Raw genomic sequence first — 72,089 nt, 5'->3', positions numbered from 1 at the left:
GAGCTGACTGTTATTTCAGCACTATGGACTCGACCTCTAGCTTATGTACATGCATACCCCTTGCATGCAATAGATGATTGTTGGTTAGGTTGTGAAGTACTCAATACTATGACCCTTACTGACAAGGGTTTAGGTGTCAGGCAAGTCCACGGGCGTAGCCTACTGAGAATTTCAGGTGCCGACCGTATTTCGGACTGAACGCCAGGATGAGACTAATATCGAGAGTTTGTGGACAATCTCATGGAGGAGTCTGGTACCGCAAGACTCCATGTGACACGGGTTTGTCATCGTTGGACTATCATTTATTTTATGGCACCGGGGTCAAGAATACTACCTTTGGTGTTGCAGTAGTGCTAGACCTGGACTTAGATGTGATGATAAGTGGAAAAGAAACTAAAGCATCCATGCATCATGTATATATCTGTGCTTGGTTGTATGATCTAATTGCTCAATGGGCTTAGTGAAGCTCATCCCTCAAGGGTCCTCTCTTTTTAGATGTGGATGCCGGTTAAGTAGACCCGATTGAGGTCGAGCCGATTTATCAGTATAGTGATAGATGCCTGGGGTGTTACTAGTGGGGAGGAGCATGGATCCAATTGCAGCTATGAGGCGTGTGCCTATGGAGCATAGTAGTGTGGGGCTAGAGGCCTATTGAACTATACATTCTTTTGTTTAGTTTTGGGAAATGTAATTGTATGGTTTTATTCCTTGGTTTTGATATATATATATTATATTAAAATACTACTTTGATACTAAAGTATTAACTTAATGTGTTTTATATCATTTCCTATGAATGTAGTTCATGTCGATATCAAATAGGATTTTTATGCAGCTCAAGACGCTGAATTTTTAGTTTATTCTACATAGTTTTATATGGTAGTAATAACTATGGCATATTTCGTGGGTTCATATTGCATAGACTACGATCGTTGCTTGTGAAGGTAACTACTGTCACAATGTAACCTCTTTGCACCACAAATAAGAATTTTTAAACTATAATAACCATGGAGAAAATTGATTGCATCAACAACCTTTTAACTAACAAGTTGCGTGAGTTTTAGGGTACAGGATTGATTACAAAATAAAGTGCATTTCAACAAAGCAGGGAACTCAAAGGTGCAATTGTCACTCTCTGGGTTTTGCTTTGATTACGTGAATTTAGCTTGTCGCTCCAACCATAGTTAAGTCGACAAATTCTTTACAAGCTTCGCTTTAGAACTGATATTTTACTAACTGTTAAGTTTTCCAATTTGAGAATACAAAAACCGATATAGCATTTGCTTGGAGTTTTGATTTTTGGGTTTCTATTTTGTTTGCTTTACCACAATTATTATACAGGATGATAAAAGAAAAGAATTGAATATAATTTTACTGATGGGAGGTGATGAACGGATGTGTCCTGCGAAAGCACAATATGAACTGTTGATGCAGCATTACAAATCTTGCTCATTTGTAACAAAGTATTATATAAGTAATGCATACATGTTTGTAGTTGTATGCATTTCAATCTCTTTTCTTATATTTTTTAGGAGTTTCTATTGTGACACTAATGTCTAATCATGTTATTACAAATACGTTGAAGATGTGAAAGATTACTACACAACTGCAGCTGATACTAAGGTCATCTTTGGGCTTGCTATGGGACAATATGTAATTATTCCAATTTTGGACATTGAAATATGTATATATGTAGGTTTCAGCTTTGGTGTAATGTATAGAATTGAAATTCTTATTCTAAGAATTCTGGGCAAAATTGTTATGGGATTGGTCATTGATGCTTATAGACAGATCAGTGACAAAACTAGAGGCAATTACTAAATTGGCTGGCATGAGTGATAGGATCAGAAAGAGAACTGATGCCCTAGATGCTGTAACAAACAACATTAATGCTATTAGAAGGTAGTATAATTTTTGCCTTTATCCATACAACTCAGTCTGTTGTTATTTAATTGAAGCCTTAATTTTGGGGTTATAGTTTAATTGTAATTTGTTATTAGTTACATCTTAAATGTTTTCTTAGGGCTTTGCTATATGGTTAGCTTCCATGGTGTTCATAACACTCTTACCTACCTTTGTGAGCGGTGATTCTATTACAAGCGTAGTTGTGCTTTCACAAAAGATATTCAATGACTTGTTGGTTGGAGCAATGCTACAGTAAAGTTAGCATTGAAGATATTCATGACAATGAAGACTGCAAGAATGCAGCCTGGAAGATGGTTGTGGAGGTGTTAACACAGTTCAACAACATTAAATGTTTAATGGAAGTACTTGCCAAACATGATTACAGAATTTATAAGAATTCCACGGATGACTACATCAAGGAAATGATAAAACAGGTGCCTTGGTAATGTTGACACAACTCATTGTTGACAGAATATTAGGTTTGGAGTATCTGCAAGGTTTATTGCATGGTTCTATTATGTTTGGTATGTTGGTAATCATTGAAGCACTTGATTTTGGTTATATCTTTGCTTTTCATTTCATAAAATTTGATGAACGGTTATGGTGTTACAACTTCTTTTTCTTTTTTGAATTATATTGCAATATGTGCATCTTATATTTTAACAATGAGTTCAAATTTCGGAAATTTGTTTTTGGAAAAGCTTCGCTGTTACTAAAGAAATTAGTACACATAGTGTCTCCAACAGATTTCATATATTTGAGATGATGAAATTATAGGATTACTTATTGGGATGAATATAATTAAGGAATTATTGTAAACTTTTCGTTTGAGGTTTTGACACTTTCTTAATATTCTTATGGAATTTATTTCAGATGACACATTTCTCTCTCTCTCACCGACATATGGCTACACGTGCATTTGCACGTGTGAGTTAACTAGTATATATATATAAACCTGATATAGATATGGTATGGATGATAAACTTTGAGATGTTGGGATAAGATGTCATCAACTATATGATATCATCTTGTTAGTTCCCATATTCTATTAGTTATCATGCTGTTACTATCCTTCTGCTATGACTCTGATTATGATTGTATCATTGGGTCGGTGACCTTGGTACTACAAAGTGTAGATCTTGGGGTTGGTGTGGAATATATGGGGGTATTCCAGTAACAATTCCTAGCCTTAGGGAGTGGGGTGTGACAAGATTATCCCTAGTACTAGGTTCAATCTACTCTGTCAATCATTGACAGACCTATGGGAGTAGGGGCCCTCTGATATGCACAAATATCACCCACCAATACAGGTGTGACACATGATTCGAATCCTTTAAATTGCTAGGGATGTCAAGTTTCATCATCAGATTGGAACTCTTCTTATCCGATCCATGCAAAATCTGAACTTCCTCTTATCCGGACCTTCTACATTAAGACTTTCCATCTGCAACACCCTTCTACTCAAAGTATTCTCCAATCAGGAGACCAGCTTTGTAGCCGGACAATTATGGGCAACCTTCCACATTGGGGCTCTCCTGGAAGATCCACTTTCCACTTTGATATCCCACAAATAATCAACTTTCTTTGGGGACGCTTACCCTCATCTGGACTTTCACCAATCGCCACTAATACTCAGTTTGGCAAGTCTCAAAGGGTGTTGAGCCGCATCATGCAACACATCATCCTACCCAAGGGAGGGCACTTTAGCGAGCCTTCCATTTGCGTGGGCTACGTGGCATATTGCCTCTACAAGGGAATACTACTTAGCCTTCCTTATGTGATACTCCGTACCATGGCTCACACGGTGGCTCACCCCGAGAAGACTTGGACATGCCTTACGGGAGGCTTCTTACTACTATCTTCCAGCACTTCCAAGTTGATTTGAGTGTTGTGAATGCGGAGGAGTCGGAGTTGGGACCCTTTGATCGGAACATAGTCATAAAGATGCACTTGTAGACCAACACTTACAGTAATGGGGAAACTATTCCCCCCAGTTGAGGGCTACAGAGCAGAGGTGTCACCTCGGCAGGTTACAGATGGAGCATCCGCATTTATTGTCCCCATTGGAGGTGCTGATATGGGAATGATTCTACATGCCATTGAATAGTTGGGTACCAACTTCGCTCAGTTGAACACTAATATGGTTTATGGCTTTATTGACATGCGGGGTGAGTTTACCAAAACTCATGCTCGCATCGACATGATGGAGGAGCAGGTATGGGACCTGAGTGCTTATGTCTATTGGGCCATGCTGGTAGAGACCGACAGCGACAATGACATGGAGTCCTAGGTCTAGGGCTTTACATTTCTTTTGTTTATGCTCTTTTCTTTTTTACTTGTTTAAGTTGTATTAGTTTCTTTTTCAGCTGAATTTTGTAACTGCAACAATGTCACCTCCAAGGGAGGTTTATGTACTTCACAGTTGAATTTATATAATGGGTCTATATTTTCTTCCATGCTACTATCTTATTCATGTTTATTATTGGTGTTACCGGCTTTAGAACCTAACTAGTTCTCTGCCTAGAGTGTGTACCATACCTTAATTGTCTTGAAAGCTTTTAACTTAGAACCTAGTTGTGTAGAGTAGATCGGATATTCCACTAGATTGGATGCAGAGCATCACGCTCTGATACCATGCTGTCACACTCCCATCCCAACCATAGGATATCGTATAGTAAAACACACGGGGTATGACTAGGACAACACCTGTCATCCTATGAAACCACTAGGACCTCAATGTAGTGGCTCAAATCACAATCAACTCAAATACAAATATAGTTTAAATATCAGAGTGCAGAAAGGAAAGAATTACATATCAAAATGTAAATCAAACTTAAAGTGGAAGAATTTAATCATAGTTACACGATGTTCATCTATCTAATGATAATATTGCAGTACTTAAAGTTTATCTAAATGACCATCACACAACTATCAAAATATAACAATAGTAAGTTTATACAATCAATGGTGTAAACCCAAAAAGAAACAAAAAGGAATAAGAATCCTCAAACACTATGCCCCATAGGCACAGTCGTCACACGGACCCCCTCCGGTCCTCGGCACTAATGAAATTATACTCATAAGCATGAGCCTCAAAGATCGCAGCTAAATCGTCATCTACAATCACATCTAAAAAGTGTGCACAAAGGGGGTAAGCTCCATTGAGCCCAGTGAGGGGCTGGGGAACACACAAGTAATAACAAATAGTCCATGATGCATGATTCCATTTCTTATTTAACCACCTAGCAAACAAGTCTAGGTCACTAAGTCCATACTACTATAACAACTCAGGAAACATCATGGATCACTTATCTTATCACCGTGATGCGACCTCAATTGTTGCTTTGGAGCCCGCTTAAGTAATGACATTTGCACATAAACCACCTATCTGGTAGACCCCTAGAACCAGTGATCAACCCCGGCTTGACCTCTCCCACCTCCATAGCCAAGCAGGAAAGCCCTGATTACCCAACACCTAAATCCCTGTTGGTAAGGGTCGTAGCAAAGGGAATATAACCCTAACCACAAGATACTATATGATTCTATCAAGAGGTATTAACATCCCATACCATCTAGTTACCGGATACTAGCACGACACGACACATGACAAGCCAATTATTACACATGATGGCAAAATATAACATTTCACATGATCCCGGTGTCGGCATACCCCGACCACCCCATTCCATACATTACTAATCACATACGCATCACATAATCATTAACAATATATGCATGCACATTCATAGTTAAATAATGCAAGTATGCAATTATGCATGAAATATAGCATACAATCATATGTTATAATGTTAATCACTTCCAAATTAAATCACACTCAAACCCACTCACGTAGTATATATCAAGATTCGAAGTCACGGTTCATCACCCCAATCATTACCCAATACGCCTCGCTGTGTGTAGCAAAGTTGCCTAAGAAGGTGTGAAAGAGGGAGTTACAAAGTGTAGAAGAGGTCCCAAGAAGGTCCCCTTAAACTGCCTAAGGATAATACAATTTAGAGTAGGGGCGGTTGCATGGATGGTTTTACGCAGGGAGTGTACCCGCTCTCAGTAGGAGCCTTTGAGGTCATATGGTTGCACGGGTGGTTGTAGCTAGAACTTGTAAATGGTCGTGCTACCGACCACCTTCAAACCTGAGATTTTGAGATCATCACATCCCAAATCCATTCCACTTGGTTTCCAAAACATCAAGGGTTTGAAGGGGAAGCATCCTAGGGTCTCTAGGGGTTCTAGCAACCTTATTATCCTAAGGACTTGAGGGATTAAAGGGTTGGTTCATCCGTTGACCCAAATCTAGGGTTTTAAGGTACAAAACCTTAAGTTCATTAAATGGGGTTAGAGGGAAGGGGGGCACCAAGAGGTGATCATTAACACATCATAGGGCTACCTAGTGGTTTTACAAGCCTTCCTTGGATCCCAAGTGGAACCCTAGGTCATTCCCAATCCAAAGATATCCCAAAACCCAAAATAGAGGTTAGAGAGAGAGTGCTCAAAGAGCTTACCTAGAGCCAAGTGTGAGGAATCCACAAGGTTTGATCCTCTCAAATGGGTCCAAGCTTCCACCAATCCCTTCCTCTCCTCTCCTTCCTTGTCTCTTTCCTTTCTTCTCTCCCTTCCATGATTTTGGTAGGTGGAGAATTAAATGGGCCAATGAATAGTCAAAGATCCTATTTATAACTTAAGTCATGACTAGGTCTTGTTTGGTTGGACCATAAACGGTGTAAAACTATTTAAAGCCAAGGATAGGCAAGGTGGGCCAAGCAACTTGACCCCACATAGTATGAAAGTTGTGGGTGGGATCCACAATGCTCGGGGATACCAACTTATTGCCTAATTTACGAGGCAAGTGGGTCCCATTATAATATACCTCATTTAGGGCATTCTAGCCCGTGCGGTTGCACAGGCGGTTTTAACAGCAGCTACAACCGCACGATTAACCGCCCTTGCTGAAAAGGGCTTTTCCACGTCCAAGCCTTTTGGGCCCTGGCTCAAACTTCAAGGGCTTCAAGGGAGGGTAAGTACATGACATTAAGGGTTTAAATGTTCACCTTTGTATAGTCTCCTTGCCCATCAAGGTGTGTCTTTTCGGATCTCAAAGAGCTTTCTCATCTCAATGATTACTCTACAAGGGCTCTGAGTATTTAGGTGGCAAGATAACAGGTTCTCCTTTCGAAACTCCTCACTCCCGAGACTTCTACGAGGAGTATAATTGGTAAAATCATCATCAACGAACTTTTCCCACTCTCGGTTGAGGAATCTATCCTCGACTACCAATCCCGTGTGTTGATCGATGATCTTGTGTGTTGGTTTGATGACCATTGCAAATAACTCACCGGCATAGGTTGTTGCTTCATCTACACGGTATACAAGATAAGATTAAATTAGTATGGTCTTGGGTGCGGGTATAACAGGGTCCCCCCCACCCGGAGTCACCTCCGGTCCTCTCTTATTTCTCGTATATTATCCTCGCAGGCATGCATAGTGCCACGTGAAAGCATATCCAATTTTTTGCAGCAATAACTGCCAATGTAGGAATGACTCTCAAACATATTTCTTACTTATTTACGATGTCCTTCTAGGCGTTACTATGCCTAGTTAAGCATAACACATCACTATTTGCCACTTGGCAGTATATGAGTTAGTCCATGGGAAAGAGGACTCATATACATATCAATGACCAAATTTTAATCCAAAGCAAACAAGGAAAGTTGTTCAAACTCTGATTCAAAGTTTTAGTCAAATTACCAAAATGCCATCAAATGGCAATGAATATAAAATACAAAATAGCATATTTTGTAATTTTAGTTACTTTGTCTACTCATTTTAAGCTGAAATTGTACCAATGAAATGCTTACCATGTCCTGTAGTGAAGCATACACTAAAAGGAGAGAACAATGTCATGTGTAAGGGCTGGGGTGTGACACCATTCTTACCACTCTCCATTTTAATTTTAGCTACTTTGTCTACATACACCTTGATATCATATAGACTAACCCATGTATTGTCATGTGTCAAATAGTGAAGCATTATAATTCACTAGCATAGTGACATGAAAGAAAACTATTTTCAACTAAAAGGGGATTTGGTACAAGGTTGTGCATGGTGCACAGTGTCACACCCCAGCCCCTACACCTAGGGCCGTGTGACTAGAATCCCCCTTGTATTCCACATCAACATCAGGATCTACACTTTGCAGTGCCAAGAATACTGACCCAGCAATATACTCTTAATCAGAGTGTCAGCAGAAGCATAATAACATAAACATAAATATCAGAATATGGAAACTAATAGGATGATATCATATAAGTAGGTTGAATCTTATTCCATTATACCATTGTTTAACAAAAGTACTAAGTATATGAGTATACAAGTCTAAATTGATAAAGAGAATTAAAGAGTATTTAATTACAATCCAACAGTTAAACAAAATGCTTAAATATCCCAAAAGGGCCTCAAGTCACACTACACTGATCCATAGGCACAAACCTCGCATGAGCACTCCGACTGGTGCTCCTCTTCACTGGGAACACCCCAAATAACCAACTCTATCATTTCATGAGTAAGGAGGATCCACATCTGCCACTATAGCATCACCTGCATCCATATCTAAAAACAAGGGATCCTCGAGAGATGAGCTTCCACCAAGCCCAATGAGTAATAAATTAGATCATGCAAGCATACACATACAATCATGAATGCACATCTCACAAGGATGCAACCTAAACCTGATAAATGAATCTCATAGCGTCCCATACCATCAAGACAATTCGTACATCAAATTTAGTTTACGGCCATGCACATGAATGAATTCCATTTTAGTATGCATCCATGAGGTAAAGTGCTACTGCAACATCCCTTAGGCAGCATCCCCGGCCTCCAAAGTCAAACACGGTGATAATCCGGCGATGGCAACCCGAGTTACGGTTGGAAGCCTACGAGACCGGACCCCCTCACCGAGTTGTCTGCAAACCCCTAATATAATCCAAGCTCTCACCCAAATACTGGTGGTCTGTTGAGAATGGCACCCCAGTCCATCAGAAGCCACCATCGGTTAGCCAACACTTTTCTCCCTATTGGTAAGGGGTGTAGCATTGGGGAAATGTAATCCTAACCATGCATCTAAAAAGAAGGGTGCACAATCATGTATAAGCCAGAGGTCGAGTCTATAGTACCAGATAACAATCAGCCCGGTTATCCTCTCGCCTCCTCTAGCTTACACGTGCCCATGCAAGGGCACGATAGGTGTGATACCAAATAACGGTTAGCCCGATCACAAACCCGTACAACTCATAGCGATCCTAAGTCCGATACCCACTCATGATACTTGGATCCCATCATTCACACTCATCACATAAACATCGTATATCCAACACATAACCATTATTCACATCCACATCTCATATTCATGTCTCAACACATAACTAATATCCACATTCTCGATAACAATTCAAGTATAATCATAAGTCCCTAAACAACTAACATTTAATATGATAATCTTAAACCATTCTTACAATGATCCATCATTAGTAACATGCGTTGAAATTAGCATGTATCATCGTATCATTTATCATATACATGCATGAATAGAATTCAACGCAGGTCATCACAAAAATATTCTATAAATTAAGTCCAATTATCTAATCCACTCACCATGTTCTTCGAACTGGTGATTTTAACCAAAATTCGATTCGCACGCGTACCTGTACGATCTGTCCGAAAAGTTGTGTTTGCCTAATTTAATATGTTTAGATAATATTAATAATTATAAACTACTCCCAGTAAAATCCCTTACAACCCCTGCTTAAACGTCCTAGAGGTGGGCAAGGTCACCGGAGTACTTTCAGTTTCACTAATGCTGTCAATGCACAACAACCAGCTTCGGGCCCACTTTAAAAGACCTTCCCCTTTGATTGGGTTGAAGTTTCCTCATAAGAAATGTAGCCCTTTAAGTATAGTTTATGATGCATTTTGAATCGCATCATTTTCTTATGTATCGTCCTAGTTATTGTCTAAATAATGGGCATAGGTCAAACCCAGAAACAGCAACACATTAGTTCATTCTGCCACTGAGGAGGATCCTTGTGGAGGCTGTTTTCATCCTGCACAGCCATCTTTCGCACAACCCAGAATTGTTGTTTTTTAGCAAGGCTCGGCTCTATGCTTGGCCTGGGGTCTTGGAGCCTATGATGGGTCATTGAGGGAGTAAAATTAGTCTCCCACACCTTCTTTAACATAGGGATTCAATCCCCGATGGAATCCATGCATTGGATCAAGTCCTAGCATCAAGATCTTCCCAATTTGAGCTTCTGCAATGGGAATTCATGGTGGTTTGGACATGGAATGGATAAACAGTAGATTAAGGTCACCAATTAACATTAATAATGCGTAATAGAAGGTTTAACTACAATAGGGTAAGAAGCCTCGTGGTTTGGCCAAGGATTGGATGGATTTCCAATCAAATCCAAAGGAGATTAGCCTAGAATTGGTAGGGATTAACTTACTTACAACGGGGTTAGATTAAGATAGAAAGGGGGGACAAGTTCTAGGCTGAAAATTGGCTGCAAATCCTCTTCTCCACGAGCTCCTAGCTCCAAGCTTGGATCTCCAACTAGTTGGGGTGATGGCTGGACTCAAGAGGGGCTCCAATGGAGGTTGAGGCTCCTCCTCTTCCTTCTTCTTCTTCCTCCTTCCTCCTTCCTCCTTCTTCCTCAGCCTCTCACGTTTTCTCTCCTCTCTTAGATGTTAGAAATGAGGGAATGATAAGAAGAATAGGGTTTTGGGTTAGTTTAGCTAAGTGTCTAAGGGCATGTTTGATTGGGGAGTGTTTTAAGATCTAAAATGGGTTCTAAGTACTTGGGATCCCAAATGGGACTTAGGGTTCCCAACTTAAAGTTTAGATAAGTGTATTAGGTCATAAATCAGTTAAGTCAACTCAAGGTGAAGCCCCAAGCTCAAGCCTAAATGATCCAAAACAACACCAATCGGATCTGGGTTGTTTTTATCCCTTGTGGAGGATGCAGGCTGCCCAGATCATCCTCTGTAGAGGGCATTTTGGACAGGTTTGAACTCCAAATGGGATGGCATCTTCACGGGGGTATTTATACATTTAAGAGGGGTTTTAATGGGTATAAATGGATAATAATAATACACAAACATATATTAAAGAGCTTGCATGAAAGGAAATTATATCATGCAGTTTAAAGGATTTAAATGAAGTGTTATGAGGTCCAATCATCCAATTAAGTAGATAATAATCTTACCTTCAACCCTCAAAGTATAAATCCAATTGTGAAGTCTAATCCTCATGGGTTTGATTTTTGGGTCTCCTGAATGTATTGTACGATTATCATGGTCAAGGAGGGTTCATCCTTGGATGAGAATCCTATGTATGCGCAGAAGATATACTTAAAACTTGATTATCATGTATAGTTGGTATTATTTTGTCTCCTGGATTTTTCTCCATCACAATTGTGAAGAAGGTTTGGTCAAAATATGGGATAACTTCCCCTTCAAGACTCAAAACGTTTGTGATATTTTGGGGGAAAAAATAATTAGCTAATTTGAGGAAGAACTTTTGCTTAGAGAAGAGAGATATCTAATTAAAAAAAGATGATGTAATATTCGAGATAATTACGACATAACCCAACCGGGAAAATTAAAAAAAAAACGATAGGATTTATGTCAACAAGAATGGCCTTAAGAAAGTGCTAAAAGTTCCAATGTTTTGGGTGTGGAAGACTGAATTTTTTTCGTCTACGGTTCCCTGGTTCCTCTCACAAGAGGGTGGACCTCACCTGGGCAGAGTGTTTGGTCAGGTGCCCTGGGTGGGTCCCACCCCCCTCTTGTGAGGCACTAAGGAACCGCACCGGTCAGGGAACCGTAGACAATAATGATTCGTGGAAGACTGCATGCGAGCGGAAGAACTGATTCAGAGAACAGAAAAAGGCCCTTAAAAAAATCTGTGTACTACTCAAATCTGAAAGGTGCATCCTGGATAAGCCATGCCCATAAATAATTTAAAGTGCTTGCAAAAATATACCCATTATCAATCGATCGACAAATCATATTACATGTTCATACGCTTCCAGAGAAAAATATGCAGGACATCAGCACAACCAACAAAGTGCTGACATATTATTTCATATCCTAAAGGGTTGGAAGAAAGAGAATACATTGACTCAATGTTTTAGACAATCTGAAGTACCAAGAGCCGTTTAGAGAAGAATTCTTAGGTCTTGGTAGGCTGCCACGGCTGGTATCTAGTCCAGTCTCTCTGCCCAGGGTTGAGTGTGTGTCCCTTGGAATGGTAAATGAACTCATCACCCTCCCCAGAGAAGTTCTGCTTGTGATCAATTCCATACCTCTTAGGTTTCAGCATCAGAAGCTGAGATAGCAATTATTTAGTGACCTCGTAAATAGCAACAACAATAACAATAGTAACCAACAAACATCAAATCGATTGGATGAAAGTCTTACCTCATCCCCTGTGCGGTCGGTGATGAAGTGGAGCCACCCATGCCACTCTGGTGGAACCTGAGATGCATTATACCGGCCCTTGTCACCATACTCCACCCACCTGTGTCTTCCTGCAAAATCGCTTAGAAGTCATCAGAATTTCATTGATAACATGTCAAAGAACAAGATCCAGTAACTGAAATAATCCTTAAAATTGTACCTTCCCCCATGATGGTTTCTTTTCATTTTAGTTTTCAAACTTATAAAAATATGTGTGCATAGATTGCAGTGGTGCACAGCTAAGGAGCCATGCCACCATTCAATTTACTATTCAACCACGTGTCAAGCTGATTGGCTGACTGAACATCCAATGTGTCACATTTAAGTCAATTACAGTCATCACAGTAGAGTAATCAGTCCCTTGAGACCTCATAACCTTTCAGCTGAGCAGACCCATGAATCAAACATGTTTAGGTGTTGATAATAGAACTAATGGCAATTACCACCTGAAGACTCTGATCATAGATTAACAGCTCCAGGTGCAACCACTAAAAAAGTTAAGATCAAGATCTACCAAGCCAGGTACCAACAATTTAAAATTTTAAGGAAAATTGCATGTCCTGAAACCATAAATTGCTCAGCAATCAAGGGTTTCAATATACTGAAGATGACCACAAATTCTCCCGTCCTCAGAAATCTTTCAGATGCATGAAAGTAGAGACGTGACACAATTACTAACCATATTGAGTATTCTTAAGTTTCTCGTAATATTTATTCCCGAATTTATCAACTCCCACAAGTGTTCCACCTATGTTATGAATTTTCGTTTGCCTGAAAAAATAAAAATAATACACTGATTAAATAAAGAAATATTAAGGTGAAAGGATAATTTTAAGATAAAAAAAATTTGATATAAGACAGATTACAGATATCACTATATAGTCTTTAAGAGGAAGCAAAGAAATGATTTTGATTGATGCTTTTAGCTACCTAAAAAAGATATGGAACAAACAATGGCATGGGAGAATAAGATACTCTTATTTGGTAGTAAATGAGGTGATTCAATCGAATAACATGCAGATGGGGGAGGAGGGAGGGGGGAGGGGGGAGGGGGGAGGGGGGGGTGGGGTACAGAAAACTTGAGAGTTTATGTCATATACTCCTATTAATTTTGCAGACAGCACTAACAAAGTTGTCAATAAAGTTTCTATTACAAGATTGAAGAGGGTCAAGTCAATGCATCTACAACTGGATCATTAACAGGGTGTCCCATGAATGAGTGAAATCCTAGTGTCATCTAAATTCTTTCTATACGATTATCAGCATTATAACAGTCCCATTTTTCAGCCTACATTTAAGAGTGAAACCACCTTTATATATTGGTATCCCTGCTTTAAAGTTAAAAAACATCAGCAAACTTCTTCAATCAATTCCTAACCTGTAATTCCCTTGACAAACCAAGACAATATTCCCTGGGAGTATTATGAGATTGATCTACTTTGGTGGTTCTCATTAAGATTTCAAGGGAACTTGTACAGGTTTGGGATCATTTCTGGACGTTCCCAGAACATCCCAATCTTATAAGGATGTTCTGGGAATGATCTCAAACCAGCCCTTAGGAGCTTATATGCACTCTAGGGTTCGGATAGAAGCAGTTTAGGGGTAGGGGAAACATAGGGATAGAGTTGAAATAGGTGGTCAAATTAGCTTTCTACTCTGTTTTTCTGTCCTGGTACTGTTATTTCTTTCAATTGATTGGTGCTTCTGGTCTTACTTTTAATTCTCTGATTTGTTAGGCATTAAATCTCAGATCTATTTACTGTTATTATTGATCAATCCCTGCCACTAAAACCCCTTTCAATCCCTGATTTTAATAACTTTCGGTTCCCCTGTTTTGGAACCCAATATTCAACCTGAACACTTGAAAATCTCGTATTTCTGAGTTTTCTCTGTTTCAGATTTTAAAATTACTTTCAATCCAACCAGTTGATTGCTCTCATATTTAGGGAATTGGAATAGACTACTGAGTGGAAGATTCGGTCCTAATCTGGTACTGTTCTGCTGGTCTGATCTGAGTTAATTTGGGTTTCAACTTCAGATTTCCTTGTTCTTCAAATTACTTAAAATCTAAATCTAGCTGTTGGTTCAGCCCCAGCTTTTGAAGGGTTGTTATTCCCTATATTGGCCATTGTTTCCAAAAGTTTGACTCATATGAGAGGGTTTAATTTTCTGTTAATTTTGGGTTTTCAGTTTAAGTTGGGTTAGTGTGGGATCTTGACCGGGAGGTTATCTATCAACCATTCAATCCCCCCTCCCCCAACAACCAAATTAGTATCAGAGTTATGGCTACTCCAAATACTAACCCTACAGGAGATCAAGGATCAATGTTTGATATGCTCAAGAATTTGTCTCATAAGGTGAATTCAATGGAGCAACAGCTGAACAAAGTGTCACAAGAAGTTAATGCAGCACCACCACAACAAACTACTCCAGAGGATCAGAGAGGCGAGCATTACCTTGTACCAGCTACATCTCAGGACACTAATCAATACCAAGGAAGGCTACGACAGAGGACTTTTACACCACAGGCTCCACTGGATACAAAGGAGGTTCATACAAGACCATACAGTGGCCCCAACAATGGCTATCCAACCATGCCACCTGATGGTGCCCAACCGATGAAGCTAAAGTTGAAGGAATACAACGGAAGACTTGATCCACAATTATTCCTTGATTGGGTGAATACAGCAGATGACTACTTCGACTGGTTTGACATGTCAAAAGCTAGGAAGATCAAGTTAATCAAGACAAAGCTTGTTGGACCAGCCAAGGAGTGGTGGAGAAGACAGGAGAATGGGAACAGAGAAACGGGCACACCTACTACTACTTGGGATGACATGAAAACTAATCTCAAGAGCAAATACGTTCCACAGTCTTTTGTGCTTCCTCTACATAATCAGCTGAACACACTACACCAGGGTGCAATTTCTGTGTCTGAATACAACAACTCAGCGTTATCCCAACTAAATGGGGCCAGCTACATGGAACCGTGCAATGACAAAAGATTGATAAAAGTAAAAACAGCAATAATGACACAACTCAGCATACATCTAAGTAAGTGGCATCAGCTACATGGATCTTTGCCCTCCAATCAGCTCTATTTGAGATCATACTTGAGACAAGACCTAAGCTAAGCATGTCTTTCCTCACCACTTTTCCCAAGGTCATTTAAGGCCTGCCCCTAGCACTTTTAGTGCCTTCAATCTGAATCAAGTCACTGCTCCGAACTATAGCATCCGAAGGCCTACATTGAACATGACCATGCCATCTCAGACTACACTCTCGAAGCTTATCTTGAATCAGGGCAACAACCAAATCAGCTCTAATATGATCAGTCCTTATTTTATCCTTCCTAGTTTTGCCACACCCCCATCTCAACATCCGCATCTTCGCAACAACTTAGCTTGTCTATATAGCACTTCTTAACTGCCCAACATTCTACTTCTTATATCATAGTCAGTCGTATGATAGTCCTATAAAATTTTTTTCTTTAAGCTTTAAAGGAATATGCCGATCACACAGCACTCCAGATGTATCTCGCCACTTCATCCATCCTATTTTAATTCTTTGGGCAACATCATCCTCTATATCGCCTTCTTTATATACGATTGAGCCCAAATACCTAACATAGTCACTTTGTGGGATCTCCTTCTCAGCAATATTCACTACCTCATCAACCAGTTTAGTGGGGCTAAAGTTACACACCATATGCTACATCTCTATTTAGCTTATCCTAAGACCTTTTGATTCCAAGGTAGATCTCCATAACTCCAACTTGACATTAATCCTTGCCTGTCTTATCCACCAGAACAGTACCATCAGCAAAAAGCATACACCAGGGAACTTTATCTCGTAGGTCTCTGGTTAAATGATAAGTGCAAACAAATAAGGGCTTAAGGCCTTGGTGTAACCATAGTTCTAAAACTCGCCGAGCGGAAAACTTGAGAATCTTGACCTGGTCGAGACAAGTTCACTTATGAGATCCAAATCTGCATGCTTTCGGTAAACTCGACCGAAATTTCGGCAAAATCTCGAAAATCTCAGATATCTCGACCTGCTTAAGAAGAAACTACTCTTGTTTCTTCTCGAACACTATGATGTGGCATTCACATGCCATGAAGACGGAAGACAATGCACGTCAATTCCATCGGACCATGCGTGGACTTGATCCAGCATATCATAGTTTCATATCAATAAACGGTCACAGACTCACAATATTGTATTGTTGGGACATGGAAGAATATGGTGTCTATGACATATGTATTGTTCTCTCATCACTGTACTTTGTAGTTTAATATGCATTGTTCTCTCATTTTTTATTACTTTGTAGTTTTTACTTTAAGTCCTTAACTATTTCTTAAATAATTATTCAATATTACGTGTCTTCATTCATTATTGCATAATTTACTTGTTTTATTTGCCCATTATGTCTCATAGCACTCAAACAATGTGTATAGGAATATTACATAAGGATTCGACGTTTACTGCCAACCAAGGGTGCAAATCCAAAGCACAAAATTGGGTATTTTTTTTACAATTTGAGGATTCAAATATGTTTATTACGCCTAAAACAAACTTCTCTTAAAGTTTTAGAGCCAATTATGGCCATTTGCCCATCGAAACATCAAACCGAAACAAAAAAAAAATAACGCACTGTCTTGCCGAGAGCTCGAGATCTCGAGAATCTTGACCTGGTCGAGACACCTCCTCGAGATGAGTTTTTGAACCTTGGGTGTAACCCAATTGTAATTGGGAATTCACAACCTTGACACCCCCCCCCTTATTCTTACGCTAGTCACTACACCATCATACATCTTTAATAATGTCCTCAAATCGACATGACACCCTTCTTTTCTCCAGTATTTGTCAGATTAACCCTCTAGGAACTCTGTCGTAGGCTTTTTCTAAGTCAATAAAGACCATATGGAGATCCTTATTGCCTTCTCTATATTTTCCCATGAGTCTCCTAAGTAGGAAAATAGCTTCCATCGTGGATCTTCCTAGGATAAAACCAAATTGATCCTTCGAGAGAGTAGTTTCCTTTCTCATGTGGGTTTCAACAACCCTCTCCCATAACTTCATTGTAGGACTCATTAGCTTTATGCCTCTATAGTTGCAATATCACCTTTATTTTTGTAGATCAAAACCACAATGCTTATCCTCCATTCATCTGGCATTTTTTTTGAGCTCATAATCTTGTTAAACAACCTAGTTAGCCAAGATAAACCACAAATTCAAATCTCTGTATCTGAATACACATATATATTTAATGGTATGTTGTCATGACTAGGAATTGAAGAAGATGATATGCAGTTGATATCTCGGTACAAACTTGGGCTACGTCCACAGGTCAGGAAGGCAATGGGAATAACTGATGTGTATGACATTCATGATTGTTATGACATGGCATTAGAGGCAGAAGATATAATGAAAATTCCAGTTAGATCTTAAGGCAACCAAGCCAGGGAGAACAAGAGACCACCAGCAGCTAAATGTCCACCTTCATTCACAGGTAAACGGAGTCACACTCCATCATATGCCTGATTAGGGGAAAGCTCCTATGAACACCAACTTTGCGATCCTCTTGTGGACTGGTTATCACTTATGACTGGTCTATACATTAGTATCCTAACATCTTTGCGCCAAAGTCAAAGTGACTCAGATTACAGATGTAGCAGAATTAAATAAAACCAGAACCAGAACTGAGAGAAGCAGTGGGAGAAGAGAGGAGAGCAGTCAAGAGAGATCGAGCTTAACTGTCTCCCTCACCATGCCTTTATTTATACACTGAGATTACAATTGAAGGGAGGAATTCCTAACTTAACTAGGAATCCTAATTACAATCTGAAAAACAAAATATAAACCTCCTAGAACTAGAATAAAACTCAAACTACGACTAGACAATCCTAACTGAAATAGGAGAAACAACCAACAATCCTAATTGAAGTAGGAGACACATAGGAGGAGGAATCTCGATATAACAACAGACAACAAGGAGAGGACGAAAGGGATCCCTTGCAGTTTGATCCAGTAATGCAGAATTCCAGCAAGAAGAGAAGAGCCTGTTGTTTTGGGTATAGTTCAGTTTTCTGGGTCAACCACTGTTCAACATTGGTTCAAGTTAGACTAAAATTTAAGTCCCCAATTGGTTATATGGGTCACAGGATTAATATTTTTGGTTTTCTATTGTAATGGACCAATTCTATAAACCCAAATATGAGTCCTATAAGGTATTAGGTGTTATCTTCTATTTGGTTAAGTTCAAGAAGAGTTTGTATTCTTGAAGAAGACTTAGATTGTAAGGGATTCCTCCTTCCACATATGGGGAGTCTCCTATTTTGCTTATTTCACTGAAGTTATAAATAAATAGTAGGGGATCAAACTACCCCCACGGTTTTGACAAAACACATACAGCTTATGCTTGTTTCTTCTGTGAGAGAGGAGTGACCTTGTGAGATGCAATGAAACCTTGGTGAGATGTCAAGACTGGTGAGATGCTGTCCAAAAACTAGGTGGGAGGCTTGGTCGATATCCTTCTTCTTTTACATTCAAGGTAAGATCTTCACCATCTCTATTACTTGCGCATACCAGGTATCTTTTCAATTCTGTTTTGATCTTCAAATACTATTCTGTCTACTAACCTCTGTTGAATTTTCTTCTCAGTTTCAAACCATATCCTAGTGCTGAAATAGTCATCAGACCATCCCATCCCATTGATTCTTCTACTTGTTGGCAGCACGCTGCCCACCATTGATGCCCTACAGCAGACCATAACTTGTTTTAATTTCCATTTTCAGCTAGTTTCTATTTTCTAAACTCACTTGCTAATTTGTCTTCCTGATGCAGATCCAAGCATCCACAAGCTGAAGAAGCTGTCCTAATCATAGGGCCATAGTTAGGAGCCTTAGTTATTTCCATACTTAGTTTTTTTCAGTTTAATTGTAAACTCTTAAATTGAACCGGTTCATACTTGGTTAAATTTAAGTGAATTAATCCTATTGGCTGTTAGGGTATTATTTCCTATTGGTTACTTAGGAATCTTTTTAATTTAGATGCTTTAATTGTTTTAAGTTATTTTAATCATACCCCTCCATCATTTCTGAAGAGGGAAGAGTTGTAATAGATTTAGGACTTAGGCCATTGGCCTATTATATTAATATGGGAAGGCTCCCCGACAATATTCAGAATTGAAAATTTTTTAGTCTGCTTGCTGTCACGAATGCTGCTGCCTTGCTCCTTTGAGAGTTTGCCTTGTGAGTAATATCAAGGTGAGGGATTGGTCGATCTCCAATCAACTCCTTGCATCTTGTAGATCAAGAGGTCCTTCTAGTTCTTCGAAGCTGTGCTATTGAAGAACCTGCTTATTCCAGTAAGTGTTTTACAGTTTCTAGTCATCCCCTTCTTCTCCTAATCCTCTACAGCCTACCCTAACAGCCCCCCTTTTATTTTATTTGAATTCCTTAAACCCTAAACCACTTTCAGTTTCATTCCTCCATTAGAATCCCACCATATTTGAACCATATTTCCTTCTTAGCACCCCCTACACTCGACCCTAACTTCTGGCCTATCCCAACAGCTTAACCCCAGTTCCCCTTCATCACCATTAAAACCCTAAAACCTGTCTAGACTTATCCAGCCATTCAAACCTCACCAAATTACAACCGAACCTCCCTCTCACTGCCATTAACACTCGACCAAGAGCCCTCTCCAGAAATCCAATCCTAAACCCTAATTTCACCTACTTTTCTATTTCCCAAAACCCGAAACCCTAACCCTAACCCTAATTTTCTGAATTTCAATTCCTCACTCAAACCTTATCAATCCTACATCACTAGACTCCTAAAAACTTGCCTAGTTTATTCAAATAAGATTCAACCTTTTTGCCCTAAACCTAACCTTAATTCTGCCCTAATTCCCCAATTCAGCCCCAACCGGCCAGCAGATTTGAGAGATCCTGAACTACCTGGCTCCTAATAGACCCTTGTCTATCTAGGACTACATTAAGTGGTATCAAAGCCATGGATCAACATGGCAATCTAGTGCTAAATACAATGGTGTCACACCCACCCAATCCTATGACAGCAATGTTAGAGATGTTTCAGAAGTTCACGGCTGACTAGAAGACCATAGCTGAAGAGATTAAAGTTATTACTGAAAGGTTGCAAGTAATTGAACAAAAGCAGGTTGCACCTCTTGGGGACAGTAACAATCCCTTAGAAGAGGACATATTTCAAGTTCATTCCGAAGTACATGGAACTTTGGGAAGAGAAAGAAATAACAGAGATCGATCCAGGAATTACAGAGATCACTCTAGTGATCACAGGGAGCATAGGGAATACAGAGATCACAGAGACAGGCGCAGGTATGACAGATATGACAAAGATGGGCATAGAGAAGATAGGGACAGAAACAAAGAAGAACCTAGAAGACCTACTTTTGAAGAGTACATGAGATCCTATTTCACTATTGATGAAGTTCCTAATCGAAGGTATGACACCCAGAAGGTGAAGCTAGAGTTGAAAGAGTTCGATGGGATCCATGATCCTCAGGTATTTTATGATTGGCTTGCTGCCCTTGATGATTACTTTGATTGGTATGACTTGCCTAAAGACAGGAAGATGAGATTGGCACATACCAAGCTGGTTGGCCCTGCCCGAGAATGGTGGAGAGCTGCATAAAGGGACATGGAACTTGATGGTCATGCCCCAACTACATGGGCTGATATGAGGTATGATTTGAGAGAGAAATACTTGCCCAGGCATTACAGAGCACAGGTACAAGATCAATTCAACTCCCTACGCCAAGGGACCATGACTGTATCTGAGTACATGCAAAAGTTTGATGCTCTTTCTTCTCGCACTAGCACGATAGAGAGTACTACTTAGATGTTATCTCGGTTTCGATTAGGATTGAGGGCTGATATTATTAGAGGTATTGGAGTAGCTGATGTCAGAGATGGTCGGGACTGTTTTGAGAAGGCATTGAAGGCTGAAGAATTATTGGCTGGAAATAGAAGATTTAATTACTCTACTGAAGAAACCAAAGCATCTTTTCCAGCATCCAAGTCTACACCATTGTTCATACTCAATCAGGTTTTTCTGCTGGTACTTCTTCTCACCCTACGGCTCCCCTACGTGTTGACCATAAGGGTAAAAGTCCCATGAATAGTAGTGATCCTCACAAGTGTTTCCACTGCAATGAAATTGGACACTATGCCAAGGATTACCCACTAAAGCATAAATCTGTCAATGTAGCTGCAAAAGAAGAGAAAACCCCTGAGGATAATGATGAACAGGGTTTATATACTTATCCCCCAAGTGATGATGATGACGGGACTCGTTATTATGAAGACTTGGGTAATGATATTCAAGGAGTTCATATTATTACTCAAGTAATGATGGCTGATATAGTAGAAGATGAAGAGGTGGTTGAGAATAATCCACAGGAGATCAATGACATTCAAGATGTTGTTCTTGAAAAGGTGGAGCTTGTGTCTCAAATACTAGATGAGAAGGTTGCTAACATTTAAGACTCTATGGATAGAGCATTCACAGTTGTTGCTGATTTTAAAAAATGAACACATAGAGTTTGTTATGCCACCTTGGTTCTTTGAAGAGAAAGCTCCACGCCTTGAATACTTTATTCTTAATGTTCCTCCCTCAACAGAATTTTGTTCGGGAAGTGTTAAAGTTGCAACTCACATGTTGTTTCTCCCTCATCACCACAAAATTCGAGGACGAGTTTCTTCAAACCAAAGCAGTACTTGGAGTCATACTGATGATGTCAAGAAGCTTAGCCCCGAGTTGCAAGAGCGTTGCATGGACTTCACCCATTCATCGGAGATGAATGTATTTAAGTCGGGGAACGCTGATGCGGATCCAAGCATCCACAAGCTGAAGAAGCTATCCTAATCATAGGGCCATAGTTAGGAGCCTTTGTTATTTCCGTACTTAGTTTTTTCAGCTTTAGTTATTTCCCATACTTAGTTTTTTTCAGTTTAATTGTAAACTCTTAAATTGAACCGGTTTTAATTGTAAACTCTTAAATTGAACCGGTTCATACTTGGTTCAATTTAAGTGAATTACTCCTATTGGTTGTTAGGGTCTTTTTTCCTATTGGTTACTTAGAAATCTTTTTTATTTAGATGTTTTAATTGTTTTAAGTTGTTTTAATCGTAACCCTCCATGATTTCTGAAGAGGGAAGAGTTATAATAGATTTAGGATTGTTGCAATATGGGGAATTGTCCTAGGGGTAATTATGTCCTTGTACTCATTCCAGAGTGCTCTTCTTTACGTTATAAATAAAGATGGCTGTAGTTACTCTAACTCACGCCAATATTCACGGAATTCAACATGGCATTAGAGCCAAAAATCATCCGGGAATATGGACAATGATTTTTTCCCCCTTTTTTCTCTCTTCCCTTCGTGATATCACCCTAACCTAACCACCGCCAGCCACCAGTCACCACGGCCACCCTTCTGCCACCCCCACCACTCTTCCACCAGCCTTCAGCCACCACCACCACACCTCCGCCGACCTTACCCAGCCCCTCCAGGCCTCCGCCTCCCCTTTTCGCCTCTTCCAGCCTCCCGTGACCCCTCTCGGCCGCTCTTTCCTTCTCGCGGGAGCCCTCTCCCACTTTGCCGCCGTCTCTTTCACACCCTTGGTGGTGAGTTGACTCCCACAAAGGGCATTTTTTACCTTCATATGATCTGGTTTTTTAGAAGACTTTTTTCTTCTTTCTGTTCCTACGATTTTTTTCCAGCCACCATGCCTGACGTTTCAGAGATCACTTTTGCTTCCTCTAGCTCTGATGGTTCGTTGCAACATGACTTTCTTCCGTTTCTGGTGAACCCTATCAAATTAAATGGCAGCAACCATCTCTTGTGGTCTCATTCTTGCTTGTTCGCAATTGGTTCCCGTGGTCTCTCTGGCTACATCACGGGAACTACTATCAGGCCTACAAAGGCTGGTTCTACACAGGATCGATGGATGAATTTTAATTTCTTGGTCATGTCCTATCTGGTTAATTCCATGGACCAAGAAATTGTCGGGCGTTACCTTCTTAATATAGCTGCCAAGATATGGAAGACAACCCAGAACACCTATTCTTAGGTCGGGAATGTCGCCCAGTGCTATGAGCTCCGTCACAAGATCCACTCTACCAAGCAGTTGAAGTTGTCCCTTTCTCAATATTATAATACCATGTGCACTATGTGGCAGCAGTTGGATTTTCTGGGCACCTTCACTGCAATCTGTGATGTTGCAACGACCTTCCAGAAGTGGGAACATAGTTTGCGTGTTTTTGATTTCTTGGCTGGCCTCAATATTGAGTTTGATCAGATCCGGGCCAATATTCTGAATTGTGACCCTCTACCACCTTGAGCAGGCCTATGTGATTTTTTCAGCTGAAGACAGTCGGCGTACAACCATGGTTCATCCTGTTACTCAGGAACAATCGGCCCTTCTTTCTGGTTTACAACCTTCTTCCCGTAGAAATTCTTCCCGTACTGTTACTGGTGATCGGACATCTGGTGATCACCCCCCTATTAAATGTGATCACTATGGGAAGGAATGGCACACAAAGGACCGATGTTGGAAGCTCCATGGTCACTCTGCAAATACTCGTGGGCGTGGGAAGGGTGGTTCCAATCGGCCCACTAACACCCATGCCAATCAGGCATCAACTAAAGAGCAGCCCGTCCAATCTCTTTCCCAAGATGTAGCTGAACTGCAAAATCTTTGGGATATGATGACTCGATTGGACACATCTTCTTAGGCATCTGTATCTCCTTTATTAGCTGCTTCGGCTATGTCTCTGCTTTCCAATCCCACTACAACTTCTTTCACAGGTATTTCATTTGGTGAGAACTACACCTCAATCATACCCGATTCTTAGGTTATTCACTCAGGGGCAACCGACCATATGACAGGTTCTTCCTCTCTTTTTTTCAAATATTCCCCTTTATCTGATCATAATAAGGTCTGTGTTGCTGATGGGTCTCTTTATCCTATCTTGGGAAAGGGATTTGTGCACTGCTTTTCCTCTCTTTGCCTGATGGGTCTTTTTTTTTAACCCGAACTTACCTGGGACCCAGGCCAGCCCCAAAAATTTATTGAATCATCAAAAAATAAAGAATACAGGGGGGGACATTCCACCTTACCCCAAACCCACAAAGAACAAACATTAGACCCTAAGGACCGGCAAGCCCTCCCTATCCTCCCTGATGATCTCTTGGAGGGTTCCTGCGGGCAAACTCCCCCGCGGAAAGGTGACCGAAGACCCTGTCTCGCAGGCCTGCTTGGCCAGCCAATCAGCTGCCCTGTTGCTCTCTCTATACACCCAATCCACTGTCGCCTGAGTAGACTGAAGAAGCTCTAAAATCTCGTTGAACCAATACCATCCTCTCCAAAGGCTGCACTTTCATTGGATTACCATTCTCACTGTGGTGGTTGAATCTGAATTCACCACTACCTCTTTGAACCCCAGCTCCTGACACAATCTGAGACCATCTCTCAAAGCTCTAAGCTCAGCTTGAGCATTTGTGCACCACCCGTAGTGGTGAGAGAACACTGCCAGGACACTTCCTCTCGTGTTCCTGATCACACCTCCTCCCCCCCCCTTCTCCTGGGTTGCCCCGACACGCCCCATCCACATTGAGTTTGACTGAATAAAAAGGGAGGCACCAGTTAACCGGGAGGGGGCGAGGAAAATTAGGTGGATCAGCCTCAAGCCCAAAACATTGCAATATTAACCTATCCCTAGCAGCTCCCCCCTTCCTCCCCTTCACCGGCATCAGAAGCTCTTTTACCCAGGCTTTAATGCGTTCCATGATCATGACTGTCGTGCGCCTGTGTTCATCATGCCTCCTATTATTTCTTTCCCTCCACAGTTCCCATACAATCAAGGAAGGGAGTAAGCCTGTAATGAACGCACTGAGACAGCGGCTGCTTGCCAACGCATGCCACTGGGAGATACGACTTTTTACATCCTAAGTAGGCAGCACCTCAATGTCCAGCAGCCTGGAAAAAAAACCCCATACCTTTGTGGCCGTTCCTCCTGAAATCAAGCAGTGGTCCACAGTCTCCATCCTAGGCTCCCCACAGCAGAGACACTTGGACGCCATCGGAATCCCTATCGACATTAAGGCATCATCAGTTGGGATTTTTTCATTCAGTAGTTGCCAAGTGAAGAAAGCCACCTTCACAGGCAGGGATTGGTTCCAGATCCATCTAGCATAAGGGACTGCCGGCAAAACCTTCCTGCCTTCATTCCAGGCCGATTTTACTGAAAAAATACCATCACTTACTGGTGTCCATACCAACACATCCTCTCTAGCAGAAAGCCGAAAATCTCCTGACGTAATGTCATTTCTGATCGCCACCTCATCAATTTGATTCAGCAAGCCCTGCTTCCATGAACCGTCCTCCTCCAAAGCATCTTTAAGACGCAGATCCACCTCTACTTGCAGGCCATTGTCCACTGCATCAATCAACGGACCAGCCCCAGACCAGTTATCCAGCCAGAAGAAAACTTCACCCGACCCAAGAAGCCAATGAGATCTGTCTATCAACATCCCTTTGTAGGCCAAGGCGTTCCTCCAAGATCTTGATCTAACTCCCTTTGGGTCAACCAGCGAGATATGCAGCCCTTTAAAGAACTTGGCCCTAAAAAACTCACTCCACAAAGAGTGGTCCGACAAGACCCTCCAAAGACCCTTGAGCCCCAGCGCCAGCCCCACATCCTCCAGAAGCCTAACTCCCAGACCTCCCTCCTCTGTTGGCCTACACACCTTCTGCCAACTGACCCAGTGCCTCCTTTTTCCCCACTCTGAGCTTCCCCAAAGGAAGTCTGCAAAGATACCATAAATCTTACGCAACACCGCCCTAGGAGGATCCATCGTAGCTAGAACATGGATAGGAATAGAGGAGAGGACATGCTCCAAGAGGGTGAATCGACCTCCGGCTGAGAGCAACTTCCCCTTCCACCCTGCCACCTTGCCCCCAATCCTATCAATCAGCTTCTCAAAGAAATTAATCTTCATCCTTCCACAGTACAAAGGAGCCCCTAGATAGGTGAGGCAACATCCTTTGAGGAAATCCCGAGATCGAAGCCACCATTCTGATTTGAGCCTGCGATGCACTTGCTCCCACCACGAAGCAACTCTTCTGTTTATTGATCAGCTAACCTGAAAATCCTTCGTATCGGCCGAGAAACCCCATGATCTACTTTAGCGAGAATTTCAACCCCCTGGTGAAGTTTATTGTGTCATCTGCGAAAAGGCTATGGGAAATCCTCGGACACCCTTTGGGAAGCCTAAAAAAGGCTGCATGCCCCTCAGCGAACAACACCTTCAGATCTCTACTCAACCCCTCCTCTGCCAGAATAAACAGAGCTGGAGAAAGCGGATCCCCTTGCCGAACAGCCCTTGAAGACTTGAAAAAACCTGACTGTCTTCCCCCAAGTACAACAGAGAACCAACAATTCTCAACCGTCTTCTTTATCAGCGCGATCCAACTGTCATCAAACCCAAATTTAGCCAGGACCTTCCATAAGAAATTCTACTCCAGCCGGTCATATGCCTTGGCCATGTCGAGCTTGAGAATCACATTACCACCCCTTGTTCTCCTATTCAGCTCCTGGGCCATCTCCTGCACTATGGAGATGTTATCATGGATACACCTTCCCTGGACAAACGCCCCTTGCTCCTCCGCTACCAACGAAGGCAGAACCCTTGCCAGTCTGATGGAAATGAGCTTGGCAATTATCTCATAAGCGAAGTTGTACAGACTGATAGGCCTCAAGTTTGCCATCACCTCCGGGTTATCTTTCTTCAGAACTAGCACCAAGTTGGCCGAAGTGTAGTTCTAGGCAGGTCCCCTCCTTCAAAGAAACCCTTGACCGCAGCCCACACATCCTTACCCACCACCTCCCAACAAGAAGTAAAGAAGTGCCCCATAAAGCCGTCTGGGCCTGGCGCACTGTTACCAGATAAAGCAAAGACCGCCCCTTTCACCTCCTCCACTGTGGGAGCCTCCAACAGCATGGCATTATCTTCATCAGACACAAGCGAAGGGATCAAAGAAATTAGGTCCTCGTCCACCACACTGCCTTGAGCTGTAAAGATCTCTGAAAAATGGCGCACTGCCTCTTCCTGCACCCCCTCCACATTGGAAATCCACTCTCCGTCAGGGCCTCTAATCCTCTGTACACCTGACATCCTCCTTCTGACATTGACCGTGGCATGGAAGAACTTCGTGTTCCGATCCCCCTCCTGAAGCCAATGAGACCCTGGATTTCTGCCTCCAAAAAATCTCCTCCCGCAATAAAACCTCCTGCAGATCTTCCTTGGCTGCCCGCAGCGACTCTCTAGCGGCGTCATCAGTCCTCAAATCAAACTCCGTTTCAGCCCTGCAAACAGCATTATTTGCATCCCTAACTCGGTGTATATTGCCAAAAACCTCCTTATTCCAACTCCTTAGAGCGATACAAAGTCTCTTCAGCTTCAGGTACAAAACCCCCAGCAGCGAGGCCTCCACTGGCCTTTCCCACTGCTCCTTGACAAAGTCTTGGAAGCCTGAGTGTCTAAGCCACATCTGCTGAAATTTAAAACCAGCCCCGGAGCGGGGCAGATCTTCCCCAAAGAACAAGCCAATCGGAGCATGATCTGAGCATGTCCTGCTGAAATGAGACACCGACAATCTGCTAAAAGAATTTACCCAGGTCGCATTCACAAGAAATCTATCCAGCCTAGCCATGACCCTACTTGCACCAGCTTGGTTATTGGACCAGGTGAACATACTACCACTGTAGCCAGCATCAATAAGAGCTGCTCTGTTACAGAAACTACCAAACTCCTCCATAGATAAGGAGCATACCGGTCTGCCGCCCACTTTCTCCAGCGACGACACTACCGCGTTGAAATCCCCCCCAACCGCCCATGGCAAAGAGACCGAATGAGACAAGGCCACCAGCCTCTCCCAAATATCCCTTCTCTCCACCCTAGAGCAGAAACCATGCACAAAAGTCAGGACAAAAGAACTTGCCCCACCCCCTCCACATTCAACCGTGATGTACTGCCCATGCTCCTCCAACACCCTAACCTGCACTGATGACCTCTAGAAAATCCATAACCTGTCCGTCGTGTGGACTGAATCCATACCTATCCGCCTCCTCACTAATTGCGACTTAGCGACTTGCGCCTTAGGCTTGGCTATCGCAACCAACTCTACCTTATGCAAGCTAACAAGAGCTTTTAACCGCCTACAAGTGGGCTTGTTTCCAACTCCACGTGCATTCCAAAAAACGCAACTCATTGGACAGCATCTAAGGGATCAATTGCCGACCGCATCGATCTTGTAACCAGCCTTTAGGCCCCCTCCAGGGCTCTCCTCCCCGTCCTGGCCTTCTTAATCTTCTTCCTTTTGTACACCAAAGCTGCATTCAAACAGACAACCCGCTGTTGCAAGTGTCTTCCCGCACCACGACCTACCGGAGCCGACTCAGGCTCTGCCCCTGGGGGCCTCTCCCATTCTGACGACGCCCCCTCGCAAATTTGAGGCAGCCTCTCAACCAGCCTGCCCACCCTGTCCGGCAATGTGTCATTAAAAGCCCTCAGACTCGTCGTCAAACCCTCCCGGCTCACCTCCTCCTGCCTTGGAGCAACCCCCTGCCCATCGTCCTTTGACCCTGCCGGCGCCACACCCCCTTCGAAAAAGTGCTCAGTTCCCTCGCAAAGAGAAGACGACATGTGCCTATTCCCAGCTCCCACCGAGTTACTAGACTCCATCGGGGACTCCAAAACCACTGTCTGCTCCCTTTCTGCTCTAAGTTCCTCAACCCTATCGGCCTCAAGTGTTTGATCCCTATCGGCTTCAAATGTGAGATCCCTAGTGGCAGCAAGCACCACTTCTGGAAGCTCCCCTTCCTCTGCACCGCACGCAATGGACCCCTCCGCTGCCCCACCAGCACCACCATCGATGGGAGCCCCTGCTACAACCACAGCAGCGCCGCCCTCCACCTAAGCCTCCCTAGCCTGTCGGCGAATCTGCTTCCAACGGCCCCTTCGTCGTCGTGGCAGCCCCGCCGATCCCTGGGCCACAACCTCCCTGCTCTCCCGACCCTTGCCTGTCGAGGTACCCTCGTCCCGTGGACTAAAGACCCCATCAGTCGTCCTTCCCTCCGCCAAACCAGTCGCAGTCAATGGACAAGTCTCCTTTGCAGCCTCGGGCACCACCGTTGTACCCTCGGTTCAAACCCCTGCAGGCCTCGGTACCCTCTGTGCTTTCCGGCAAACCTCATTCCCATGGCCAATCTTTGAACACACAGAGCAGTAAGATGGAAGCCACTCGTACACCACTGCCTGGAAGAAACCACTCACACCACCACCCACCCAAACCTTCGCAGGAGGGGTTTCTCGCAGATCAAGTTCCATGCACACACAGGCAGCCACCATGCGTGTGCAATTCGCCGTGGCTCCATCTACCTTCAGCACCTTGCCAATAGCTCCTGCAATCGACTTCAAAAAGTTCCCCTGGTAAAGATTCACAGGCAACCCCGGCAGCGAAATCCACACTGGCGCCAATGGAGACTCCCAACCCGAGACGAAGTCCGCCGTCCACTTCATAAATCGGAAGCGAAACCCCTGAATATGCATCTGTTCCTTCATCCAAACCTTTACAAAATCAGCCTGAGAAGCAAACCGCATAAGAACGTGGCGAGGGTCTAGCGTCGAAACCACAAAGTCCCCCTGCAAATGCAATCCCTTGCGAATGGATTCCTTAATCACGAACAGCGAAGGCTTCCCATAGCTGCACTTGGCAACCAAGGAAGTCGCAAACGCCATCTCCGAGAGTGACAACTCCTCCTACGAAACAGCCCCACCAAGCTGAGGTGGAGGATCAGGGGGTAGATCCTCCCTTGGGGGAGCCGCCATGCCCAAAACCCTTATCCTACGCCACTAGAGCCAATCCTACGCCTACGTCTCTTTGCCTTTCCTCTATGTTGCATGTCCCTAAATTTTCTACTAATTTGCTTTCCATTAATAGCTTGACTAGGGATTTAAACTATAAAGTGTCCCTTTTTCCGACCCATTGTTTGTTCCAGGACTTGGAAACGGGCAGTACGATTGCATATGGTAAGGTGGTTGGTGCCCTGTACGTGCTTGAGAGTTCTCCGACAGCTTTGACATCCCAGCCTCATCTTCTAATTCTGATTATGCATTGTTTGAGCTGAATAATTGGCATCGTCATTTGGGCCATCCACCATTGGGTGTTTTATCTGTTCTATGTCCTAGTTTATTAAAACTTTGTAATCCGAATAATTTTTCTTGTGGTGCTTGCACTTTGGCAAAGCAAACTGTTAACAAAACAATTTGGGGAATAATGCTTGAATGATCTTAGACAGACCCCAAGCCTTTATTTATAATAAAGAGATCAAAAATATATGGACATAATTACCCCTAATAGAGCCGACATGGTTGTACATAAATAAAACATAGTAAAAAGCCTAGAATACCCCCCATGGTATTCTGGCCCATACAATCCAACACTCCCCCTCAAGTTGATGCATATATGTCATACATGCCCAACTTGACTTAAATAGGATGAAACACTTTGCCACTCAGTCCCCTAGTGAACACATCAGCTAACTAGTCAGCAAACTTCACAAGTGGAACATAGATGAGCCCAACTTCGAGCTTCTCCTTGATGAAATGTCAGTCAACCTCCACATGCTTAGTATGATAATGCTGGACAGGATTATGAGCGATGCTAATGGCTGATTTATTATCACAGTATAGCATTATGTGAAGATGGACAACAACACCAATATCCTGCAACAATCCTCTAAGCCACCAAAGTTAATAAATTCTTTGTGCCATGGCACGGAACTCTGATTCAGCACTGGACCTCGCCACAACACTCTGCTTCTTGCTATGCCACGTGACAAGGTTGCCACCCACAAAGGAACAATATCTAGAAATGGATTTTCTGTCAATAGAGCCAGCCCAGTCAACATCAATATAAGCTTCAACTTTTAGATGACCACTGGGAGATAAAAATATCCCTTTTCCTGGAGCAGACTTCAAATATCGCAAGATGCGAAGGACTACTTCCATGTGAGAGGAATAGGGATCATGCATAAACTGGTTTACCAAGCTCATGACAATGGCAATATCTGGTTGTGTATGAGAGAGAGAGAGATCAACTTGCCCACTAATCTCTAATAACGGCCTTTGTCAACAGGTTCACCTTCTTTCTCCCTAAGTCTTGTAGTAGCTTCCATTGGAGTATCTGACGGATGACATCCTAACATTCCAGTCTTAGACAATAGATATAGGATATTTTTTCTTTGAGAGAGAAAGATGCCCTTTAAACATCGAGCAACCTCTATCCCTGACATAGTTGTCACGACGTCACGGCGATCCAAGTCTGTGGAGGGGTGTCATGTCGATATATCGACATGGCGATCATATCGACCATGTTTTATTTTTTATTTTCTCTATTTTTAATGTCATTTAGTATGCTATAATATATACCCTATCACATAAAAAATTAACATGAAAGTGTACTACTAATCTACTATGGTTTAATTCGTGAAAGTGTAATATCCATTAGTGTATATGAAATCATGGATTATCAAATAATTGATAGCAATAGTCTTGCTGATAATAAAGTTGAAAATTCTTGAGAGTTAAGATATGATTCATATGAAAGTGACTACAAAAGTAACAAAACAAAAAAACAATTACAAGAACATAATTTATATTGAGTGAATAAAGCTAATAAACAACCCATCTAAATAAAAAAAAATTTGCTGATGTGAATATGTGATTGTGTATTAGTCAATAGTGTATTAGTGTTTTCTATTTGATGTTTTTTTAATTTTTTTTATGTTAAGGAAAAAGCATTAAAATAAAAAATTGTTAAAAAAAATTATTATTAAAAAATTAAGTTTTATAATTTGAACAACCATGTCTCCCGATATGGCCATATGTCGTGGTATGGCTTCCATGGCGACGACATGGAGGCCATATCGGTCAAAATTCTTATATCATCCATATCGGTGGTCGATATGCCCACTTCTCCAGCGATATGACGCCATGGCAGCGCCATGGCGTTGATATGGCAATGCCAGGACAACTATGATCCCTGAGAGTTCCTAGATCCTTTATTTCAAACTCACGGCCAAGGAAGAGCTTCAATTTGTGGATCTCATCACCATCATTGCCAATCACTACAATATCATCAACATAGACTATGAGGATAGTTACCTTATCACCAACTCGTTTGATGAAGAGGTATGATCAGCATTGCTTTGCTTGTATCTCACTAAAAGCATAGCCTTGTGAAATCTACCGAACCAAGCTCTAGGTGACAGCTTCAATCCATAGAAAGCACGCTTCAGTTTACACACCTTGCTCTTGGTAGCATCACCTGAAAAACCTGGAGGAATGTCCATATATACCTCTTCCTCTAGTTCGCCATGGAGGAAAGCATTCTTCACATCCAATTGTTGAAGATCCCATCCAAGGTTCACAGCACAAAATAGCATTACCCTTATAGTGTTGAGTTTCGCTACTAGTGCGAAGGTCTCCTGGTAGTCAACTCCATATGTCTGAGTGAAGCCTTTTGCAACCAGACGTGCCTTGTACCGATCCACTGTTCCATTTGCCTTCTATTTGACCACAAACACCCATTTACATTCCACCGGTTTTTTCCCTAAAGGAAGAGCCACAAGATCCCACGTATTATTTTTGTTCAATGCTCTCATTTCTTCCAACATTGCTGCCTTCCACTTTCCATCTGTATATGCTTCTTGCCAAATTTTAGGAATGGAAACAGAACAAAGAGAAGATACAAATGTACGAAAAGAAGGAGACAGAGAACTATAAGAAACAAAACAAGAAATGGGATGTAGAGTGCAAGTCCTAGTACCTTTGCGATGAGCAATAGGTAGGTAATGTAGTCCTAGAATAGGAAATAATCCTACTAAGAGCCAGATAAAAGCAAGGTCTAGTCAAGCCTGCTGTTTGGGGTTGGTTAGGGGCTGTTTTAGGGCAAAATTAGGGTTTAGGATGGGAATTTGGGAATGGGGTTTATAGGGTTTTAATCTGCAGGTCTAGGGGGTCATTATGATATAAAAATATCTGGATATGAAGCAGTTTTGAATTCCTGCAGAAATTAGGGTTAGGGTTTTGGGTTTTAGAATTAGGAAAAACAGCAAAAACTAGGGTTTAAAGGAGGATTCAGGGGCTGGGGTTGAGGTCGAGTGTTAGAGGGATTAGGGGGAAGGTTCGATCCCAATATGGACAGATTCTGATGGCTGAAACCGTCCGGACAGAAATTAGGGTTTTTTAGGGTTTAGTGGGGAAGAGGAATTTAGGGTTTTGAATGATGATTATGGGCAGCAGCTAGGATCGAGTCTAGCTAATGGTATAGGGAAGCTATGGTCCAAATCTGATTAGATTCCGATGGAGGAATAGTTCTGAACAGAATTTAGAGTCTCCTAGGGTTTATGAAAATAGGACAGAAGAGAAAGGGGATTGATTGGGGAAGGGAAGGAAAGATAAAACAGAAAATTAGATTCCAACTTACAGCTTGATTGAGGAAGGATGAAACCACCTTCAAATGAGAGACCCTCCCAGCCGTCACGGCGTAAGGAGTCACAGGATTCCACCCAACCTTCCACCTTGATGTACCCACAAGGATGCAAACACTCTTGAAGAGCAAGGAGCAGCAGCAGCAATCGGCCAGCAGCAATAACAGTCTTTTTTTCAAATATCAATATGTGGGGGAGCCTCCCACGATCTATCTTATTTATAATAAAGGCCTAAGCCAAAACCTAGTACAAATTAATGTCTCTTCCTTCTAAAATCGTGGAAGGGAGAGAACTAATCTAACTTAAATTGAATTAAACAGTAAATTGTCCTAACTACCCCTACTTAACTTAAATTAAAAGACTCTAACTTAAAACAATTAATTCAAAAGAAGATTCCCCATTAGCCAATAGGATATAAGGACCTATTAGCCAATAGGAGCTCTTCACTTAAATTAAACCCATTGGACCCATTGAACCAATTGGATGCAACCAATTTCAACCCGGTTCAATCTAAAAAAACAGAAAAATACCTAAGTATGAAAAAAACATAACTCCTAACCTACGGCTCCCTATTCAAACCCTAAGTTCAGGGTTTCTTCTTCTTCTTCTTCCTTCTTGGAGCTGCATCAGTACTTCGGAAGAAGAAGGCTTAACAGGAGGAGGAGGATCTGAATCCTGAGTCAGCAATTGGATGGGTATTGGTGCTACAATGGACTGAAGTTGCCCTTTGCTGGAACATCTCTTTTTATAAGTGAGAATGTTGGAGTTGTCAATGGCCTTCTGAAATTTACTAATGGTTCTCTGTACTGGAGTCAGCTCCCCGCTGAATAGGAACATCACCACCACTTGTTTCCATGAGCTCCCTCTATAATGGGTTCCCCTCGAGTGAAGAGACAGCAGTCAAAGGAGGCTAGGCAGCAGCCATGGGAGCCTGGTCATCAGTCAGAGGAGGTTGGGCAGCAACTATAGGTGATGAAAGGAGGGGAAACTCAAGAGAGAGAACCACATCTTCGCCAGAACCCTCCCCCTGAAGAGGTGGGGAAGAATAATAGGAAAGGTTTTCATGAAAAATCACATCCATACTGACCATAGTACGACGGGAAGGAGGATGGTAACACTTATAACCTTTCTGGGTTGGAGAATAACCCAAAAATATGCATCATAACCCACGGGGTTCAAGTTTACCAGGGCATTTTGTATCCCTAGCATAACAGACACAACCAAACACTTTGGGAAGAACCACAAAGGAGGAATCTCCAAGTAAAATTTCAGCTAGGCTACGGGAATCAAGAACCTGTGAAGGTAACCTATTAATGAGATAAGTTGTAGTGAGGACAGCATCACCCCAATATTAGGATGGAACATGCCGAGCAAACAACAATGCTCTGGCCACTTCCAACAGGTGGCAATTCTTTCTTTTAGCCACACCATTTTGGGTTGGGGTATCGACGCAACTAGTCTAGTGTATAATCCCATGATCAGCAAAGTACTTTTGAAATTGAGATTCCGTATACTCAGTCCCATTGTCACTCCTCAAAATTTTGAGAGTTGCCTGGAATTGAGTTTGGATCATTTTATGAAAATGTTGAAAACATGCAAAACCCTGATTTTTAGTGTGCATAAGATATACCCATGTGTTTCTAGAATGACAATCAATAAAGGAGACAAACCATCGATGGCCAAAAATAAAAGTTTTATGACTAGGCCCCAAACATCAGAATGCACCAATTGAAAACAAGAACTCCTTTTATTTGATAGAGAATAAGTTGAACGTGTCTGCTTGGCCAGAACACAAGCCTCACAAAAAAAATTCATCCTTATGACATTTGGTGACTAAAGTAGGAAATAAATGGGCTAAAATTCCTAATGGAGGGTGACCTAATCTAGAGTACCATTGGTAAAGTTCAGAAGAGACCACAGAGTTCTGATGTAATGGAGAAGGTAATGGTGGAGATAGACGACCATCATCAAGTAGGTACAGTCCACCATAGTTGTCATGGTGTCGCCATGGCGTCCTGGCGCTGGAGAGGGTTGCATGGCGACCTACGCCATGGCATCCCTCTTTGATTTCTTCTTCCTGTCTCTCTTACCCTCTTCGATTTCTTCTTCCTGTCTTCGATTTCTTCTTCCCTCTTCGATTTCTTCTTTCCCTCTTCACTTTCTTTCGATTCCTTCTTTCCCTCTTTGATTTCTTCTTCGATTTCTTCTTCCTGTCTTCTTTCCCTCTTCGATTTCTTTCGATTTCTTCTTTCCCTCTTCGATTTCTGAATTTTCTTCTTAAAACTTGAGAAACAATAGAGAAAAAATAAAACATGGCTTGAGTATACATCTATTAACACATTAAAAATAGAGAAAATAAAAAATAAAACATGGTCGACATGCTTGCCATGGCAACGCCATAGCGGGCGACATGTCGATATATCGACGTGACACCCCTCCACCGACTTGGATCGCCGCGACGCCGTGACAACTATGCAGTCCACCATGCACTTTACCCAATCCAATCGTCTTCCCAAATGCCAAATCCTGAAAAACACAATGGGAAGGAAAAAAAATTACTTTACAGTTAAGATCACGAGTAATACCACTAATTGAAAGAAGATTAGTAGTAAAAATAGGAATGTGCAAAATAGAAGACAAAGGAAGGGAGGAAGTGCAGTTGATGAGTCCTTTTCCAAATATGGAAGAAAATGAACCATCAGCTACTTTGACCTTTTCCCAGAAGTGGGAGAGTATCTGTGGAAGAGGCTAGAGGAACCAGTCATGTGATCTGTAGCTCCAGAATCAATTATCCAAGGATAGGAAGCTACAGAAACACAATGACCACCAAATGGGATACCTGCCCGGGCAAAGTTTGAACCTGAAGGAGCAGTGGAGTTGGCAGTTGCAGCGGATGTAGTAGAGGTAGCAGCAATGGGAGTCCTTACCAAACGTAGGAAGGCTTGTAGATCATCCTGGGATAGACCAATATCTGTAGCCGGGGCTGTAGGAACAGATTTAGAAGTGTTTGCTTTATTTTTCGACTTCTTCTTGGCAGCCCGTTTGGTTTCAAAGTCAGCTAGCTTCCCATGGAGTTTCCAACACTTGTCCTCGGTGTGGTAAGGTTTGTGACAATGCTCACAAGTAATAGTGCCTGGAGTAGAACCACCAACAGAGAGAATGCTAATAGGTGCAGTAGGAGCCGGGGCAGCAGTCTGGAGTGCTGACCTTTCAGTAACAGGAGGCTGTAACATAGCAGCCCTGCAGTTTTCTTCAGAGGAGACCAGGGCATATGACTGTTCAAGTGTGGGAAAAGGAGAATGGCCCAACACTTGAACACGAATCTGGTCATACTCAACATTCAACCCGGCCAAGAAATCATAGACCCTGATTTTATCAACAAGTTTCTTATAGGCAGCTAAGTTAGCAGCTGTATCAGGATGGTAATCAGAAAAGTGGTCCAATTGTTGCCAAAGGCTGCGCAAAGTAGCATAAAATTTAGAGATTGATAGTCCCCCATAGTAGTATGAAGGACCTTCTTTCTGACTTCATAAACCTGAGCATCATTACCAAGCTTCCCATATGTTTGCTTACAAACCGACCAAATTTGAGAAGTTGTATCAAGGAGGAGAAACCCATGCGCAAGGTCTGAAGTCATAGAACCAATCAAATATGACATAAGAACTCCATTGTTGGCAAGCCATCGAGTCTGGGCAGCACCAGAGGCAGCCAGCATAGTACTAGTACCATCAATATGGCCAGTAAGGCCACGGCCAGCAATGGTAAAGGAGGCAGACCGAGCCCACAGTAAGTAATTTGTGCCATCTAGTTTGATGGGATTTGGAAGAAAATTGTGGTATTCTGATTTGCCAAGGCCATCATGATCAGAAGTAGCAGTAGAAGTAATAGAGTCACCCATTATTGCAGCCAGGGGCTATTGTGAAGAGAATCAATAGAAGACTCCCTTGGAGGTAGAATCTTCTTCGGAAAAAAAATGTAGCAATAAGTAGCCCTAAACCCAAAATCGATAATTGTCAAGGTTTTGGAAAACCCCGAAAGAAGGACATCGATTGGGAGTAGGGGTCTTCAACCAAGTAAGAAAGGCTGGATAGGTACTGGGAAGGGTGCAAATGAAGCTCCAATAAGGGAAAACAGCCTTCAACAGTGGTAGGGGCCGATCTCAAAAAAATTTTGGAATGCTTCAATACGGCAAAGGTAGGTCCAGCAGCTATCGAGCAAAGCTTAATACATGAAAAAGGAGAAAGAGGTAGGGAGGAGGGCAACAACTAGATCATACAATCACCTCTGTAGTGCTGCCCTTAGGGAAGGATGAGAACCAAAGAGAAAGTGGGGAGAAAAAAAATGATAGAAGAAGGGGAGGCAAGAATATCGATGGGAGCGTGGGGGTTTTGAAAACTTAGATCAGACTTGGCTCTTATGCCATGTTAACAAAACAGTTTGGGGAATAATGCTCGAATGGTCTTAGAAAGACCCCAAGCCTTTATTTATAATAAAGAGATCAAAATTACATGGACATAATTGCCCCTAATAGAGCCGACATGGCTATAAATAAATAAAACATAGTAAAAAGTCCATAATACCCCCCACGGTATTCTGGCCCATACAATCCAACACAAACTAGAAGTGTTTATCCTATTTCTGATAATAGAAGTATAAGTCCATTAAGTTTGATACATTCTGATGTGTGGGGCCCTGCCCGGTGTGTTTCTACTTTTGGATTTCGATGGTTTGTTACCTTCATTGACTGTTACAGTCGGACCACTTGGGTCTACTTGATGCATAGTAAGAGTGATGTTTTCACCTGTTTCACACTACTTCATAAGATGATCTAGACCCAGTTCGATGCCAAGGTGAAAATTCTCAAGTCAGACAATGGCAAAGAATACATGGATGGTGCCTTTCGCTCATATTTGGATAGCCATGGGATAATTCATCAGACTTCTTGTGTGGATGCTCCTGCTCAAAATGTTGTTGTTGAACGCAAGAACCGACATCTATTGGAGGTTGCTCGTTCTCTTATATTTGCTATGGCTGTTTCTCCTTGTTTCTGGGGTGATGCAGTCCTTATAGCCACTTACCTTATCAATCGGCTTCCATCAAGAGTCTTAGGAGGTCGCTGCCCATTGGAGATTCTATTGGGCACCTTCACCTTTGTTGTGCCCCCCAAAGTTTTTGGTTGTGCTGTTTGCCTGGAATCACCATGTACACGGCAAGTTTGATCCTAAAGGGCTGCGGTGTCTTTTTCTCGGCTACTCGACTACCCAGAAGGGGTATAAATGCTATCATCCTCCTACCAGGAAATTGTTTGTCACCATAGATGTGGTGTTCTGAGAATCTGAAGCTTACTTTAAGCAGTTAGTACCTCTGTAAGGGGAGATTCTAAGTGATGAAGAGGTCCTGCTGATTGTTCCTCTGGATGTTCATATACCTATCATAGAGGATGCTTCTGTTGAACTGGAGGATGGGATTACAAGTCAAGAACAAGAAATGGGACAGAATGAGCAGCAACAAACAGTCCAGGGGGAGAATAAAGTAAAGACTTACTCTCGAGGAACTATTTTTCCTTCTCATGGTCCTCGATACAAAGAGACCACCACCACTGATCCTACACAATCGGCACCTGCTCCGGGTCCTACTCCTAGTCATCTTCCTAGTAAGCTTCCTCATGATCTCAGTCTTGATTTATCCATTGCTATTCGAAAACCAAAGCGGAGTTGTACACAAAACCCTATTTCCAATTTTGTGTCATACAACTCTCTAACTCCTTTATTCCATGCCTTTGCGTCTTCGTTATCCTCTATTACCATCCCTAACAATTGGCAGGAAGCAATAGCCGAACAGAAATGGAAGGATGCGATGAACAAAGAAATGTTTGCCCTTAAGAAAAATCAGACTTGGGATTTGGTGATTCCTCCACCAGGAAAGAAACTCGTTGGCTACAAATGGGTCTTTGTTGTGAAGCACAAGTCAGATGGCTCAGTAGAAAGATATAAAGCAAAGTTACTTGCCAAAGGGTTCACTCAAACCCAAGGAATCGACTATCAAGAGCCCTTTGCTCCTGTAACAAAGATGAATACAGTGAGAGTCATCATTTCTTGTGCTGTGAATCAAGGTTGGGATCTCCAACAACTTGATGTGAAGAATGCCTTCCAGCACGAAGACTTGGAAGAGGATGTTTACATGGAGATACCCCCTGGTTTTGCTTCTCTAGAGACTCGGGAAAGGTATGCAAGTTGAAAAAGGCCCTGTACGGTCTGAAGCAGTCACCAAAGGCTTGGTTTGGTCGCTTCCATAAGGCCATGATTACATATGGGTATAGGTAGAGCAATGCTGATCACACCTTATTTGTTAAAAGGGTGGGACAGCATGTGACAATTTTGAATGTCTATGTTGATGATATAGTAATCACGAGCAGTGATGCATAGGAAATTCAGAAGTTGAAGACCTATCTGGGCACCGAATTTGAAGTCAAAGATTTGGGGAAGTTAAGGTGGGGATTGAGGTTGCATATTCAGCCAAGGGCATATTTCTCTCCTAGAGAAAATATACCCTTGATTTATTAAGTGAAACAGAGATGCTTGGTTGTAAACCAGCAGATACCCCTTTTGAGCCCAACACAGGCTTGAAGAGTAAGGAAGGTGACCCAATGGATAAGGGTAGCTATCAGAGGTTAGTTAGCCGGTTGATATACTTCTCACATACTCGACTAGATATTACATTTGTTGTGAGTGTCGTGAGTCAATACATGCATGATCCTCACTCCTCTCACTTGGAGGCAGCATACATAATACTTCGGTACCTGAAGTCATGTCCTAGAAAAGGAGCTTTGTATTCTCCACACGGTCATCTCCGAATAGAAGCATACACTGATGCATAGTTGTCAAGGCGTCACCTAGTCGTTCAGGCACCTTGGTCGACTTGGGCGCCTTACTTGCCTAATTGGTGTCGCCTTGATTTTGTACCCTCTCCATCGCCTTGGGTCGCCTAACCGCCGTGACAACTATGCACTGATGCAAATTGGGTTAAAAGCCTTATGATAGGAAGTCAACATTCGGATATTGCACATTTGTTGGAGGAAACTTAATTACTTGGAGAAGCAAGAAACAGGCAGTTGTGGCTCGATCTAGTGCTGAAGCCGAATTTATAGCTATGACACAAGGTATATGTGAACTGCTCTGGCTCAAGGGCCTTCTTCAAGATTTGGGTATGAATGCTGATCTTCCAATGCGACTCTACTGTAACAGCAAGTCTGCAATCAGAATTGCCCACAACCCGGTCCAACATGATCATACCAAACATGTTGAGATCGACGGCATTTTATCAAGGAGAGATTGGAGCAAGGAATAATTTGTATTTCATTTATTCAATCGAGTGAGCAACTGGCTGATATCCTTACCAAAGGAATTAGTAGTAAGCTATTTTGTCCTATAATTAGCAAGTTGGGCATGTTTGACATGTATGCTCCAACTTGAGAGGGAGTGTTGTAATATGGGTTCAAGGGTAAAATTGTCCTAGGGTAATTATGTCCTTGTACCTATTCCAGAATGTTCTTTACATTATAAATAAAGATGGTTGTAGTTACTCTGACTCACGCCAATATTCACAGAATTCAACAAGGACTTAGGCCATTGGCCTATTATATTAATAAAATCGTGGGAAGGCTCCCCCATAATATTCAGACTTTAAAAAATTTTGATTCTGCTTGCTGCCATGAATGCTGCTGCCTTGCTCGTTTGAGAGTTTGCCTTGTGAGTAATATCAGGTGAGAGATTGATGGATCTCCAATCGACTCCTTGCATCTTGTAGATCGGGAGGTCCTTCTTCTAGTTCTTCGAAGCTGCTGCTATTGAAGAACTTCCATATTCCAGTATGTGTTTTACAGTTTCTAGACATCATACCCTTCTTCTCCTAATCCTCTACAGCCTACCCTAACATTCCCCCTTTTATTTTATTTGAATTCCTTAAACCCTAAACCACTTACAGCTTCATTCCTCCATTAAAATCCCACCATATTTGAACCATAGTTCCTTCTTAGCACCCCCTATACTTGACCCTAACTTCTGGCCTATCCAAACAGCTTAACCCCAGTTCCCCTTCATCACCATTAAAACCCTAAAACCTGTCTAGACTTATCCAGCCATTCAAACCTCACAAAATTACAACCGAACCTCCCTCTCTCTGCCATTAACACTCGACCAAGAGCCCTCTCCAGAAATCCAATCCTAAACCCTAATTTCACCTGTTTTTCTATTTCCCAAAACCCGAAACCCTAACCCTAATTTTCTAAATTTCAATTCCTCACTCAAACCTTATCAATCCTACATCACTAGACTCTTAAAAACCTGCCTAGTTTATTCAAATAAGATTCAACTCTTTTACCCTAAACCTAACCCTAATTCTGCCCCAATCAGCCAGCAGAATTGTGAGATCCTGAATTACCTGGCTCCTAGTAGACCCTTGTCTATCTAGGACTATATTACTTCCTTAGTTGCAAAATCCATTCTCAGTTTCTATTTTGATTCTCCCTTGCTACTCTTGATATAGTTGCTGATTTTTCTGTAGTCACTAGATCTGAAACTCTGTTTCAGGAACTCACTAATTTGGTATTTTTACTTCTCCAGATCTGACCATTGGATTAACTCCAAACTGTTGAACCTTAATCTATATTCCTCTAGGCCACTTGATTAGAATTGACCAAATCAATGTAACTTTAGCCATACTGCTGGATTTCTCTCCAGTTTGACTTTTTAACTTGCCCTGCAGTTCTGAGTTCCTTTGGGTCATATCCTCCTTTATTCTCTTTCCTACGATCAGATTTTTAAGCAAGTCTTCTGCATCATTTCTTCTCCATTTCTGAAGTTTTCTTTAACTGATTATCAAGTTGTGTTGTTAAATCTGATCTCTTGTTACTTGCCATCCTGATCTGATTTGATTACAATCCTACATAAAGATCAAATCTTGCCTGTGATTACAGTTTCCTATTCTGATGAGGATTTGTTGAGATCTTTCACATCTGAGGTCTGACTGTAATTCTGGTTTCATAATTGACAATCAGATGGAGTTCCCTGTCTACTGCTGCTTTCAAAATCTAATTTTGGTTCTGTTATCTCAGATCCCTAATAGAACTCTTGATACAACCTAGGGTTCCAAAACTTGGATGTAGGTCGCTATGGGCCCACTGAATGATAAAACAACTCAACTCAAGGGTGTAGTGGCAAATCTGTAAGTATATTAGTTCAGACCCCTTTTGATAAGAAAACAGGAACTGGGAGTAATTGCCAATAAATTTGGAAGAGGGGGTATAAATATTATTTCAAATCTGCCACTCTATAGAAAACAGGAACTAGTCCTTATTCTATAAATATTATCACCCATCTTGTCCTTTCTTAGCTTACCTTACTTACCCTTTAGGATTCCCTTTATTTACAATCTGCCACTCCCTTATAAACTTCCAAATACTACCCACTTTCTAATTTCTGAACTTTCTATTTTTGTGTTCTGATTTGAGTTCTGTTTTTTAGCAACTTATTCCATTCGGTTTGTTGGTACTCCATTGCTAACGTACTACTATCTTAACTCTATATTGCTGGATTATCTGCTGTTGTTATTCTTCTTGGATTGATAGTGGATTGCCCTGTACTGAAATTTCCTAGTCTCAGTAGGAATCTGTAATATCACAGAATCCAGCCGTTAGATTCCTTTGAGATTCAGTATTCTATTCTACCCAACAGAACCAGCCTTTGACCCGAATTTCGTGCCCATCTGATTTGTTGATCTGTTTCTATAAGATAGCTCCTTCAATCCAGAATTTTTCTTTAGTCTGTAGTCCTGTTGTCTTGCTGATTTCGGACACCTATGCTTAGGTGACTTCAGACCACATTACAAAGCCATCTGGATCAGGGATTAATCAATCTTTAGACACTTACAGCAGCCAATATTATTCCTTATCAATGGACCCCTCCAATCTGGTCCTTTGGTTATCATCATAACAAGGAAGATTGAATGAAACCCTTCAAAGTAAGTTTCCCCTTGTCAACATATTGATATGGTCTGTAATGTAAGTTAACTGTTGCCTTCCAACTCATTGTAAAAGGACTCATAGCCCCTTAACCTGCTGATATTATGGACTTCCTTCTAAAGTTTTTTGTGTTTTTTGCCACCACCCTTGAGCCAAGTAGCCGAAGATATTTGTCTCTAGTTAATCTCAATGAATGACCTTGCTAAATGTTCTTCCACCTCTTTCCTCCCTTCGATGTGGATGCACAGACATGTTCACACAAGCTGGGATCTAGGACCAAATCTTGTGAGCCACTCATTGAGCTTATTGGGCCCACACTTGAGCTATATGTTCGTGCATCCTCATTATGCTTCCTTTCCACCAAATGGTAACACAAGTCCGAAGATGAAAAGTTTCAGTCATGCTCAATAGAGAAGTGAATGAGATACCATTCTCCAGCCACAGTTTACCACTAATATCGCTGTGTTCTTCTAAAGCATCAAAGATCCAATCAAGGTTCGATACGAGAATCAACTTACCATCTCTGGACCAACTTAAAGAAGTTCATGACGGCTGAGGATTATTCCTGTGAAGAATGAACCAATCATGTTCTTAAATAATTCATCTCTTATTTTAGTTTGCCACATGTTGAGGACAAATGATTCAACCTAGCTAATCTATCAGTTTGCATCAGTTGGATCAATATGCTCTACTAAACATTCCAGTCTCTGCTTTGAGTTTTTACAACACCTCGAACCCTAAAACCACAAAATACATAAACTAACCCTAATTATTTTCCCACGGCTTAATTCATGTATTTCTACAGACAGAGCTTCAGCATTGGGAATGTGTGAGAAGTCACAGCAATAGCTGATAGGAAGAGGGAAAGTCAACTGAGATCATACATGAGTAACAAAGACCAAGTTTATTTATGAGTTGACAAAAGATATCACCCTAAATAGAGTGGAGTAGCAGGACGAGACTTATCCAGCTGACCCTGCAATTTAGCTAAGGGAATGTGTGAGAAGTCACAGCAATAGCTGATAGGAAGAGGGAAAGTCAACTGAGATCATACATGAGTAACAAAGACCAAGTTTATTTATGAGTTGATAAAAGATATCACCCTAAATAGAGTGGAGTAGCAAGACGAGATTTATCCTGCTGAACCTGCAATTTGGCTAAGGCTTAGTAAAGTCGAGCTAAGTGTATGGCACAAATAAACCCTAGTAGGATTAGTTCATGACTCAGGGCCACAACATTAAATTTGAAAGAAAAGAGCTTTTTATTCTTTTGAGAGTGGGGCAGAGATTGTGAGCAAAAAGAGAACACTCCCTTCCCATCTACATCAATCATCTCATATTTTAGACATTATGAACATGAGAATGACAAGGAACACACCTACCTCAATTACTTCTAGATTGCCAAAATCCCCACAATAATTCCTAAACCAATCCCTTCCCCCTTGATCACATACAAGTTGTCGATTGGATCATACACCATTACCTTCCCCCTTGATCACACTCAAGGAACTCCAAGGATGCACAGTTTGTCTTTGATGATGCCTACCTCCAAGCCTTCAATACCCTTAGAGCTTCATTGTCTACAACACCCATAATCCAGCCCCCGGATTGGTCACTGCCATTTGATATTATGTGTGATGCATCTAACTATGCGGTTGGAGCTGCGTTAGGACAAAGAGTCGACAAAAGACCCATTGTCATATATTATGCAAGCAGGACATTCTCAGAAGCCCAATTAAATTATACTACCCCTGAGAACGAGCTGCTAGCTGTAATGTTTGCTTTCGATAAATTCCGGTCTTATCTCTTAGGATCCAAGGTTGTGGTGTATTCTTATCATGCTGCTCTTAGGCATTTACTTGCCAAGAAAGACACCAAACCTAGATTGATTAGATGGATTCTTCTGCTGCAAGAGTTTGATATAGAAATTCGGGAAAGAAAGGTTCCGAAATGTGGTAGCAGATCATCTGTCTAGGATCTTAGTTGAGTCTCCCTCCACCACTAAGTTGGTTAGAGAATCCTTCCCTGATGAGCAATTGTTTGCGGTTTCTCATACTCCTTCTCCTTGGTTTGCACATATTGTGAACTACCTAGCTGTCGGGAAGCTTCCTGATGGTTGGAGTAAGCAAGAGAAAGATAGATTCTTCTCACAGCTGAAGTTCTATTATTGGGAGGACCCGGAATTGTTCAAGTACTGTCCTGACCAAGTCATTCGTCGTTGTGTCCCCGAGAGTGAGTTTCATAGTATCCTTACCTTTTATCACACTCTTGCATGTGGAGGGCATTTTAGTGGTAAGAAAACTACTGCCAAGGTTTTACAGAGTAGTTTCTTTTGGCCTACTATATTTAGAGATGCCCATGAGTTTTGCCGCAATTGTGTCCAGTGTCAAAAAGTCGGAAATATGTCTCGTAGAGATATGATGCCCCTTAATCCTATTCTAGTTGTTGAGATCTTTGATGTGTGGGGTATAGATTTCATGGGACCTTTTCCTTCGTCTTTCGGCCTTGAGTATATTTTGGTTGCGGTAGACTATGTGTCTAAGTGGGTTGAGGCATTGGCCACTCAAACCAATGATCACAAGGTAGTGGTTAAGTTTGTACAGAGCCATATTTTCAGTCGCTTTGGATTTCCACGTGCCATCATTAGTGATGGTGGCTCTCATTTTAAGCACTGGATTTTTGGGGCTTTACTGCGGAAGTATTCTATTACTCATAAGGTTGCCACGCCTTATCATCCGCAGACAAGTGGTCAAGTAGAGGTGTCCAATAGGGAGATCAAGCGCATTCTTGAGAAAACGGTTAGGCCGGATAGGAAAGATTTGTCGTTGAGACTCGATGACGCATTGAGGGCCTACCGTACTGCTTACAAGACTCTCATTGGCATGTCCCCATACCGATTGGTATTTGGGAAAGCTTGTCACTTACCTGTTGAGTTGGAACACCGTGCTTTGTGGGCCATTAAACAATTTAATTTTGATATGGTCAAAGCTGGTTCCACCTGTCGTCTTCAACTCTTAGAGTTGGAAGAGATGCGCAATGATGCATATGAGAGCCCACATATTTATAAGGCTAGGACAAAGGCTTTACATGATAAACATATTGTCCATAAGTCTTTTGAAGTCAAGCAGAAAGTTTGGCTTTTCAATTCCAAGTTACGCCTCTTTCCTGGTAAGCTTCGTTCTCGTTGGGATGGCCCCTTTGTAATCATTAAAGTGTCGCCCCATGGTGCTATTACCATTCAAAATCCAAAAACAGGGCACTTTTTTCAAGTTAATGGGCACCGTCTGAAGCCCTATGTGGATGGTATTATAGATGGGCAGGTCATTGACTCTGTTGATTTGATTGACCCGATTTATGAGTTTTCTTGAGCCCCCACTCTTTGTTTGGCTGAAGACAATAAACTTAGCACTTGTGGGAGGCAACCCACCATTTTACTTCGGTTTTTGTTTTTCTTGGTTTTTCAGGTAGACAGTATATAGCCATGGCAGGTGCGGGTTGATGGTTGTAGTGCTCCACTTCACAAGATTGTATTGCTCCTTCCCTTTGTTTTTATATGTTTCCCATTGTTTTATATTGTCATATTCTTTTGCATGCCATTGGGGACAATGTCATTTAAGTTGGGGAGGGCACAACTTTGAACTCTGATCTTTATTGCGAATTCATGATGAAATTTTGTTCCAATCTAGAGCAGTCAATGTCGTTATCAGGAGTTATAGCAGGTGATTCTAGAGTTTGTTGATGTTTATACCAGTTATTTAAACTTAGAACATTATTTCTCTTCCATTGTTGATTAAATATTTGCTTGAGATATGAATTTTCATCTTTAGTGAATGTTTATGATGATTCATGTGCAACTATGCAAGCCTTTGTGTTTGAAAATTTTCCAAAATCATGCATTTATGACTTCCTCCTTAGTAACCGGGCCTCTTTGTCACAAGCATTGAGTTTCAAGTCAAATAGTTGGAATGTCTATAAAAAATAATTAAAAAAAAAGACTTCCTACTCAGTAACCGGGTCTCTTTGTCATAAGCATTGAGCTTCGCGTAAAACGGTTGGAAAGTTGAAAAAAAAAAAAAAAAAAAAAACAAGTTTAACTCTTTAATCCAGTCTTGACTTATAGCCTATTTGGGTTGATTGAGTAAGTCTGAGGGGTGTTTTTTACACCTAATTCCTTAAAGCCCTCTGGCTTGAGAGTAATTGACCCAAAGCTCGCTACATGATCCATCTAGAAAGCTTAAGGGGTCAGGACACTGCACGGATTGAAGAAGTTAAAAAAAAAAATTTTAAAAAAGAAAAAAATATATAATAAAAAAATACAGCATGATAATAAATAGTGGGCTTGTGTAACACTTGGACATTATGACATAGCTTAAGATGAATGATTTTGAAAGCATGAGTAGGAGTTGGCTAACTTGGAATAGTTTCTTGTTCGTTGTTTGGAATTCTGTTAAATTTTATTGACATGCTTAAGGGTCCTTGCTATTAATTCATTGAGGATGATTTTGCTTGCTTCTAAGTAGTTAAATTAAGCTGAAGGAGTGATATGCAGAGTAGTTTTTGTTTTCTTTCACTCGAAGGCGAGCAAAAGTGCAAGTTGGGGAATGTGATCGAGCTGTAATTATGCATTGAATTTCTATTTCATTGTTGGTTCCAATTTAATATCTTTGGTTTAATTAATTCCATTTTGCTATGTAATTGTGATTGCAGGGTGTTACAGGGCCATGCGCATAAAAAATGTTGAATGGAAGGATTTGATGCAATTTAGGCACCGGTTTACCCATGGATCGACTCACATGTGATCAAGGACGAGATGGGAAGAAGTTTTACTGAAAACCCAAGGGCATTAAAGAGATTTCACCTTAAATTAGAAGTATGACCAAGAAATTGGGCAACAAAGGAAAATCAAGCACAAGGGCATAATCGTAATTTCAAAAAATTGGGAAATTTTAAGAAGATATCCGATATTAATTTCTTTTTCACTTTTTGAATTTTTTTTCCGAGTTCTTTTAAAATGGGTTTAAAAAAAGATGGTTGTTTTCAGGGAGAACCGAAAGGAAGTTCTGTTTCCATTCCCCAGACTGTTAAAAAACAAAAATGGGCTCATATCGTTCGGAACATTAATTGGAGCAATTTTAATTCTCGGATTGGGTCCATCCGGAGCCAGAATAAAGAGATATTTTCAAAAAAAGGGTTTTGACCAAGTTAGAATTTAGGTTGATTTTAGATTTAAATTAAAAAAAAAAAAACTCTCTCCTTCCATAATTCTATCTCTCTCACGTCCCTTTTACTCTCCTCTCTCCCAACTTTCTCTCACGACTCCCTTACAGATTCACTCCCTCACGGACTCTCTCTCTCCCTCATTTTTCTTCTCTCCAACTCTCACGCTCTCTTTGGTTTTTCCATGATATTTCTTTTTAAGAATGGCTGCTCCCTTCTAGAATCCTCTCTCCAACATCCACAACCAAGCAGAGTACCACTCACCATCATTCCATCCTTCGTCTCATCGTCTCTTCTTCTCTTTTCTTCTTCTTCTTCTTCTAAGGATTTTCCTAGACAGCATTCCGTAAGAAGACCAGCCTCACCATTGAAGCCGCTCCAGCTCTCTACCTGCGTATCACGTTCATGGAAGATCTTCATTGCTGCCCCCTGTCAGTTAGCCCCATGAGTCGCTCTTCTGTCTTTAGGTGTAGATGAAGCATTGAATTTTGTTAATTAAATTTATGAATGATACATTTGATTGCTTGATGCTAAGACTTATAATTTTATTTCATTGAATGGATTTTATTGCTAAATCCAGTTCAGGGAATTTGTTTCTGTGATTCATCTTCTCTATTCAAGTAATAATATTCCTGTGATTATAATTGAAACCGATGATAGTCTATAACTGACCGAACTAAGCGTGCTAATCCAAAAGCGAAAGACGATAGCGATCAGCAAGATAGGTTATAACTAGGTCGAATTGTAATTTATCATTCTGTGGTGTCATTAGGCTTGTAGCTGTAATGAACCGTAAGTATATGCCATAAATTAACTAATGAATCAATCAATGTGGATTCGAAACCTGAAGACAGTCTCTCTCTTTCATCTCTCAATTTGATTTTTAGTATCCCTTATAGTTAATTAAATTATTGCTTTTTGTTTAGTTTAATCAAACCTGAAACGACTATATTTCATCCTTAGCATTTTAGCCTTCTAGTTCCCCGTGGATTCGATCCATATTTACCACTATTCTATTAGTTCTAATTAGGGTTTATTTTTTATCACATAACGACACAATCACCCTTAAAACATTGTAATACTCCTAAAGAGATTTATCGGACTTTTGGAAGTGGAATAGCTTCTCATAAAGCTCATAAATACGGGTCATACTTTTCTCTTGAGAATATGTCTCCTTCAAGTCATCCCACACTCCCTTAGCAATCGTGTGAAACATGACATTAGCTGCAATGTCGGGTTCCGTGCTATTCCACAACCAAATCAGAATAATTGCATTCTCCTTCACCCAGGTGTTGTAATCCTTAGAATCTGGAGCCGGAGGGTCAGAAAAATGTAGCTAAGTTTGTCCTTAGCCATAATGTCGATATGTCCGAGATACGAAACACTTCCGAAACATAAAAATACAATATCTCGTCAATATATCGTGATATATCGACGATATATCGTGGATCTCACGATATATCGCGAGATCTCACGATATATCGCGAGATATTGTAAAAGTGACAAATAGTGTCACATTAAGAGCCTTATAATTCCATATTTCGCAGGTCTTGGTCGATATTTCGACCGAGAGCTGCTGAAATTCAAATTTTCTCTCTTCTTCCTCCCTTCCAAGCCTCATCCAAGCATTGTTGAAGCTCCTTGTCGCGGAAGACGCTGGAGGGTCATCTAAGCTCATCATCCAAGCCTATTTTCATTATTTAAGGTAAATTCTATTTCTCTAAAACTATTTTTTTAAAAAAAAATTTGTACAAATGTTGTTGGATGTTGATGATATTAATATATGTTAGACACCGGAGGCCGATCTACAGCCTCACGGTGTCGAAATTTTTTTCCCATGTGTATTTTTTTTATTTTTTTTCTGGTTTTAAAAATTCATTTTCCTACAACTAAAATAGGAAATAATTAGGGGTAATATGACTTAGATGGTAATGAATTAAATATATGTTAGACACCAATGACCGATCTACGGCTTCACAGTTTCGGATTTATTTTTCTGCTCTTAAATAATTCTTTTAATTTTCAAAAATTAAGAAAAATATATAAAAAATAAAAAAAACATAAATAAATAAGGAAAAATATGAGTTTTAAGTTTAAAAAATAATGAAAAAATATGAAAGTTATTTCTATATGTTTTGAGATGCATTACATGTATATTATGTTTACTAATTTTTGGTTTTGTTGTGTTAGGTCAATACTTATATTAACATTATATATAAAAAATTGGTTTTAATTATGTGAAAAATATAAGGGTTAGGGGAAAAATATTAAATAACTATACAAGTGTATTAGTAATCTAAAAGTGTCAATTGAAGTGCATCTACATTAAGTTTTTTAATTATTTGTGTTACTTACATTGCAGTAAATAAGTATCATTATGGCGGATCGTGATAGACAACGTGCGAAGGGCAAGCAAAAGGTGGGGGAAAGTAGTCAACAAAAGGGGCGGAGGGAACAAAGAGAACAGAGGGAACAAGAGAGACCATCGGCCAAAGATAGGGGTGACATTGCATGGTTACATGGTACTCCCATTGATGGGGATAAGAGAAAATCTATATGTAACTATTGTCACATGCAATTTATGGGAGGTGGGTCCAGTAGACTTAAACAACATCTGACTGGAAGATCTAAAGATGTTGTAGGTTGTCAAATGGTCCCTACTGAAGTAGCCAGGGAGATTGGTGATAGTTTGAGGGGAAGAAAGAAGAGGAAGGCTGACAAGCAAAGGATAAGAGAACAACTTGAGGATACAGTGAGGAGTTCGATGGGAGGAGGAAGACGATACAATGATGATGATGATGATGATGATGATGATGACATTGCAGTACCTGATGACATACAAACAGCAGAGGAGGCTAGGGATTTTAGGCGGACTGTTTCAAGGAGCAGAGTAAGTTTTCAAGATGATCAGCAGAGACAAAGAGTAGGGGGTAGTGGAGGAGCTGGCAGTTCTGGAGGTCCTAGAACTTTGAATCCTTTTAAAAGATCACAAAGTGTGAGGCAACCCCAATACCTCTACCAGATGCATCCAGTACCACCATCAACATCGATCCTAAATTGCATAAGAAGAAAGGAAGCAGTCAACCCAGAATCAAAGGAGCATGGAAGGGGATGAAGGGATTGGTTAAAGAATCAATAGCTAAGTGGATGCTATACCATACCATCCCAGCAAACACTGCACAAGGCCCCCATTATGATACCATGATAGATACCATTACAGAGGCTGGCCCAGGATTCAAGGGCCCCACCCCATATGAGGTAATGAATGTTTATCTACCTCAACAAAAGAGTGAGATTGATGAGTACATTAGTGAGATGAGGAATATGTGGGAGACATATGGGGTGACTATAATTGCAGATGGATGGACTGGGCCTACGAAAGTCCATCATCAATTTCATGGTTTATTGTGATGGGAGGACAGTGTTCCTCAAATCGTGGATGCATCCAAAGAGATAAAGGATGCAAAATATATTCTGATTGTTAAAGGAAGTAGTGGAAAAAGATGTGGGTATTGAGAATGTTGTCCAGTTATGTGAACGACAATGGAAGTAACTTCAAGTCGGCGGTGAGAAGATGATGAACAATAGTAAGTACCGGCTCTTCCGGACTCCTTGTGCAGCCCATTGCATTGACTTAATGCTAAAAGATATGGGAAAGTTAAAGTTGGTGAAGACTGTGGTTGAAAGTGCAAGACAAGTCACCAACTTTGTATACAACCACTCCTATGCACTCAATCTATTGAGGGAAAAATGTGGGGGTGACTTGGTTAGGCCTGGCATCACAAGATTTGCCACCAACTACATTGCTCTCAAAAGCATTGAGACAAAGAAGGCCGGGTTGAGAAGCATGTTTGCTTCTGAGGAGTGGTTTGAATGGAAGGGTTCCAAGACTGCAAATGGGAGGGAAGCACAAACAACGATGTCATCTGAGGACTTCTGGACCAAACTAAGCAAAGTGGTGAAAGTTTTAGAGCCAGTAGTTAAAGTTCTACACGTTGCGACTCCGCTCCGAAGGGCCCAACCACGCCAGTCCTATATCTTGCAATAGACTTGATGAAAGATAGTGTCTATAGTGTGGCTCCTCGCATAGCAAACACTTCTTAGATATCATAAATGCTCGTTGGGAGAATCAACTTATGCATCCACTGCATAAGGCTGGTGAGTAAATTTGTTTTATGTTTACTAATTCATAGTATTATTATTTACTAATTACCTATGCATTTGACAATACCTCTATTCTATATGTCATATTTCAGCATACTACTTGAACCCTAAGTATCAATATAACAATAGGCTTGGGTTGGAAACTCAACTTATTGATCTTTGTGAAACAAGTAGTGAAGAAGTTGGAGCCGGATGGTGCTTACAAGCAATTTGCAACAATGAAGTGAAGTTCATTTGGAAACAAAACTTATTCATGCTTTCAAATAAGTAGTGAAGAAGTACTTACTAATTTTCCACATGGGTGTAGATCAAGGTATTTAGGGATGCATTGGGAAGTTTTGGAGCGGGGGCTGCGATCAAGAGCGAGCACGTGGTGATCTTGGTAATTCTTTTAAGTTTTAAATTACATATGTATTGAAATTTGAAAGTTGAAAGTTGAAACGACATTTGACACATGTCTTTTTGTTGTAAACTTGTAATGCGGCCGAATGGTGGGTGTTGTATGGGGAATCGGCTGAAAACTTAAGAAGAATAGCAATTAAAGTCCTTGCCCAAACATGTTACGCATCTGGTTGTGAGAAGAAGCTGGAGTACCTTTGCGCTCATCCATCCAGAGACGCAGCAGTTGGGGTCTCAACGTTTATCGACATGGTGTATGTGCGCTCTGACTTGAGGCTAAGCTGCACACATACGCATGGGACATGTGGGATACGGGGCACCATTGATCTAGTGACATCTTTCAAGTTGACTCGGACGATGAGGACCCTATTGTGGATTGGGTGAGGATAGAGGTGAGCCATGTTGGATGAGGAGGGAGGTAGGCCCGACCCCATGATAACTTCGAGATTGGTGCGATGTGGGCGAGTATATGGCTAACGAGGGTCGGATACATGCGAGGAAGCCTCGCCCATACCATTCCACCCGGTGGCATGTTCTGATGATGAAGTGTCTAAGTCCTCAAATGATGATGATGATGATGGTGATGATGGTGATCTTTGGTGGTGGTGATGGTGATCTTTGGTGGTGGTAATCTTGGTGGTGGTGATGTTGGTGGTGGTGATCTTTGGTGAAGAATTTGACGGATGCGAGGCGTTATGTGGTAGGCCAGGAGACCCAGGATACGGCACTGTAGAGCCACTCCGATTCACTGGAGAGACACGGTTTGATCATGCCACACAATACGGACCACGGAGCACGTGCCCCGCACCCCCCCTCGAGAGGCCCCTACATACATCTGAGGAGCGTAGGCGCAAACACAGATTGCAACCTAATCACATGGACATTGATAACCTATCTAGCTCTGTTGGTGGTTTGAGTATGGGTGATAGGGAGGAGGACCGACCGACATTGGCGTGCCCCATCTTTTACGCACACGCCACTCCATTGGCATCGGATTATGGTGCATCACAACCTTACGGTGGATATGGATATGGATCATCATCATATGGCGATTTAGTGGGGTAAGGGACTATGACTACGATCCCTCCCGAGGACATCTTGGATCATCTTTTGTAGATAACATCTTTGCATACCCTAGCGGACCTAGCTACCAACCTCACCGCCATACATGCGGCCAATGCCATCGCCTCTTGCTGGCGCCAACATCATATCATAGTGGATCATCTTCTTCACGGATTGGATCGATTGGTAACCCTAGTTTATATCCTAGGATAGGTTACCTACGAGTATGTTGATGATTCCATTTACTCAACACTTGTGGATGACTACGCTCGTTTCTTCTCCGATTCTATACCGTGGTCCACATATGTCCTTGAAACAGAGAAGCAATGGACGTCGACTCGGCGAGGCATGAGTGGGATTGATCCAGGGAGGCACAGTAACTACTATTAGCAGTTTAGCACTTGTAATTTGTAACTTAAGTTGTGATTTCATTAATCCATGTGTATTTAACTATTTATACATTAGGGTCGGCGACCGTATGTCAATCAAGGGTGCAAGCCCAAAACACCAATTTGAATTCACATTTTTACAATTTTATGGTTTAAATGTGTTTATTAAGCTTAAATAAGGCTGTCCATGAAGTTTCAGGCCTAGATATGGCCAAATACCCCCCGAGATGGACCCCCGAAATATTGCAGAAAAAATGCAATATCTCGGGCATATTTCGCGATATCTCGGATATTTCAGATATCTCGGTAGGCCCGAGATACCGATATATCGCGAGATATAGTACTATGGTTATAACTCCCCTTGAGTTTGATAGATGTAATCTGAACATTGACATTTTCTGTAGAATTCTTTGTATCAGCCATTACAAGAGATAGATCTTCAAAAAAAAACAGTTAGGGCAGCAGCAACTGGTTCAGGAAATTTTTCAAACACCTATAAGGCAGCAGCAGTCAATTCTTGAAACAAAGCAATAGCAGATGATTTAAGAACCACCTAACACAACTAACTCCAGTATGTAGAGGTAAAAAAGGAGCAGCAACTAACTACAGTAGGTAGAAGAGTTTGAATCTCCAATCAGCAAGAAGAAACAACTAGCAGAATATAAGGTAGAAATCGAAGAGAACAGCCAAGGGGAGATTGATATCAAATACCACCAACTTCAAATATGCAGCATAGGGATGAAAATTGAAGTGCAATCAATTGCAATCACCAACTAGAAACCATAGCATCACAACCTTGAATCAGCACAGCTCCAAAAACATCCATCCAAAATAAGTCATTTTGTCGGGGTTTTGAATCAGCACAGTTCCAAAAACATCCATCCTTGGTTGTAGATGATTGAATCTTCAAATCAGTAAGCACCATCAGTGTAGGTAGGGATAAAACACTCCATTAATATTGAGAGAAGTGGTTTTGACTCATTGCAAAAGCAGCAGTAGGTGGCTGCACACCCCAAGGGAAAATTGTGAAGGAGAGAACAACAGAAAATCATGGGAGGGTCCTCTAATCTGATTATAATTGCTCTGATACCATGTTAGAATTAGAACATCAGAATATTATAACCAGATCAAATTAATCAAAGAAAGAAGAAGAAGAAGAAATAGAAAAGGAAAAGAGAAAAGATGCACGCAAGCCTAAAGTGATGGGAGAGAACCTGCGGCTAGAACAGAATGTTCTGCTGCAGGTTTGTCCCTATTATATTTATAATCAAAACTGTTAGTAGCAGAAAAATAGAAGTTGAAGAAGAGGAAGAGGAGAAAGAAGAAGAAGAGAGAAAAGGAGAGCAGGCTGAAACTCTCGTTAATTAGAGAGCTCAGGAAAGTATCTCATATTATAGATATGCTTTACTAGAGAGCTCAGGAAAGTATCTCATATTATAGATATGCTTTACAGGGGCATAAAGGTGAATCAGAAAAGCAAAAGAGCAACAAGAAGAGAAGAGAGGGATCCCTTCTCAGTATTAGTGCCATATTCCCTGATGCTAATCCCAAGAAGGGTGAGTTTCCTTTTCTACCCTTTTCTAACAAAAACAAAATAAAGGTAAGGACAATAATGCCCCTACAACTAACCGACAGTACATAAGACTTAAGTACTGACAGAAAACAAGGGAAAAAAGACTAAACTGCCCCTAATATCAACACTTCAACAAACCGCAATTGAACCAGGTTTAATAAACTAAACGAAAGACAAAAAACATGAAATAAAACTAAGTATTAAAAGCAGTAAATCAGTAACAAGTTAGGCCACGGTTTGGTCTCCTCACTTGGTCTTCTTCCTACGTGAATAGGTCTTCAGCTCTGCATCAGCAAGAACTTCAAGCAGATTGCATGTGGTACAAGTTTGGAGAGTCCAAACATACTTAGTGAGGTTTTGTTAAATCCTCAATGTTTTAGGTTACCATATTAACCTATAGATAATTTTGTAGACTAGAAAAAGTAGCATACTCAAAGAGGTTTTGATCTTCAGGAAGAAACTTTCAGAGTTTGTTCAAATGCCAGGAGATCTACTTTAAGATTCTTGATTAAAAGCCTCAAGTTGATATAAATATTTAACCAGAAAAAGCAAATAACTTATTGAGATTCATAATTTCCAGTTTTGCTGTTCATACAGCAAATGTATCCATGTAACAAGTAGATTGGGCGAGGGGAAGAATTTCTAATTTGAAGCAAATATGACAGTCTGAACTTCATAAGCACCCTTTTTTTTTCCGCGGGAGGGGGGTAGAGGAATTGGGGCTGATTGACGCCATACCTCATGTTTGGACATTGGACATTGGACATTGGACAGTCCTTAACTGCTTTTGACAAAATGTGTTTCGATTCTTCTATTTTATTTGTTCAAAACTAAGCTAGATTGACCTTATAGGCTTATACTACACTAATTAGCTAAACCTTCCAAATGCATAGTAGGCCTATGCATTCCTGTCAATTTTTTCTTACAGCCACCTTTAATCACTCATTCTGAAACCTTAAGAATTGACCCAACTATAGGATGGTCAGAGATAATCTACAAAGCAGAAGCATATGTATCATCAACTATCAGCCTCTCAATATGAGATTTACTCAAAAATCTCTAAAGTGGCTAGTAATAGAAAATTGACTTACAAAAGGTTTCCATCCAAAAGGCACTTCCTGCACAATTTAAAAACAAAGGAAATAGGTCATGTAACATGAATATAGAAATATAATTTGAAACAACAATAGAAGGGAAACAGGAACTTCAGATTTTTATTTTTTTTTAATCAGGAACTTCAGGTTGAATGACAAAAAAGAAACATGGGCTCTATAGAAGAAAACATTTCACATATGAATGCCATAGCCAGAGAATCACTAACACAAGGGAGCTACAATGTCCATCTCCACACCCATATGGAGGCCAAGTTAAGTAATTTGGAGTACTAAAGCAGGTACCAACATCACTTACTCCTATAGTAGTGATTTCTATTCATAGATGTTGAAGTAAACTCAGACGATATGGCAAGGATATCTTCCCTTCCTGATATTATGAATGCTTTCTAAATGAAATCATTAACATGATTTTACGAGCTTCCCCCTCTACCTTCCTTTGTTTCTTCTTTAACTTCCCCCTCTTCCCTTTTTCCCCAGGTTGATATGTGTATTCGAGCCTAGGGTAATTTCAGAAAGAATGTGAAAGGCCAGTTAGAACATCCAACAACAAAAGTTGCAATCAGGTAGACCTCAATAAAAACATCATTATATATAGTCCACATAGAAGATCCAATTATATCAAAATGAGTGGGGTGGGCAGGTTGACTATTTGAGAACTACTTATTCCTTTCAGAGAAAAAACATATTGCAGTCTGTATGCTTGTCATTTGTAGTATACCAAGGGAAGAATTTATCCATAAAAACCTATAAGCATCCCTTTTCTTTGCAATAGAGACATCTTTACAGATTTACTCCATTTTCTCATCTATACTCTACAAGTTGGTTTTTCTATTGAGCCAATTTTTTTCATTTCCCGTAACTTTGTCAGCGGAGGGGGTCAAACATTAAATCTCCCAAAAAAAAATCATCTTTACATTTACAATCATGATCATGGGGAAACTTAACTCAAATCCATGAGAAGAAAATAGCCACAAGCCAATCTCTGCAACATATAATCTCACCAAATCTAATTGTCAAAACGTTTAACCATAAAAAATAAATAGCGAAAGTTTCAAATAAAATCCAGAGCTTGATTTCTTCTTTTTCTTCCTCTTAATCATAAATATTCAAAAGCATCTAAACCCAAATAAATTATTTCAAACAGCATTCACAAGCGAATTCGATACACATTTTGAAAACGCAACGACAGAATCAAAAGAATTCATTCTTGTATTCACTTTTTAAAAAATTTCCTACATGAGATCTAGAGTATGAAAAAATGGGACAGAAGGGAAGGGGGGGAACTAACGTGTATCCTTCTTCCCTGAGCTCCCTCAAGACATTTCCGATGCCCTTCTCCCTAATCGTCTTCAACGCATTCTTCAGCAACGAAGCCATCTCTCTCTCTCTCTCTCTCTCTCTCTGGGTTCTTTCGTCCACTCTTGCCTGTTTCTTAAGGTGCTGGTCACGTGGTTATTCTTCCATTATCACGTGCGATGGCTCCTTGATTTTAGGTTTTGGTTCTGTTTAGGAACGGCCAGAACCGCACGGACAAGGGTTGAATTGGTTCTGCCATGGACACTGGCTTGCCTCTCTTGGCCTTGATGAATATGTATAAGGTTGAGGGATTCAATGTCAAACCCTGCCCCTGATTGGCTGAAATTTCTGTTAAAGAACAGGAACCCCTGACCATGCAACTAGGATCACTGTGGAGCATTACTCCAGTGACATGGATCAATGAAGAAACCCTGTGCAAGTCCTCCTATATACCTGTTAGAAGATGGATAGCAGACTCCTGCACTTGCACAGCTCACAGCCTGATGTATGGCTTGAACCCTGGGTAATCTCTCTCCTCCCCAATACTATGGGACCCACCTATGGAAAATGTGCCAAAAACCCTTAATGGGCTTGTGGGGACAATACCCTGACTTAGGGTCAAACCCCTGTGCAAGCCCCTTTGAGTTTCAGTTGCTAGAATTCTCTGGGCGATGCAGCAAAGGCCCAGTGACATCAGCCAGTGACAGATTCTGCATATTTTTTATTATTTTTATTGTGGGGACCACCCAATATGAACATGGGCACCCTCCACTGATAGAGGGGAGTCTGAGGGACCACCTCATGCTCTCAGTTCACTGTGGACCCCACCAGTGAGCCCAGAATCAGTCAAAATCAAGTTAAAAACTGATTTTTAAAAAGGGACCTAAGGACCAAACAGGCCTTAGTTGGTCTTGGTCTATAAATAGGGGAGGCTTAGGCTCATTTAGAGCTCTTGTTCTCTGCTGAAACCGAGAGGAGAGAAAGAGAGGAAAATGGAGAGAAAGAGAAGAAGGAGGAGAAGAAGGAAGGAAGAAGAAGAGGGGGAGTCTACTGCAACCCTGCACCAGCCTGAGCTCGAGCTGCTCCTACCCTTGCTCAGGTATAAAATCACCTATAAACACCTACTGTTCCCATTCTCCTCTCTGATTTTCTGTGTTTACGCTCTCTGGGCAGCCCAAACTAGCTAGGGTTTGCCCAGTATTGGTCCAGATCTGCCATGCAGACCTTGTGCATGGAAGATCTGGAATATTTTTATGCATTTTAAACATTTAGTTATGTTGTTCTTGTGAGCCGAATCTGGCTGTGCACAGCTGCATTGCCCAGATTCACTTCTGATGAGCTGATTTGAGTCCTGGGTGCTAGCTAGGGCTGTAGAGATCAAACCCTAGATGATTGCAGCCCTGGACCCTCATTTGGCATGCTTTTCCAACCCTGCATGTGGTTGAAACCAACTCCCAAGCTTAGCCAAAACCCTGAATACTATTCATCTGGGCTACTTGGGCAGCCATTGTCAGCCTAAAGGTGACCATGAGGTAGGCCACCTCAGGGGCTACCAGACCCCCCTGACATGCAAGGGATCCATTTAGGGCTCAGCCTTGCAGGCCCCACCTTGGAAACTCAGCCTGCATCGATTCTGCAGGCACTGTCCAATGCAGCAAGGCCTAGAGACATTGCCCAGTGATGGAAAATGGGCTGTTTTGATGGACAGACTTAGGGTTTCTCACCTATTGGCCCTTGGACACTGTGAGAAGGTGGGAAATGACTGAAATACCCTTCCTCACAACTGTTCTTTATTGAGAATGCTTTGGAATCCTAGTGGGCCCTGCAAGTAAAGGTAACCCTGCTGTGCTTGGTCCTACAGCACAAACAAGCTGTGTACAGCACTATAAGCATATCTTAGACTAGGGTCAGGTACAACCATCAAAATGACTATTCTACCCTTGGTGCCACTGACACTGGTTAAAGCACCAGGGCCTGACCTAAGGCCCCAAGGCATGGCCTAGTGATTCCAAGAGTGAACCAATTGAACCCCGAGTCAACCCAGTAAGGTTAGGGTAACCCTAGGACTTCTAATGACAGACTGATAACCTAACATGGCAACTTTTGATTTACATCTAGGACTTGATCCTGTGCTCGAGGACAACAACCAGACAACTGCTGGAACTGAATTTGTGACTGAGTACCTAGAGCCAAGTACTATTGAGTGAATAATAGTATCATATGTGTAAATGTAATCATGCTCTGATGCCGGCTAATTAAGAATTGGAATTATAAATGCTGTGATATTTATTTCTGTTTAAAGCTATTTAAATCACTGCATATTGAATGACTGTTGATCAACTTAGAGAATGTTTGCTTGATGAGTGTCTGCTACACTAGATGCTGTAGTTGGCTTGGAAATCGGGCCTGTGGTAGCCCGTATTATGGGGTACGATTGACACCGCTTGACTCATACGATGCCATATAGACATGGGGCTAGAGTTTCATCACCCGTGCCACGCACCCTTGCCAACAGGAGTTAAGGTGTTGGATGCCTGTGGGGGCGACCATCAAAATATGAGAAAAGAGAAAAAGAAATGAAAAGAAAACAGTAATAGTGCATGAAATGAATAGAACACCGAAATGGTGCACATAGGCTATAAGCCAAAAAAGAGATGAAAGAAAGAAATGGATTGTCCCACGGGTTAATCATAGAGGGCTGGTCAGGCTGACCTTGGTGAACGAATGCGGGAGCTGACTAGTCCTCTCCAACAACTCAATGGGTGTATCGCGGGGAGGGGTTAGAAGCCCGCACCAAGGATACATGTATGGGGAATTGTAGTGGCACAGACCCGACTTAGTTGTAATGGTAGGTGGTTAATAATAAAATCTGGACTTGCATATCATGTAGGATCATATGAATTGTGAATTGTGATTGCATATGCATGCATGATTGATGTTATTTGCTCACGAGCTCAGTGGGGCTCACACTCTGTTATATATGTTTTTCCTTAGATGATTTTGCAGGTGGATGCAGCTGTGGCATGGCGGGTCATCTTGAGGAGGAGACTTTTGGTTGTTATGATGATGTTGGTGTGGACCCCGACGGAAGCCATACCGATCTTGTACACATTTTCGGTGGTTGTTGATGAAGACCATTGAAGTGTGTTCATGATAGCTTTTTGACTTGGGGACTCCTTTTGGGTTATCTGGAGTTATCCCCGTTCTGACTTGTTGGTTGTATTTTTTTTTTTACTTTTCCTTTTTGGGGTTGAGTATGCTCGCCCTGTATATGTTTATGTATGTAGTACTGTACATATCAGCTTTGTATCTTTGTTTTCTTTGCATGTGGGTTGATGGGAAATGTTAACCTTTTATATGTATATATTATCGCCGTTTCCCTGTATCGCTACGTTTCCTTTTGTTTATTAAGTTGTAGTTACCTGCGACACTCTAATCTTGCCTTTGGAAAAGATGGTTGTGGTTCCATATCGTAAGCACTGCTTCTAGATCTGTGGGATTTGGCGGATTGCCGTTATGTAATTCGGGTCACCTACCCAATCCTCCTAGGGGGTGGTTTGGGGTGTGACAGAGCTTGGTATCAGAGCGTGAGGCTCTTCTTACGATTATGGATTGCAGACTAGGAGCTTTAAACAATAAAACATGCAAGAATTAAAAACCACAGGGGAGGTAGATGCAATTAAGTAAAGATGCAAGATTTTCATTAACTCAGCAATAATTACAAAGGTTTGATTGCATAACTGCAATTCAACAAATACATAAACTGAAAACAAAGAAAGAAAAATACATAAGCATAGGAAAAAAAATAACTAAGATGATCATGACCACGTAGCAAGAGAAGGTCCAGAACTGCTGGAACTACTCAGAAGGAGGTACATCGCTCGGCGGAGGCTGAGTCTGGCGAGAGTCAACTCTGTAGAACTTATCCCAGAAATCTAGACACTGCTCCACAGACCCCACTCTCTTCTCCAAGGAAGTAAAGCCCCGATCCACTCTAGTTGCCAAGCTAGAGAGCTGAGTGCCAAGACTCTGGAAGTGTGTCATCATCTGTGCCCAATCAGAAGGACCTGGAACCTGTGAGCTAGTGGCACCGGTCGTCTCGTAAGAAGGTAAGTCTGTAAACTGAGTGCTAAAGCCCTCAAGATCATCTGGACCTATCCCCTGCTCCTCTGCATGAAGACCCTGGGTGTTACCCTCAATGTCCCTCTGCTCATCCATACCCTGGACATCCTTATCATGCCCCACTCCCTGCTCTCTACCCTGTTGCTCACCCTCAGGCATCTCCATCTATTCCTCACCCTCTACTGGATCCTCACCAGGAACTTTCATCTTCAAGATAGAAGTCTTATCTATAGGTCTAGATCGGACCCTATCAATGAACTCGCCCTCCAATGGAACCCCAAAATATCGAAAGATCAAGGTGAGGAATCTCCCATAGGGAAGGTTCCCATCAGCTGGGTTCCGTGCTTGATAGAGCATCACCTAAAGTAACAGATACGGGAGGTTGATGACTGGACCCCCCTGACCAACTTCCAAGAGGCAGTAGGTAATGTATGCTCTCATCATGGAAATACTGCCCTTGTTTCCACCCTTAGGATAAATATTGTAGGTTACACACCTACTGATCACCCTGGCACTAGGTCTGTAGGCAGTCTCAGACTTAGGTGTGTTCCCTGAACCTGTCAAAGCCTCGAAGACCGTCCTCCTGGTCTCCAAGGAAAACATATTTGAAATATCCATACGGAGCTGATAGTACACCCGCTCTCCTGTGTCTGGTAAACCCAAAATCTCTGCCAACAGGGCAGTGGACAGCCTGATATCCACTCCCTTGACTCTACTTAATAGTGAAAAGTTTTGCGCCCCGGATGGCATGAAGTTACAGTAGAAGTACCGAACCAAGTTGGGATAACAAGGCTCGGTAGGGGATAGCATCGATGCCCAACCTAGGGCATTGAATTTGGCAAAGAGGCCATATTGGTGGAAGTCCTCTACCCGTACCACCCAGCCATTCACTATCTTTACAGAAGCAAAATTCTTCCATTCTTTGGCATGCTCATACCTGGAGAAAAGATGGTGATCGAAACCTGGCTCCTCAGAAGACAAATCCTCTCTAGGAGATGATGGTGGAACCGAAGAAGAATAGGAAGACTCCTCGGATTCAACTCGTAGCCTCTTTTGGGCTACCAATTTCCGAGTAGTACGACGACTAGAAGACATTTCCTACAATGAATAGCAAGAACAATAGAGTTAGGGCAAGGAAAACAATAGGAAACCAAAAGGAAGAGATAAAATAGGGTAAGTGTTAAGCAAGCATACCTAAACACGTGTAGATGTACGAAAACCCCGGAGAATCGCAAGGATTTGGTGTAAAAGTGGCCCCCTCACCCTACAAGAACCTTTCCCAAGAGTTTAGAAGAGTTTAGAAGGGAATAGAAAATAAATGGGCCCCTCTCGGACTTAAAAACCTGCTCCCCAATTCTCTGGGCGATGTGGCAACGCCCAGAGACATCGCCCAGTGTGTGCAGAATTGCTGTTTTTGGGTTGTTTACATGTAGGGACTTGAGATTTGACCATATTAACCTCAATAAACATAAAATATGAACTTTCACAGATGGTTTTGAAAAAAATATGTATAAAAAAAATATAATAATTAAATAAGTACTAAGCAAACACAACTTTCTAAAACCCAAAGGGATGAAATTTCTGTAAAGGGTTGTATAGAACACATAGGACTTGGAAAAAAAAGAAAAGAAAAACTTTTGTTGATGTGTTTATGATAAATATTTAATATATGATAAATGTGTATAATGGTTGGTGTATACTACCTAGCTACTACATGTCTAAATATTGTGATGTACGAACTGCTTGGTGTGCTGCTATGCAAACAGAACTTAGATATGTAAGTATGTTGTAATAAGGGATTAGTAAGTACGGGAAGCGTAGATCTCATCCTAATCAAGGCTTTGGATAGTTGAGAATAGGACCTAATGGGGTTCGTAGCAAATCGAACACCTAGATGCTAAGGTACCTTGAGCCAACCCAAGAATTTGTTTCATTGATCTTTAGTTGTTTAAGTTTCAGTAGTTGTGTACTTAATTCTTTTAATTAAGTATGCCTTTATGCCTAGAACCATTTGATGTGACAGGACCTATTACCTCAGCCAGCCTGGAAACCCTGACGTCATGCAACTTATCAGGCAACTGAGAAGGAGGTTGATTAGGATACGTGATACCCGAGCCCGTGCCGAGAACCTACTAGTAGTATACTTAGCTCTTGCAGAAGTTACCGAGCAAGGAGAATGGGATTTCTACTTAACATTAGTCGAAGAGGTTACAGCCGACATAGGGTATTTGCACGCGATGGAATTTGTGACCGGGAAGAAGCTGGAGATGCTTGCCTGCTAGATCAGGTAATTAATTAAAAGCCTTTATTTAAAAATCTGAAAATTTTCATTAGTGCCATGCATAGCATATTGACACATAAAATGCATAAGAAAGAGAAACACAAAGTATTCAATAAAATACATCACCTAACAAACCAAGATAATGAAGCTAACAATTCCACCTTATTGGTGAGACTCATGATACTCATTAGAACTGTGGACTGGATTTGTACCTGCTTAGTTAGGAAACAACTATTTACCCCCATAGATGAAATTGGGAATATTGAACTCGCTCCTCTTTTTAGAGAAGCAACAATGGTCAACACTAGAAGTTCTCGTGGAGGTCGTAAAGGTAAACAACCTAGAGTTGTACCGGAGGTTGAGCTGCCCAATGGAACTGAGGCTCAAAACTCTGAGGCATCAGCTGCTTCATCAGAAGCACCAGCAGCTGCACAAGCTACTGCAGCAGCACCTCAGCAAAGTGTGGCAGCCGACGACGTGACTGCATTCATGACCACGATGATACGGACCATGCAACAACAACAAGAGTTGCTTGGTCAGATGTCTACACAGTTTGCAACTATGATGCATGAACGCGCTGCACCACCACCACCACCGAATCGACCCGTACTATTTCCACCACCAGTACCTCAACATTTAGCGGAAAATTCTACCACCAAGGTGATGGAGTGATTCAAGAAACTCCAACCGCCTGCATTTTCAAAAATAACATTAAAAGCAAAGCAGCCGGAGCGGTGGATCAGTGCCCTGGAAAAGGCATTTAAAGTACTCGAGTGCACGGAAGCACAAAAGATTATTTATGCTGTTTATCAGTTGCAAAATGAAGTCAAAGCTTGGTGGAAGGCAACTAGGCCTAATTTGGATGCTGCTCACCCAAATCCCACTTGGGAACAATTTAAGGAAGTTTTCTTCAAGAACTATTTCCCTAAGAGTTTTAAGGATAGGAAAGAAGCAGAATTTATTGCACTGGTGCAAGGAACTAAATCAGTGTTGGACTATCAATAGCGATTTGAAGATCTGTTCCATTTTTCTCCAGACCACCTAAAAGGGGAAGTTAGTAAGGCCAAGAAATTTGAGAAGGGACTCAAAACTGAGATCGGGTCAGTTTTGTTAATTATGAACATTCGGGATTATGCTCAAATGGTTGATAAGGTGAAGACATTGGAGGATAAATTCAAAGAAAAAGAGAAAGAAAAGACTGTGACGCCATCTAGTTTGAATAAAAGGCCAAATAATTTTCAAACCTATGGTTGGCCAAATAAAGTTTATCGAGGAACAAGTTCAAGCCCTACTCCAACTCTGTATCGTAGGCCGAGCGTAGGTCAGAAATCTTTTCACCCCACATTCACTCGACCTGCTCAACCTACTACGAGTCAAGCAACGACAGCAGCTTCGCCAGCCCAACCATCAACAAGTCAAGCGAGCAAAGCTTCAACACCTGGTGCTCCACCCTTTAAGTGCTATCTGTGCAACAAGGAAGGACATATGGCCAGAGATTGTAGATCGAGTGGATATGGCAACAATTCATCAAACCAGCCCTATACTAGGCCATTTCAACGACGGGATAATCGGACACAAGGAAAGGTGTACGCTTTGACGAATGAAGAAGCTGAGGCAAACCCCGACGTATTGATAGGTATGTTGCTTAACACTACTTAACTACAGGGAATAATTGTCTTACTTCATGTAACCTAAATTAGCTAAGAACCCTAGGTACCCTGAATGTCTCAACCAAATCCGCACGAGTACTATTCGACTCGGGCGCAACCCACTCTTTAGTCTCCTCAACCTTTGCGAGTAAGATGAAAGAACAACCAAGAGATATCGGGCATGAGTTAGTAGTCAGCACACCGACAGGGAGTGTCGTGAGTTTGAAGGAGGTCTACAATCCTTGTCAAATTGAAATTTGTGGGAAGAATCTAACCGCACGGTTAATAAAGATGGATATAAATGATTTTGATGTGATACTAGGCATGGATTGGCTGTCTGCCTATGGTGCGAACGTCTTAGGTGTAGAGAAAAAGATAAAGTTTAAACTGGAAGATGGGTCAGACTTCACCTATTAAAGTGACAACAACAACAACCATAACCTTATCCCAACTAAATGGGGTCGGCTACATGGATCCAATAGATGCTAAGGCAGTGATGGAGGTAAGAGAGATAAGAAAAAGTAAAAAGGAAAATAAGTAAAGGTAAAAGTTGAAGCAATAGTCAAAGCAGCATCCTAGGAACATCCCCCTACAAGGGGTCGGCTACACCGGTCCTAGTCCTCCAAACAACTCTATCCGTAGTCATACTAGGATTGAGCCCTACCACATGCATATCCTTTCTTACTACTTCACCAATAGTCATCTTAGGCCTGCCTCTATCCCTTTTAGCTCCGTTAAGTTGAATCTGATCACTTTTCCTTACTGGTGTATCTATGGGTCTCTGTTGGACATGACCATACCACCGCAGATGGCTCTCACGGAGCTTGTCTTGGATTGGTGCAACTCCCAAATCAGTTCTAATACAATCGTTCCTTACTCTATCTCTCCTGGTCTTGTCGCACATCCACCTCAACATCCTCATCTCCGCTACACTCATCTTATTTATATTATTCTTCTTAACTACCCAACATTCTGCCCCATAAGTCATAGCTGGTCTTATTATTGTCTTGTAGAATTTTCCTTTAAGCTTAACAAGCATGCGTCTGTCACATAACACTCCCGATGCACCTCTCCACTTCATCCATCCCACTTTAATTTTATGGGAAACATCATCCTCTATATCACCCTCTTTATTAATGATTGACCCCAGGTATCGAAAGCATTCACTTTGTGGTAGCTCTGGCTCCTCAAGTTTCACCACTTCATTTCCGCTCCTGGTTTGACTGAAGTTACACATCATATATTCTGTCTTTGTTCTGCTTAACTTAAACCCTCTTGATTCCAAGCTTCATCTCCATAATTCCAATTTTGCATTAATCCCTTCCATTGTCTCATCTATCAAAATAATATCATCAGCGAAAAGCATACACCAAGGAACCTCATCTTGGATGTGTCTGGTTAAATCATCCATGATGAGTGCAAACAAATAAGGGCTTAGAGCTGATCCTTGGTGTAGCCCAATTGTAATTGGGAATTCTCTACTTTGGCCCTCTGCAGTTCTGACACTGGTTACCACGCCCTCATACATGTCCTTAATTAAATCCACATAGCTACTTGAGCCCATTCTCTTGTTTAGGACATGCCAAATGAGCTCTCTAGGGACTCTGTCATAGGCCTTTTCTAGGTCTATAAAGATCATATGGAGGTTCCTTTTGTTAGTTCTAAAAACTTCCATAAGCCTCCTTAACAGGTAAATAGCCTCTATTGTGGATCTCCCTGGCTTAAAACCAAATTGGTTCTCCGAAATATCAGTCTCTCTTCTTATGTGGGCTTCAATGATTTTTTCCCAAAGCTTCATGGTATGACTCATTAGTTTTATGCCTCTATAGTTGTTGCAGTTCTGGATATCACCTTTATTCTTATAAGTCGGGACTACAGTGCTTCTCCTCCACTCATCTGGCATTTTCTTTGTACTAAATATCCTATTGAACAGCTTGGTTAGCCAAGATACATCCTGTACTCCTAAGCTCTTCCATACTTCAATTGGGATCTAATCCGGTCCCGGTGTTTTACCTACCTTCATTTTTGGTAGGGCCTCTTTAACTTCGGCCTCACCAACTCTTTGTAGATACCCATGGCATGGGTTGGCTTCAAGAGTATTCCTCTCTACTTCTGAATCTATCCTATCGGTCAAGATAGTTCCATTTAGTAGGTTGTAAAAATATTCACCCCATCTCTCCAAAATGTCATCATCTCGTATTAGTACTCTACCATCCTCACTTTTAATGCATCTAACATGGTCCAGATCTCTGTTCTTCTTTTCTCTTATTTTAGCTATCCGATAGATCTCATTTTTCCCGTCATTTGTATTAAGTTTTTCATAAAGGTCATCATATTTCTTCGCTCTAGCTTTTCCCACAATCCTCCGAGCTTCCTTTCTAGCTGCATAATATCTCACTTTGTCCTCTGTTTCGCTAGTCCTTTGCCAGGTCTTAAAACACTCTTTCTTAGTCTTAATGGCTACTTGGACCTCATCATCCCACCACCAAGTCTCTTTAGGGGCCAGGCACATACCCTTTGAGATCCCTAGCACTTCTTTAGCAACCTTCTTAATATAAGTCGTCATCTCAATCCACATCTCATTGGTATCTCCCTTAAAGTCCCACTTTCCTTGTAGAGTTACTTTATCGATAAATGACTCTAAGAGAACTCCTTGTAGTCGCCCCCATCTTATCTTAGGGCAAACCTGATTCGCCTTCTTACGTTGCCTCGTACCAAGGTACATATCTAAGACCACCACTCTATGTTGAGCGGTTAAGCTCTCTCTAGGAATAACCTTACAATCCTTATATAGAAGTCTGTCAAACCTTCTAGTTAGGAAGAAATCTATTTGGCTTGCATGTTGTCCACTCTTGTAGGTAACTAAATGTTCTTCTCTCTTCTTAAAAAAGGTATTTACGATGCACATATCAAACGCTATCGCAAAGTCTAACACTGAGATCCCCTCTTCATTCCTCTCCCCAACCCCATATTCTCCGTGAACTTCTTCATAGCCTCTTCGATCTTTGCCCACATGTCCGTTAAGGTCACCTCCGATAATAATTTTCTCTCCCTTGCCAAAACCTTGCACTAAACCATCCATGTGTTCCCAGAATTGTATTTTAACACTCTCATCTAAGCCTGCCTGAGGCGCGTAGACACTTACAATGTTGATAACCTCGTTGTCTAGCACCAGTTTGATAGATAAGATCCTCTCTCCAAATCTTTTAACATCCACTACTTCATTCTTAAGGTCTTTGTCCACAACTATACCCACTCCACCTCTCCTACTTTCATTTCCCAAGTACCACAGTTTGAAGTCATCTAACGCCTTGGCTTTGTGGCCCTTCCATCTCGTTTCTTGAATGCAGGCAACATTAATCCTTCTTCTCTGCATAACATCTATCAGCTCCATACTCTTGCCCGTCAATGATCCAATGTTCCAGGATGCAAATCTAATCCTATGCTTACGAACAAGATTAGTATGAGAGGGCATGATATAAGAAAAGATAATGGATAATCAAAAAAAAAAAAAAAAATTATTAGGATCCATGCAAAAGGGATTCGCTGGATATAATATAGTGCCGGCTACCTACCTGATGCACCAAAATAGGAGAAATACTATATAGTTTATAGATGCAGTACGAAAAGTAAGGTTAAAAGGGTAGCGTACCAAGAGATTATTTAAAACATTGCATAGATAAACAAAATAGGTACACAAGAATCAGGTCAGACCATAATAGACCAGGCCACTACATAGTCAGTCCCACTATACTAATGGGTACAAGAGTGTAATAAAACAATAAGCAAGAGTAGATAATGCAAAACAATGATACACTAAATACTAAGACAATGGTATGAATATTTAAATCCAAAGGAGGTACCGTGATGTAAAGGAACAATACAATAATGTACAAGAACAATATGCAGACAGAGGCAATACAGCATGTATAGGCAAGATCATACAACACCAAATATAGGTACACAAAATACAACAAGATATAATAAAACAATTCAGCTAGCAATTAGACAAAACCAACTAAGGCAATGGTAGGAATAATCCGAAGGGGTACAGTAGTGTAAAGGTCACTATGCAAACAAAGTGAATAATATATAATTATCACCACAATACAACACAATAGTGAAATTTCCTGCCTATCACCAAAATTACCAACAGAATATTGCAAGGCAGAGAGGTACCAATGCAGCGCGCTCAGGGTCGGTGAATCACTGGCAGTCGTCGTGGATTAAGTAGAAACAGGTGATGGTGGAGGGACCAAACACCTAAAAGAGGTCAGACAGGGGGGGAGAGAGACAGAGAGTCTAGTTAAGAGAGGTTAGAGAGAGAGAGAGAGAGAGAGAGAGAGGAGGTCTATGGATGGAAGAAATCAATGGAGAGATGTTTTAGTTTCTGGTGATTAGAGAGAGGGAGAGGATGAATATAGTAGAGAGAGATCAAGTGGGTTCGGGGTAAAGGAGAATAGAGATATTGATTTAGGTTCCGGTTTGAGCGAGGGAGAGGATGGGTATAGTAGAGGGAGATCGATCGGTGTTGGTGTAGATTCTGGCGGTAGGGTCGACGAGAGATGCTATGGGTGGAAGAAAATCGATGTGCGTGGGGTCCGGGAGAGAGACGATAGGTATAGGAAATTGATGGAATCAGTGTGTACAGAGGTAATCCGTTGATGGCTTTAGGGAGGAGAGATCGGTGAGAAGTAATCGAAAAGATCAGAGGGGCGAAGTCTGGGGAGGAGGTGAGGAGAGTGGGGGTTATACTTACCTGTGAGCA

The 72,089-nt window shown here is 41.5% G+C and overlaps 2 protein-coding genes across 3 annotated transcripts; both read right to left on the bottom strand.

Annotated features, from left to right (window-relative positions):
- Positions 1-11,966: 11,966 nt before the first annotated feature.
- Positions 11,967-59,422, bottom strand: LOC122666274 (probable NADH dehydrogenase [ubiquinone] 1 alpha subcomplex subunit 12). 2 transcript variants are annotated; one of them, XM_043862447.1, is made up of 5 exons: positions 59,262-59,422; positions 57,950-57,976; positions 13,115-13,206; positions 12,397-12,506; positions 11,967-12,304 (listed from the first exon to the last, which is right to left on the bottom strand). In XM_043862447.1, exons 1-5 carry the CDS (start codon positions 59,348-59,350, stop codon positions 12,149-12,151), a joined length of 474 nt encoding a protein of 157 aa, XP_043718382.1. In that variant the 5' UTR covers positions 59,351-59,422; the 3' UTR covers positions 11,967-12,148. The 2 variants fall into 2 exon arrangements, with proteins under 2 accessions (XP_043718382.1, XP_043718383.1); XM_043862448.1 differs by lacking the exon at positions 57,950-57,976 and having other exon boundaries at positions 59,262-59,397.
- Positions 59,423-62,987: 3,565 nt separating this feature from the next.
- Positions 62,988-70,796, bottom strand: LOC122665422. Its single transcript, XM_043861571.1, has 3 exons — positions 69,867-70,796; positions 64,329-64,489; positions 62,988-63,009 (listed from the first exon to the last, which is right to left on the bottom strand). Exons 1-3 carry the CDS (start codon positions 70,794-70,796, stop codon positions 62,988-62,990), a joined length of 1,113 nt encoding a protein of 370 aa, XP_043717506.1.
- Between the last annotated feature and the right edge of the window lie 1,293 nt (positions 70,797-72,089).

This window comes from Telopea speciosissima, chromosome 6 (assembly GCF_018873765.1).
Source record: "Telopea speciosissima isolate NSW1024214 ecotype Mountain lineage chromosome 6, Tspe_v1, whole genome shotgun sequence".
Lineage (NCBI taxonomy): Eukaryota > Viridiplantae > Streptophyta > Magnoliopsida > Proteales > Proteaceae > Telopea > Telopea speciosissima.
This window is presented reverse-complemented; position numbering and strand designations above follow the sequence as displayed.

What these genes read in the sequence shown, in the direction of transcription:
- LOC122666274 (XM_043862447.1), bottom strand. Translation starts at nt 59,350, where the DNA reads ATGGCTTCGTTGCTGAAGAATGCGTTGAAGACGATTAGGGAGAAGGGC. An exon ending in CTCAGGGAAGAAGGATACAC is followed by an intron (nt 57,977 to 59,261) that starts GTTAGTTCCCCC and finishes TAAATTGTGCAG; the next exon opens with GAAGTGCCTTTTGGATGGAA. An exon ending in CTTTTGGATGGAAACCTTTT is followed by an intron (nt 13,207 to 57,949) that starts GTAAGTCAATTT and finishes TTATTTTTTCAG; the next exon opens with GCAAACGAAAATTCATAACA.
- LOC122665422 (XM_043861571.1), bottom strand. Translation starts at nt 70,796, where the DNA reads ATGCCCTCTCATACTAATCTTGTTCGTAAGCATAGGATTAGATTTGCA. An exon ending in TGACGACTTATATTAAGAAG is followed by an intron (nt 64,490 to 69,866) that starts GTTGCTAAAGAA and finishes TATTCATTGTAG; the next exon opens with GAAATGTCTTCTAGTCGTCG. An exon ending in GATCACCATCTTTTCTCCAG is followed by an intron (nt 63,010 to 64,328) that starts GTATGAGCATGC and finishes GTTGAATTGCAG; the next exon opens with TTATGCAATCAAACCTTTGT.